Raw genomic sequence first — 72089 nt, forward strand, 5'->3', positions numbered from 1 at the left:
TCTTCGTTCAAGTCGTTATGTTGCGAAGAAGTCACGTCGTCGTAGAAATGGCGTGCACCCACGATAGTCCCGAAGAGATGAAATTCCTAATGCCACCAAAGTTACACGATCGCAGGAGACATGCCCCAGATGTTCGCACCGAAGGAAAGGAGGATGCAACAGAGTGAACTCTTATCACGCCGAAGAAACTCAATTAGCAAGGCCTCCATTGAAGATAACACCACCGGCAGGAAAACATAATTATAGTCATCTAGGGATTCAACTTCGCCGCATGACTACTACTCCACCTTGGGGGATTCCCCAAAACATTCGACCAACACTGTTCGACGGTGTGAACCCGGAGCAGCATAATAAAAAAAAATTAAGCTGAGAATTATGCACCGCAAAAGCGTTATTAATACGCTCATGTGTTGGACATGCACTTCCGTGCGCTACATGAACGAAGAATCCGTAGGAATGATACGCCTTGGCACTGCGCGGTAGCAAGGAGGGGCTACGCGCCGGGTGTAGGTTGAGATGCCCGAAAAAAGTTCGCGCTGTTAGGAGTTTAAAGCGTGAATTTAAGCCGCAGACATACGTGTCTCTAAATGCAGGACAGCGGGAGCGACTGATTTTGGCAGTAGGCAACGACTCAGCCAACGACGGATGAGATTAAGAAGTTTGCAGGCAAAGGGTGGATGCAGCTGGCAAAGGATAGGGTTAATTGGAGAGACATGGGCGAGGCCTTTGCCCTGCAGTGGGTGTAGTAAGGCTGATGATGATGATGATGATGATGATGATGATGATGATGATGATGATGATGATGATGATGATGAACGACTCAGATTGCCCTTCTCTGGAAGAAACCAAGGTTGAAGCTTATACTTCGGATATCAGGAGAACAAAACACAACCTAATCGAGTATGGGTTTCAAATAGGCTTTATAGGTAAACAGTAACGTGTTACGGCACCCGCTGAATTATTTGTTGCTTATCTTCGTTAGCTTCCCAAGAGCACGCTCCCCTTTCAACGCACCGCTTCTGCTCTGGGGCCGGCAGTACCATTTAGGGCGTTATGGTAGGCACGTTATTGACTCCACCTGGTAAAATGGTTGACAGCATTACATCGCCGTTGGAAGAATGAGGGGGCACTTTTGCTCCCGTTAAGGACTCAATTTTTGCTGTAGAGCCAGACTTCAAACACTGATGTACACTTGCAACAACTATAGTACACTGCATGGATGTGTCTAGCTAGAGGTGAAAAAAACTATGCCGTCGGCATACACACAGTCTCGACCCAACGATTCCGGGAATCCCCCAGGGTGGAGTAGATTTGTATTAAGGGTGTCAGTAAAGTTGTAGGTCTCTTGCAGGCCTACTAGGTTCTTTGTCTTCTTCGCACCAGAGGTGCCCACCACCAGATACGGTTGCTTGATTTGACTGGCCGAAGGCTTTCTTCGCGCCAGGGGCGCCCCGTCAGAGACGGTCTTGCGACAAATCAGGATGCAGGTATTAAGGGAGTACGACTTGACTCCTTAATATACAAACATTTACATTACAAATAAGTTGATACACAAGAGACAGTTAAAGCGGCAAAAAGGTTAAACAACAAAAAGGTGGAACTGGCTAACACTAGGAGAGGCCCCTACTCGGCATAGCCGAAGATGCATTACATCTGATCATAGCCCAGAACAATTTTCCAGGGATCCGGGCTCTGGTTTTAAAGACCTAAAGGCCCGGCCCATATTCGGCAGCGTCCAATCACGTCAAACTATTAACATCATTGGTTAAACAAGTGTATGGCCGGCCCTCCAATTTCCGCAAAGTATATAACCCTCACCCTAAAGTAAACAACACAAAAATGAACATCAAATTCACTTCCAAAAAAGGAAAACCTATTTTCTCAGAAGGCGCCACAACCCTTGGTCCACTGGTTTGCCTGCCCCGCCCGGCAGCCTTTTCAGTATTACCAAAACACTCTGTAACGCAGAAAAAGAAAAGCAAAAACAAACACACAACCGTGCCCGCACGTGCAATCGGTTTCGTCGAAGCTCGTCAACCCAGGCGCCGTCACGCAATTTGAGCTGTCATCAGGCTCCGCCGGGGTGCTTCCGCTGTGCGCGACTGCCCGCTCGGTCCCGAGTTTCCCAGGGGGATTAGTGTTCTTGCGAGCATATGCAGGAATACCAAGACGGCTTAGCTTGCCCCAGGCCTGCCGGCTAGCTGCCGCCTCATCGATACCCGTTCGCTGAGGTTTTCTCAAATCTGGCCGTCGCTGCCCATCCGTCATTTTTAGTGCTCCCCTCCTTGACAAGACTGCTATTTTTCAAGATCTTCCCACAAGATGTTCGTCGCAAGGTCGCGTCGCGTCTGATGTCTGTCAAGACTAGGGGGCGACGACAAAGCACGCGGCCGTCGCCGCGCGGGTTGCTTCTTTTCAAAGGGAGGCTGCAACGGTGAGATGCCTAGACCGGGCGGTGGTTCCTAATGCCCCGCGCATCACCGATCCCCTACAGTGTTATTACTATCTAGCATCCACTCGAGTGCAGCCGTAGCGCTACAAAGGCAAACTACACAGCTTCCACAGAAACTTCGCAGTTGAAGAAAAATTCATTCTGGTCCGGAGTCCAACACGGGACCAACGCCTCACCGGAGCAGTTACCCAACTCAAGTAACCGGGACCGCTAGCATATGGTGGGGCGAGAGCAAAATGATCAACAATTCAAAGTTGGAACGGCGTTAGTCCAATGTTTAGGGAAATCCATCAAGGTGGAGTAAATTTGTAATAAGGGATTAATCACTCGTTAGCATTTTTTATTCAACAAAGAGTTCTCACAACTAAGGAACTCACATGCAAGAACGAGGAACATTCCAGCTATTGTTGACCGCATCGTTTCCAGGGTCTTCCATGTTACACTCACCTGTAATGATTTTATAAGAATGAAAAGTCTGTTCACAAGATTCAACTATGCTTTGCTTTTTTTAGTTTGGAATTCGGCTTCGTATCGGCAGTTTTCAACATACCCATTTATAAACTATTGTTCCCTCAATCTCCGAAATCCAGAAAGTGTCAAAGCTTCAAACGTCAGTACAACTTAACTTCCAAGACCATAGTAGCTTTTAGCAATAATATCCGATTCCATCCAACTGATTTATATTCAAACGTATAGGCTGTTGACACAATCAATGGGGCGAACAAAAGTAAATTTAGACATAATTTCTTGAGCGCAGAAAGCTTCCTCATAAAAGCTATATTCGCATGCCAGGTGCCAGCCACAAATGTGTGTTCGTTGCACTTGAACACAAATTAGGTGGCGTGATTGTTTAGGTGACACATTTCTGCGAAATACCCATCACGGAAGATAGTTGCACCTTTGTACGCGCACAATAATGCGTTTATTTGTGTGCTACTTTCTTCACTTTCATGTCCACGCAAAGCGCCATTGCAAAGCTACCCCACACCTCCCGTCTTCGACTCCTGGAGTATTACAATTCTTCCTGGATGGCTGGTGAGGTCCCCACGGAATGGAAGCTGGCGAAAATCGTGCCCGTTTTGAAACCCTGTAAGCAGCCAACAAGCTACGCATCATTCCGGCCCATTGCCCTACTGAGCTGCGTAGGTAAGCTCATGGGGCGCATGATCTGCAAGCGCATAACTTGGTTCCTAGAAAGCCGAAATGAGTTCCCCCAAGAAATGAACGGGTTCCGTCAAAACAGCTCTGCGACTGACAATATCATCGCCCTCGTCTCATCAATTGAGGAGTACCTTCATGCTGGGTACATCCCAACAGCCGTTTTCCTAGACATCAAGCCGCTTTTGACTCCGTCTTTCACCATGCCATTCTCGCAGCCTTTGGCAGTCTTGACCTTGGAGGAAGGCTATACAAGTGGATTGGGCATTATTTAAAAGAACGACAAATTTTTATTACCACTCCAAACGGTCCAACACGCTTTCACGCAGTGGAGAGGGGCGTACCACAGGGAGCGGTGCTCAGCCCTCTCCTGTTCAATATTGTCCTTATTCACATAAGAAGACACCTTCCGCGAGGGGTCCGCTAACAATTTATGCTGATGATATCTGCATCTGGACCGCGTCACGTTCGCGCTATATTACCCAGCAACGTCTTCAGAGAGCACTATTGCACATTTCGATGTACCTGGCTTCCAGAGGTATTCGTCTCTCGCCAGAAAAGAGTGTTGCAATGGCGTTTACAAGAAAAACGATGACCCGATATCCGCTGCTCCTAGGCGGACGATCGCTGCCATATGTACGATCTCAGCGATTCCTGGGTGTTGTAATCGACTATAATCTGTCATGGTCACCTCAGATCAAAAAACTCCGTGCGAGGATTACTGCAGCATCGCAAGTGTTCAGGTTCATGGCGGGAACAAGGTGGGGTAGCAACTGCCGATTAATGCTTCTGCTCTAAAAAGCCTACGTTGAAGGAACCTTGCGCTACTGTCTACCAGTGCTTCAAATATTATCTACATCAAGCAATAAGACTCTCAATGCCGCACGGAACAACTGCCTGCGAATATGTCTTGGCCTCCCAAAGGGTTCCTCTGCATCAGGAACAGTAGCGGAGGCAGGATGTCTCCCACTAGAGGTAATTGCAGCCCAGGAAACTATGCGTACCCATCTCCGCCATGTCCTGCAAGGGAAGAAGCACTTCCTACACCGTGTCCACCTAACTCACAGCAACTCTAGCTTTGGCCAGGCAGTGCAGCTCCTGCCCCTTCCTACTATTAATCAGCCTCAGAAACTACTACCTCTGGCCTTTCCTCCATGGACACTCTCTCCTCTAAAGGTGAAGAAGTCTGTTCCAGGTGTGAATGCAAAGAGCCGCATGCCACAGGCAGCACTTCTGCAAGCTACTCTCGCCTACTTAATCGAAGAATATACGCAGCACACCCATATCTTCACCGATGGTTCAACTACTAAAGAAACTTCTTGTGGCATTTATGTGCCCTCAACAGGCCATGCCCTTTCTTACCGGCTGCAGCGGAGGACCTCCTCTACAACAGCTGAGCTTCACGGCATTAAGGAAGCTGTTTCTTACATCCTGCGCCGAACCGCCGGCCGTTGGGTTATCTTCACCGATTCAAAAGCATCTCTGCAGATCCTGGCCAACCTGCTGAAGAAAACGAATCACCAGCCAGTTTCCCTGGACATTGGGTATATCCATCATTTAGCTATTGCCGCAGGCCACTGCATAACATTTCAGTGGGTACCCGCTCACTGTGGCATTATGGCTAATGAAAAAGCAGATGAAGCGGCCCCTAAGGGCCATCAACATCAGAGATACATTCAAAGTTTTCTCACGAAATCTGATGCGTCCCAAATGGCTAAATGTTTTGCGTACGAAGAAACGTATCGGCTTTGGAGTTTGCCGACACATCAGTACCAATTTCTTCACTCAATCGACCCACATCTTAGATCAAGACTTTCACCCAGAATTCCTCGACAACTCGAAACACTTTATCACCGACTTCGTCTGAATGCTGCATATACAAATGGCCTGCGATACCGTTTTGGACAAATGAACAGTCCGCATTGTGACAACTGTGCTTCGATAGAAACTGTGGAACATATCCTGCTTGAGTGCCCTGCGTATGCTAACGAGCGTGCGTACTATTAACATTGCATGCAGAAGCTCTGCCCAGTGCCCCTAACAATGGACAAAGTTTTAGGCCCCTTAGCCTGCTTCAGGCAACAGAGACTTGCAATGAACTTTCTTTTTACATATTTAAAAGACATTGGACATCTCGATAAGCTCTAAATTCACTTGCAGGTTACCTTCATGCATTCTTCTTGCAGTGAACTTCGTCAGCCCATTCGTCGGACTATGCACTCCATCATTCCATAGGTTACATCAATACTCGCCACTGCATCCTTAGTACCCATTTCATGGCTGCATTTTATCTTCGTTTTTTTTCACCTCTTCCACGCTGCTCTCCTTCAGTCTTTATCTCCCAAATTGGTGTTTCTTATGCTATCGCAGATGTACAGTTTGCGTCACCCTTGTGTAGAACGCCAGAGCAGGGCGCCCTAAGAAACTAAAATTGAAATAATTTCTGCAGTAGCCCTTTGCTCCTTCCCACCTGGCTCGTAGGTCTATGTACCTCAACATCTGCGCTAGCGTTGCCTTAAGAACCTAGCAGAGGCTACGAGGTGTCACTTCATTAGCACACACGGCGCCGCGCCACTAGTGCGCTCTACACAAGGGATAACGCACCTTCATGCGAGATTTCGCGAGCATCGATTTTTTTCAAAGCGTTATTCTCGTGCAGCATCGCCTGCTTTGCTGACGAAGCAGCAGAGTCCTTGCTGCTTGCCTGCTCGCAGCGCAAGCACGCCGGTGGCTCTACACATCTCTACACACAGCACTGCATACACATCAACAGATGAGTACCCTCCCCAAACATCAGGACGGAAAACTGGGCTAGTTGGAACATATTCATGTCGAAGAAAAAAAAACATCGTGAAAACAAGGACCAGAAGACTAGAGGACAAACAGTGTTTTTCCTCTATTCCCTGTTTTTATGGGGCTGGTGTTTTTCAACGCCAAACACCACATCAAATAATCTTCACATTGTATTTGTGTCAAGTGTCTCAACTGCATGAAGCTATATATATCGGCATCACATATGCACCAAGCAAGGGTACTCTTGAAATCAAGCAATATTAAGAGGAGGGAGGGGGAAGAATGGAAGTGAGGACAACATTTTTAATGTCATTGAACTAACTTTCTCTTGGCACGCGCCACTCTATATAGACAAGTGTTTTGTGTTACACGTGCGCAGCGCCGCCGCGGTGTCTGAGTGGTTATAGCGCCCCGCTGCTGAGCCGAAAGACGCGCGTTCGATGCCGGCCGCAGCAGTCGAATTTCGATTCTAGAGGCCCGTGTGCTGTGCGACGTCAGTGCACGTTAAAGAACCCCAGGTGGTCGAAATTTCCGAAGCCCTTCCTAAGGCGTCCCTGATAGTTTGAGGCGCTTTGGGACGTTAACCCGCATAAATCATCGCATGTGTGCAGAATTTTTTTGCATGGTATTTCTGTCGTGTCTAATGTCTCTCTGTGGTCTGGATTCTGTAGTGGTATGTAAATGTCACTCTGCATGTAAATGTCATGCAGAGTGTTGCATCTTTAGTTTACGGATCCCCTATGAGCAGTTCTCTACCTATGGGGGGTGGGGGGTAATGTATGTAGTATCGGATTAAATTGTTAGTTTTTGATTTGGGCTATACTTGGCCTGAATTATGGCTCCATTTGTGTGCGTGTGCTTGGAAATCGGTCAATTAAAGAGCCATGTGACCTGAGGCTATACACAGTGTTAGACCGAATATAGGGTTGTTATACGTTTCACCTTGTTGTGTATCGGTCAGAGGCCAGGCTGGAAAAGAACAACGTTTATTTATGCAGTGCCTTTTTATAGACCGATGAACATGTGATCTGCTGACGGCTGCTTGCGTGGCTGATAAGCGATACATGAAAAATGCAGTGTGTAAAACATGCGCATGCGCTATCAGTACACCACACTCTTTTCTCCTAAGATTATTTGCACAATCCAAAACTGACTGGCTAGGCATCAATGCCATAACTCACGACAGGTCGTCGAACACGTGTCGATCTTCGCGGCTCGACCGATACTTGGGTGGCTTGGCCCGGACTCGCCTCTGGGTTTGCTTCTAGGCTAGCAGACCGCGGCTGTGGCTGTCTGGCTGTAGGAGGAAGCCTGACGTGGTATTATTCCTCACTTGTGACTGGGTCAACTTCGAGCCGCGTCCGGGCGCTCCTCAACTTGTTGAGGTGCCCGTGATGACGCTCGCCGTTGTTTAGCTGTACCACGTACGACACTGGACCTCGACTGCCACAACCCTGGCAGCCTTCCACCTTAAACCTGGACAAAAGCTTTTAGCGCAGACCGCGTCACCGACAGGAAACCTCTTAGTCTCCGGTCTTTGTAGCTCAGGCGCGTGTTGCCGGTCCGGATGAAGTATGTCTAATGCTGACCTCAGCCTTATACCCCTGTCACACGGGACGTTGAATGTCATTCGCAGCGAATGACATTCACAACGAATGTCATTGCCTGCTGGCGTTCCCGTTCTACACAGGTACACAAAACGGCATTTGCAAATGATGGCGATGTCCATCGGCTAACTGCTATGACAGCAGAACGTTACAAATCATGTTTTTCATACACATATTTTATGTTTATTGCTAGTATCACACTGTTACACATCAATAGACTCTTTAAAATTTTTTTGCAACGCCTTGCGGCAGCAATACTCAACAAGCAATCCACTGAAATATCCGAAGCAAGACAGGCTCAAAGCCGCTCACGATCCCTCCCGTACATGCCGCCCGCACTTCCTCCCGCTGTCGGCACTATGGAGGGCTGCGAAATTGGTGCCGAATTCTTGACAGTCGCTGATGAGCAACAGTGCAAGCGAACATTGCTTGTTCACACGCCTTCTGCTGGGCTGGCGAAGCTCCAGAGTTGTTTTCCATTGCGAGCACTGAAGGCAAATGGAGTGACGACCAAGCTACTCAGGCAAGATGGAGGACGGTTTGTAAACAAACGCGGCCGTCTCTACAGAACTGGCGGCGACTGGGAACAAGAGTGTAGTTGCGCAAATCGCTTCAAATACCTTATTTTACATCAAAAAATGATTCAAAAGTTCATTGCAGCAATTAAAATAAAGTTTTCCTTGAATACGTTTTGTTCTACTAATCAGTTTTGTAATTTTTCGCCAAGCCGCTGTCGTCGAGATTACACAGGTCGCGCTTGCATGAGTTCGGGAAACTCATTCAATGGGCGAATGTCGTTAGCTGTGAATGTCATTGACTGTGCCCGTGTAGCAGCGAAAAAAACGCCATTCAAACGAAATGTCATTCGCTGCGAATGACATTCAACGTCCCGTGTGACAGGGGTATTAGTCCGAACATTAACTCTGCCGGCGATTTTCCCATGATCGAATGTGACGTCGTGTGTTGCTTAAACAGAAACCGGGAAATCTTGCACTGCGTCGAACCTTCCTGCTGCTTCTTCAACATCTCTTACCATCCTCTTCGCCCTACCATTGCTGGCTGGATGATAAGGTGCAGTGAAAATAGCACGCACGCCACTACACTTGAAAAACATTTGCAACTCCGTGCTAGTGAAAGCTGTGCCGTTACCTGAAACGATAACTTCTGGTACACCATGTGCCGCAAATATCTTCCTTAAGCTGTTGACGACAGCCGTAGCTTTCATGGATGACCTGACTTAGACTTCAGCCCAGTTGCTGTGCGCGTCTACCACGACTAAGAATACTCCTTTTACTGGGCCAGCGAAATCAATGTGCAGTCGACTCCAAGGCTGATCTGGCTTGGTCCAAAAATACACTGGAGCCTTGGGATAGCTTTGCCGGTTACTCTGGCATGGATGACAGTGCCGAACAAACTCGGCAATTTCGTGGCCCATCTTCGGCCATCACATGAGCCCTCCAGCCGATGCTTTCATGGCACTCATCCCTGGATGATTTGCACGCAGGAGTCACAGCGCATTTTCTCCTGCTGCGGTTGGAATTATGACGCGAGTCCCCCACTGTATGCAATCACGATGCAATGACAACTCCGACTTTCTCGCCTCATAAGGCGCAAACTTGCTGTCCACTTGTGTTGACGGCCAGCCGCTGAGCAGCCATTCATTTACCACGGACAGAACATTGGCCCTTTCTGATCAGCGCAGCAATGTCCGCTGCATGCAGCGGTGCGCAGTCGACCGCTTCCAACAACAGAACGTCCCCAGGTGGTCTTGGCTCGTCCTCGTCTCCCGGAGCTGGCAGACGACCGAGGGCATCGGCGTTGGAGTTGTCTCGACCTCGTCTGTACTCAAGTTGGTAGTTATACGCAGACAGCAGTAAAATCCAACGAAGCATTCTGGGCGACACAACTTCGGCTATTCGCTTGTCCGTATTAAACAGGCCCAGTAGCGGCTTGTGGTCTGTTATCACTGTAAACTGTCGTCCAGCCAGGTACTGGTGGAAACTTTTTACGCCAAAGACCATAGCGAAAACCTCTTTATCAATCTGAGCATAGTTACGTTCAATGACGCCAAGAGCGCGAGAAGCATGAGCTATGGGCTGCTCCTTCCCGTCATCCGCACGATGGGCTAGCACCGCCCCCACCGGAGATGCGTCGCAGCACAAAATTAAAGGACGCTTGCTATCGTAGGGCATAAGTACGGAGTCTGAGCTAAGTAAATGCTTTAGTCTCTCAAAAGCCCGCTGATGCTCACCTGTCCACTTCCATTCGTGGTCATGGTCGAGCAGTCGATAAAGCGGTTCTGCCGCTCAAGACTTCCCTTTGAGGAAACTGCTGTAAAAATTCAACCCCAAAAAGGCTTGCAGCCGCTTTTTGCGCGCGGGCACAGCCGCTTGCTGGATGGCGTACGTCTTGCTTCGGCTTGGATGTATCCTGCGTCATAAGTTCTGTGACCCAAGAATTCGATGCTCGTCTGGTCAAATTCGCACTTGTCCTTGTTTACTCGTAACTGTGCCTTCTGCAGATGCGATAGTACGGTCTCTAATCTCTCGGCGTGCTCTTCTGCGTTACATCCAGAGATTAATATGGCATCCAGATAAGCTTTCACTCCGGGAATGCCTGCTAACAGTCTGTCGATGACTCGTTGAAACACCCAAGGTGCAACCGAAATTCCAAACGGCAGCCGTTTAACCTTGCGAAATCCCTTTATCTTGTTAACTGTGAGCACCTCAGCAGCTGTAGTTCAGCTGTAGTTGGCACAGGGTATCCACTGCTTTTTATATCTTTGTTTACGGTGCTGCGACAGTCACCGCAAAGACGTAAAGTTCCGTCTTTCTTTTTCTTACCACTACCAGTGGTGTTTACCAGTTGGAGTAGTTGACGGGCTGCCATACCCCTTGTTGCACCAAGCGGTCCACTTCCTTGGCCACGTCGTCCTTGAGGACCATCGGAACTGGTTGACTCTTGAGGAATACCTGTTGGGCGACATCTTTCAGTTCGATATGAACTGGCGGTCCGATGAAGCCAGGAAGGTCCCTGCGAAACACCTCGAAGAATCGTGAAGGCACGTCCTCCACGTTTACTTGCTGTATTCCCCGCAAGCCAATGTCTAACGGTCTAACCCAATTTCACCCAGTCAGGCTGTTGTCTTGCTTCTGTACTACGAGCAAAGGCAGCTTTGCCTTCCGGCCTTTGAAGACAGTTGCTCGACCCAGCACGGGTAACGCCTCATTTGAACAGGTTACTGTAGTTGTACCAGAATATTGCAGTGGTGTTTACCGTGATTCCCCTCAATAACCAGGAACGTATCTTCACTCACTATTGAACACGACGCGACAGAATCAACCTCCATCGGAACTTCTTGCCCTTCAATCACTCCTTGAACCATGAACTTCTGTTCTTGCTCATTTACTTCGCACAGGGAAAACAGTGCACTCATTTCGTACACGCCCTTGCTCTTAACTCCTTTCTTCTTTTGCGCATACGCTGTCTTCAGAGCCGTTCTATCCTCTTTCAACCGACAAGCCTTAGCTATATGTCCAACCCTTTCCCAGTTGAAGCACGTCGCCTTTCTAAAATGGCATAAATGCGGAGCGTGCTTACCGTTGCACCGGTAACAGCTGGAACCCTCCGCTGGGGTATCTCGCTTCGTACGGGTTGCTTGTATCATGTCCTGGCAGTCCGTCTCGTATCGGCCGTGCTTGCGTATGTCTCGCTGTTGCTTGGCGGTTGCTTCTGCACTTGTGGCCAAGTCATACGCAACCTTAAACGTAAGGTTGTGTTCTGCGAGAAGTCGCTGTTGAACCCCTTCGTTCCGGAGTCCGCATATGAAGCGATCCCGCATCATGATATTCAACGGGAGCTGGGCCTTGGCAGGGAATATCCTTGTGCAAATGCGATCAGGGGCTCATCTCTAATAGCTCTCTCACAACAACTGTGATAAATGTGATAAAGGCGTGTGATAAATGAAAGAGCGGTTTCGTAGCATGGAGTGGTGGTGGGCGCTCCCCAGTATCAATTTCCCACCACTGAATGGCGTCGCCAGTCTACTGCGCTGGTAGTAAAAAACAGCAGCGTGAAGTCACCTTTGCCATATTATTTTGCTCGTCTCATCGTCGTCTTTGTGCGCCACTAATTAGTTTCACTCACGGGGCTGCGGCGCATATACTGCATTTTCTTCCCGCGAGAGAAGTGTTCTGAAGGCTCCATTTCGTGTATAGTGAGTGACGCTGGGGAGCACCTGCCAACGCTCCTTGCTTTCGAATAACCCACATATATTGCTGCATAGAATTCCTGATGAATATCAATGATTCTTTCTGTAAACGATTATTATATAGCCAGGAAAATAAAAAAAATCGAATCTGCGTACTTCTTCTTTGTTGCCATCGGTGTCTTCTTCTTCCGCTTTTTCAATATCATCATCGTTTGCTGTAGTACAGCTCTCGAACGTACCTGCTGCACGCATGTCCACTGCGGCAACGGCTCCTTCTGTTTCTTCACTGTCGGCTAGGGCACAGATCACGGAGGCAGACCAGCTGAAGGCAGCATCTACGCTGTGCATGACTCTTGCAGTTCCAGCCAAGGGTATGTCTGTGCCACGTCAACCCGATGCAGCGGCAGCGTGGAACAGCTCGTCCGGTCACGAGAAGGAAACGCGTCGTCAACAGCAGCCACCCTGGACTCCAGCAGGGATGGGACTCCTGTGCAAGCCAGGGCTACAGCAGGTGGCCAGCCCTGTGACAACGGCCGAGGCAAGTCTCAGCAGCACATCGCTGAAGGCGGTGCCATCAACCAATACGGCGGCCCCGACTCTTGCAAAGATGCCAAGTGCTCCCCCCAGCAGTGGTTTCCCAGCCACCATCGATTCGTCTCACGGGAAGAAGATGGTGCAGCGGGGAAGTAAGCAGCTGATTTCTAAGAACCACGGACGGAACGCAAACAAGCACTGCGGTATACTTCGTGGAGACGGCGGACCCACACTGACGGCCAGTCGCTTGAAGGCTTACACGGATCTCTCTGGCATGTCAGTGAGGGTGAGGCCATCAACCGCAGTTTCGGCCCCGACTCTCGCGACTCCTGTCCTCGCACCGGCCGTGGTTCTACAGCAGCCAACAGCCCAACGTCATAGTAGAATTCACGGGTGGAAGCTGCTGGCTGGTGGAGTCTAGGACACGAAGAAGCTGAGGGCGAGGCAGAGACATCCAAAAGAGAGAGCGATGCCATGAAATTGCGAAGAGGAGCGAAACTTTTCGGACTTTTGTTTTCGTTTGTATGAAATTGTATTTGATTTTCTGCGACTGTTTACAAAGCCGGTGGTACATTCGGACCTTCAGGCGTCTTCCTGGGCGTCTTCTAAAAACATGATTATCCTCTATTATGCTAAGCGAAGTTACTCTGTGCAGTGCACGTTATTGCTAGGCTTGGCTTGGGTTGTGAATTGCTACGTTATGGCGTTTCATTAAATGTTATTCGACCAATTACATGTCTCCTTAAAGTATCTGAAAGGGTGATCGCCTCTTAGTGACTAGCCTGTGGTTTGCGCTGCGTTCTTTAGGTTTTGCGTTCTAAGACTTTGTGCTCAGCCTTTCGTTGCAGATACTAACGGATAACTCTGAGCCCGTAAAACTTTAGCAAAAGTTCGCTTATGAACCCTGATACACAAAAAGAATGCGCGAATTGTACAAGTGGTTCGCGTTGAGAAATTCACGGTCCCGACGGGCGCCAGAACATGTCGTAGCCTTACTCAGTAAGGCCGTTCGCGCGCATGTCTGCTACGAGGTAGTCGATTCTGCCTTGGCATGTCCCCAAAATAGAACTTACTTCGAGGAAGAGATAACTTCACCCCCTTTCCCAACCCCTACCTCATGAAGTGCTTGATTGAAGTCGGCCCAAGGACTAACTCCCTTGTGGAACAGGCCTGTTCTCTTCTCAGCAACTAAACTATAGGGTTGCTTAATAAAGTTATTTCTCTGTCTTCCAGTTGCATGCCTACACGCATTAATGCTTCTACAGAGTGAAACCAGGTGAAGCTGCAGCTGCCGCTAGGCGACACAGGTGACACCAGACGACGCAGGCGCGGCGGCCAACAGTCCACAGCCATAGTGGAATTCACGGGTGGAAGCTGCTGGCTGGTGGAGCCTAGGACACGAAGAAGCTGGGGAAGAGGCAGAGAGATCCAAAAGAGAGAGCGATGCCAAGAAATTGCGAAAAGAGGATGTGAAACTTTTAGGACGTTTTTGATTTGTATGAATTAATTTGATTTTCTGCGACTGTTTACAAAATCGGTGGTACATTCAGACCTTCCCTCTTCCTGGACGTCTTTTAAAATGATGTTTATGCTCTATTATGCTAACCGAAGTTAGTCTGTGCACTGCATGTTACAGCCGAGCTCTGTTTGGTTTGCGGGCTGGTATGTTAGCGCGTTTGATTAAATGTTATTCATGCAATTTGCGACTCCTTAAAGTATCCTAAAAAGGGCGCTGATCGCCTCTAATCTTTGTCACTCACCTCAGGTTTGCGCTACATTCGTTTGCGCTCTAAATAGGCGGTCGCGACGTTTTTCTCCCGCGTACGCGTATTGAAGGTACTGCACCAGACTTGAGTCCAGCGCACTTCAGCAACATACTCTGATGACATGCACTGTCGCAGCAACCGTCCGATTTTCAGCAGAACGAGAGCCTCCATGTTGTCGCCTTAAAACGCGAACTAATCGCCGCACTCTCGGTGGATGTTTGGCCGGTTAGTGCGGGAAACGATGCGTGAGCACACCGCGGTTTCATATTTCTGTTCTCGCAGGGCACGGCACACCCCCCAATTCGTAGTGCCCATTCGCCGCCTTTCCCATTAGTCTGGTAGCTCCCTCTCAGCGCCGACACGAGAACCTTCGGATGATGGAAGAAGAAGAAAGCTGTGTAAGGTAGTAGCAGTGGTGTGAGAGACCCTATGTTCAGGGCCTTTGTCTTGTTTTAGTGTTGATGTAACTGCAATGCTACGGTTATATGAGCCAATTACCCAACATATTAGTATTGCATATATTCCAAGCATGTTTCTTCATCATCGCCGGTGTATTCCTTTCCGTCGTCTTCCTCAGTGTCATCATCTTTAGCACGTGCTCTCGAGCGGATCTGTTCGACGCCTGCTCTACGCAGCAAATTCTCGGATTATTCCCTTGCTACTGAGCACTGCGCCGAACCAGGTGAATGGACAGCGGCCCCTTTGCGGCTTCAGCGCATTTATTCGAGCTAATGTATCTGCCGCCTCAACTCGAAGCAGCGGCTGCGTGGAACAACTCGCCCGGGCAAGGATGGAACTGCCCTTACAGCAGCAGTCAACACGCCTCGCTTCAGCACGGTTGGGACTCTCGCCCAGGCCAGTACAACTCCAAGCGTTCAACCACATGACGGTGACCGAGGCAAATTTCAGAATGTCATCAATAACGACGGTGCCATCAGCCCCTGCGGAGGCTCCGGCTCCCACCTACAGCGATTCCACAGCCACCGTCGATTCGTCTCTCGGGAAGAAGACGCAGCAGAAGAGACAACCGCTGGTCTGTAAGGATCGTGTACGGCACCCTGACATGCCCTACGGTGTACTTCTTGGATACGACGGGCCAGTGCAGATAGTCAATTGCCTTGCAACTGACTGGGGTGCCAGCGGCAAGCCAGTGGCGGCGGCGACACCTACCCATGTTGCGGCTCCTACTAAGCTTCTGCAAAAGGCAGGTCCTCCCGCCGGCACTGGTTCCTCAGCCGTCACCCTACCCACACTCTTCTGGTATTCTGAGGCCGTCGTATTGGCTTCGTCGGACCAGAAAACGTAGCAGCCGCCGCAGACGCTCAGACAACGGAAATTTTGCCATGAAATTGCGAAAAGAGGATATTCAGTGTTCCGATATTTTGTGCGGCCTGGGATGATTTCTATTTAGTCGTGTGTGAAATATGGCGTTTATTAAATGTTACCTAACGCAGCATCATGTGACGGTTGAAAGTATTTAAGAGCGCCGTGCGACGCACGACTAAATGCTCTGGCACACGTACTCCACCCACCTCCACTAATCCCACACCTTACCTCAACAAGCGCGCAAACAATTTCTGATGTGGTCGAACGGTGCGCACTGGACTTCGACTGTGAGCTTGCCATAAGTCGTAAGCAGGCGCTTTCGTGTGGACCGCTATATACGTCATAACCGTGTAGCTTGAATTCAGTCGTTATTGTTCATAAAGATTATCGTAAACCTATCATGTTAGTGAGTGAGTGAGTGAGTGAGTGAGTGAGTGAGTGAGTGAGTGAGTGAGTGAGTGAGTGAGTGAGTGAGTGAGAGTGAGTGAGTGAGTGAGTGAGTGAGTGAGTGAGTGAGTGAGTGAGTGAGTGAGTGAGTGAGTGAGTGAGTGATACGGAACTTTCCCTTTGCCGCATGACCAACGTCTTCGTTCGAGTCGTTACGCTGCGAAGAAGTACCGTTATGTCGCCGTTGTCTTCTGTAGAAATGGCCTGCACCCACGATGGGAGATTGTACAAGATTTGGTGTAGCCCCGAACAAGAACATGAAGTTACTAATGCCACAAAAGTAACACGCTCGCAGGAGACATGCCCCCTGGTGTTCGCACTGAAGGAAAGGAGGATGGAACAGAGTGAGCTGTAATCGTGCCGACGTAACTCTATTAGTAAGGGCTTCACTGAAGAGAAAACAGCGGAAGGAAGGGATATTTATAGATTCAACTTCACCGCATGACTTGCATTGTTCGACGGTGTGTTCCCGGTGCGGATGATAAAATATTAAAGCGAATGACATGTATATGATTGTCTCAAGTGGTGATGCTAGGCTAGCTGTGTGAGTCACAGGGCTGCTTGATGACGTCACTTAATTTTTCTAGCCATCGCTGGGAATTTCTGTACCATTTGGGAGTACACACACTAGCACATACATGCCTCCGACTTTTCTCGCACTGGGAGTGGGAATGCTTTCGGATTAAAAGATTTGCAAGAATTGGACGACGTACAAATGAATTGTTTGTGATAACCGAAACTTTGTCATTGGTGTGAGTGAATTAGTTCAACTCATATCAGAACCCAAATGCTAACGCATACCCCATGACATCAACGGCAATGATCACCCGTGATTTTTTTCTGACCTGCTGAACGTTACGGCAGCGGATGAGCCGTGGCACGCGTGCCATCTGCGTGTCTGCGCCGCGAACAGAAAAGCCGATCGGGCGATCGGCATGCGCTCTGCGCGCACGCGCGTACTCTCGCCCGTTCCCGGCGCTCCGCTCCGTCACAGGGCGTTGTCTACGCTCGTGTGAATGGCTGCAGCTTTTCCTTAGCCCTTGGCTCACGTACGTACGTTGCGTGCGACACTCTGTACGTATAGAGTCTGCACGCATGCAACTGCCTCGGAGCTCGATTTTTGGTACGCGTAGAAGTTTACACGGCTCTTCAAGTAGTCAGTTCCTTGGACTGCCCGGACAGCGCGCGGAAGCTTCGTACCTCAAACTCTCTCCGTTTCTATGAGCACGTGCCTCCTAAAATCCATTGACGAATACGGCGGCGGCCTTCGACATCTTTGTAAGGAGACGCTAAAGGCGCTAAAGGGAGTACAGAAGCGCTGTGCATGAACGCCATCGCACTCAAAATAGTTTAGAATCTGAACGGACATTCAGACTGCGGGGTAAGGCTTTGACGGAAAGTCGCAAAAAAGTAATGCAGAGATCATCGAAAATGACTACCTAAATAAGCGAATAGCTTCCTTATCCCGCTGCATTATCCGCGAATGTCCGTGGACTACTGAAATTTAACGCATGTACCAAGACTCCGAAGATAGACTGCTTAAGACCTTAATGATGTTTGATGATATATGCATCAAGTTCTGTAATGTTTTTGGAGAGATGCAATCAACGATGCACACTAACCTGCTGTTAACACGTTTGTTCAGCACTCTATGTTGTGTAGCGTTGCTTTCTCGACGCGTAAACAACGGCGTTCTACCCATTCTTCTTCGGCGAGGACACGCTTCGGTGGCATATTAGAGAACGTTTCACGTACTACAGCGGACACTAACGTAACATTTCCTTCCTAGCACGAAGCGACCACTGCCACTGATGCACACCGGACGCGAGAAGTCACACAATCGTTCCGGACGCGAAAAAAAAAAAGATAGTGGTTTTTGAGGAAAGAAAATGGCGCAGTAACTGTCTCACTTCTCGATGGACACCTATACCGCGCCGTGAGGGAAGGGAGGAAGGTGGGAGTAAAAGAGGAAAGAGAGAAATAGGTGGCGCCGTGGAAGGCTTCGGAATAATTTCTACCGCCTTGGGATCTTTAACGTGCACTGACATCGCACAGCACACGGGCGCCTTTTGCGTTTCGCCTCCATCGAAACGCGGCCTCCACGGCCGAGTTCGAGCCTAGATACTCCGGCTCAGTAGTAGAGCCCTTTAACCACTCAGCCACCGCGGCGGGTCCGGACGCAAACATCGCCTTTGCTGCATAAAGGCCGCGAGAAGTCACACAAACCACTCCCTCTCACTCGACGCTAAACCACGTGCCTTGCTCGCTCCTCCGACTCCCCCCCCCCCCCCCCCCCCAGGCCCTATCCCTCGGCGCTCTCACTTGGCTCTTCGTGATGTGATTCGGTCAGATGTAAAACAACTGCCACGGTAGCCAAAGGAAGCTATTCGCTTCGAAAGAAGGGAGAGGAGGGAGGCTCAGATTCATGCGTCCCCCGCCCCCGACGGAACTCCCCTCCTGGCTAGGATGCAGCTTCATCCCTCACGAAGAGTCGGACATCTCTGTGCCATATACCACCATTAATGGGTTAATGCCCATATAGTATGTGAAATTGGTCATTCTCTACATTACATTCATAGATCAGTGGGAGTCCTCACAACACTCCTGGCGCAGTTGTTATTCGCGAACTTGATCGTACTTTTGCTTTCATTTTTACAAAATTTCTTAATAAGACAAAGTGCTAAAAAGACAGCGTGCACACAAGGAATACAGACGAATGGGGGAGAGGGGGAAAGGGGAGAGAGTGAATCCACGTCCAGGGACGAAGATGAAGAAGGGGACGCCCAGCGGAACGGAGCGGCGAAAGACTGACTTTGCAGTTCGACTGAGGGAGTTCCACACGGCCAGCTGTAGCTATCGCGTCACTCCAGGTTTAACCAGAGCTAAACCACAACCATTTTTTTTCGTCGCAGCAACTATCATTTAGAAAATAAAAGCTTATAATATAAAATTTATGTCGACTATACTTCGACTTTAGCTTTCAACGTTCGATTATCCACAATTGTTACCATTAACTAATACATCTTTCTTAATAAAACTGAATAGTTGCCCTTGCTGTTAACCGGGCTTCGGCTATGTATTTAGCTTCGAAAATTGAAGCTCGTCCTGACCAAGAATGGGACACATTTTAAAACGCTCTGTTTGCGCACAGCGGTATAAAGCACATAAAGTAAGGCGCCTGTCAGTGACTCTTGCGCTTTCCATGCCACCAACCGAGGGGCCCCCGCACCCGATGAAAGCGGCGCGAAAAATAGCGCGCTCGCGGGTCTCTTCAGCCACGCCGTCCTCCTGGCGCTGCCATCCTCGTCCCATTCTGCAAGCCGTCGCACCACTTGCGACGCCTCGTTGGGCCGCATCGCTAGATGAAGTGGATTGAGGCGTCACTCAAGAAGGGTCATTCACGGTAGCTCGAAAGGAAAAAGGGGGGGGGGGGGGGGGGGGGACAACTCGAACGGCCTTGCGTGTTCAGCCGCTCACGGCACGGCCGAATGAACGAGAGGAGGCCGCCGCGTGGCGCCGAGCGAGCCCGTGTCGCGCGTGTCCAACAATGCGCATCTGCGTTAATAGTGAGACGTTGCTGCAGTCCCACAAGCTTTAGCGGCAGCAACAGCAACTGAGCTTTGCAAACTGTAAGGAAATCCCAAAATAAAGTCCTCGACGATCTTCTAAATTTTAAAAGGCGAAAAAATGCGAGCAATCATAGGAGTAGACTCATTGCTTTCATCTTGCTAATGGCTTCATTTTTTTTTCGTAATATTTGAAGTACAAGTTTAATGGGAGTTGATCTGTACTATGCATATCCGGGCCTATCTAGCACAATGTTACTTATTTAATCACTTTAGTCAAGGATTCGACGAAAATTCGTCTGATCAGGCATAAAAGTGCTTCCGAAGTATGACGTACGCCTTGGAAACACATGCTATGCTGCAAGCTACGGAGCATGTTTGCCAATGTCAGGGACCGCCTGCCAGATATCAACTTCCTGGTGTTGTCTACCGGATTCTTTGAGCCAACTGCAGCCAGCTGTATATCGGCGAGACGAGGAAGTTAACACGACGACCCAAGGAGACCCAGCGTAACGTCAAAAATTAAGATACTGCATCAAGTGCTCTTGCCCAGCACACCCACAAGTCTGGACATCAGACTGACTATAGGACAACGCGGCAATTTTAGCCAAAGAAAGGAATGTGAAAACGGTACCACTATTTAAATCCTCCTTCATCCAATCGACGACCGGGCACATGAACCGCACGAAAGGAAGAATGCCACTAATCTACACATGTTCAATCCGTCACAAACTTTGCCCTTAAATTTTCACCTGCCCGTCTTGTCCGCTTTGTGTGGTCAAGGAACCTGTATATGTTCCGCAACGTCTTTCTTTTTTTTTTTACTTAATCACTGTTTGTAGTTCGTTTTACTGCGAAAGCAGTTTTACTGTAACCCCCTTCCCCCCCCCCACCCCCCCCCCCCTGGAAATTTGACGCCTGTTGAAGTGAAACATTCACCCTTCACCTCCATTCTTCATCTTCTAGAAGCACCACCCATCAGTCACCTCCCCTGGGAAGGGGGCTGCCCACCCCACTCTCCGCCACCCTCGATCAACCTTTGCCCGCCTTCACCCTCCAGAATAATTCTGTGGCGAGTGTGAAGCCTCAGTTTAGAGTAGAAGCACTCGGTAGAGTAAACGCGTCAAAGTAATCATCGAGGGTAAATCCAATTACTCTCGCAGAATTGTCGCATCAGATGTCAGATTGCAGCATTTGTTTGTTTGTTTTTTCACTTAAACACGTTACCCGCCCGACACCTTGCCGCTAAGCTAGGCGTCAATACTGCATGCATATCGCATCACTGTTCGCGACTGGCATATTTCTGCTCTTATTTATACCTTTGGTGTTCGCTGCGCCAAGACGCCCAGCGCTACAAAGCAACTCTCCGGGCTGATCCAACACATCCATGCACGCGTTGGACATTCCACGGATTTGACAGGTAACAAATTGTTCGCCCTCTCATAATATTATCATCATTGTCATCATAATAATTATCTATTTCCTTCATTTCCTGAATGTTCCTGTTCGTGCAGGAACAGGTGGAGGGAGGGCGGTGGTTCCTGCCGAAAACGTTGCGCATAGCAGGTAATATTTACGCCGTTCTTGTGGCACCGATGGCTGTTTCACAATGTAGGGTGACAGCCAAATGCATATTACGAGTTTTGTGGTATCGGTTGGAACAGAAAAAACGCAGATAGTCGTCGTATAGGGTGAAAACTTGTTTTGCCTGTTGGTAGCATAGAATGAATTATAGCGATGCTATTAGCATCGGTCGTACCGCGTATATTCCGTTTTTTAATATTTCAATTAGCTCGCAAGAACAAATTCATGGCCCTGACGGTGCCACCATACAGCTGCGGTTTTTAGCAGTGGATATGACATCACTGGGCGCGAGCTTGATGATTGGACAAATAGTAAATATACTGCAAATTGTGTTAATAAATATAGATACGTTCTGTCAGGTTTTTGCGTTTTATATTACATAAACAAAACCAATTTGTTTGCCCTAGAAAAAGTCACTGTAAAGCAAGTAAAACAAAAATACACCACCAGAGACTCTGGCTATTTTTCTGCTTCGAAGAACTTTGCGCCTCTCTGTACACATCCTACGACCTAGCCCACAGCACTTAGGGCTACTCTCTATGTATCTGAGAACGGATTTGCAGAATCGATCCCGTCGAGCCATAGCACTCTACAAACGTTCGTTTCAGTGGCAAGGAAGGATGCAAAGAAAAAGCCATTCGTTTCACATTTAGCAGTGCACATTGTCAGCCTGTGGAGGATTACCGGGCGGCGGCGCCAGATGGCGCCACGTTCCTGTCAACAGCGCGCGCAGGCCGTCACTACGTCACAGTATACTGCGATATAATTCGGATTCATAAGTCAGGGAACGTCACTAATCAGTGTCCTCTTCTGCGCCGTCGACGTGACGATGAAGCCTCGCTGGGTCACCTCGGCGTTCACGTTGTTGTAACCATGAAAACGACGCTACCAGCCTTGGCAAGAACGAGCTACCGCGATTAGGCAACCATGGTGTGCAAACTTCCGCGACGTGTTCAGATAGGCTGTTTTGATTAGTCGCACTAAGTGCCGTCATTGGGAGAGTGAAATGGGGAGAACCCCACGAAAATCGAGTTGATAACAGCATTTCGTTTGGTTGTATTTTTGAAATTTCTTCATTGAATAACTCCCGTTCCTATGCATCGATTCCTGTAATTATTTTTGAGTTGCATCTCTGTGACATAATCAATTTGAAGTATAGCCAGCATCCGATCAAAAAGTGTTTCGCAGCCATGGGCGTCCAGATGGGGGGCAAGAGGGGGCGGCTGCACCCCCCTGGAAATTTGGACAATTATTTTCGCTCCAGCTAAAAAAGTTGATTAGCACACTCAGGCTCCTCATATCCGTAGAAGCGTCATTCAGGATTGCGAGAAAAATTTGCACTCTGCACACTATGACGTAATCTTGCTGGTGATGGCACGGCAGTGAAAGAATGACAGGCTGAAGATAGCGAACAATTCTGAGAGGAACGCTTGAGGTTTTCTATCTTTAACTTCGAAATCTACGCAGTATTATCGCGATAACTTCCGCTTTCTCATGAATTGCCGGCTGCATTTAGGAAAAAGTCTAGACCGCCACACTTAGTAAGAAAAGTGTGACACCTCCCCGTGGCGTCACATTTACTTGTAGACACTCCTTGCCGAAATGACGAAATTTCGACCACCCCCGCCACCCAAACTAAGCCTATATAAATCCGCCCCTCAAAAAGCTTGTACGCTTGTAGTGAACTGAAAGCCGAGGCCAGTAGTGTCATATGCGATCCATTTCAATGAATTAAGATAGGACCACATAATTATTTTGGTCCCATGGAGATAAATGCAACCGCAACTAAACTTTGTGTATGGCTACCTATCAAAATAGGATAGTCAATTAAATAACCTTTTTTTATTGATGGAAGGGTGTAATTCGTAGGAGTCTATGCTTTGCTTCATTTTCTGGTTCTGAAAACGATTTTCAAGCGCTTCGGACGGATTTATACAGTGTAAGCACACAGAGAGCCACGCTGCCATGAAAACGGCTGCAGTGCATCTGCGGTATTATTTGCCGGAGAAAAGGGAAGGAGGCAACCTTTTTTCTCATATATAAAAAGTGTTCGAGAGAAACACCAAAAATGGAGGCCCGCGTGCTTTTTCCGTACTGTAATGAAAACAGGTATAAAGGAACGCCGCTGCTAGGCTTCGGAGAGAACGAGTAAAAGCATATGAAACGGCAAATGAGGGGAAATGACAGCCATAAAACATAGCCGGCACTCTTCGAGAACGGGCGCTGGCAAACGCCAGGACGCTCTTAATGACCAGAGCGTCAGCGACTTTAACAGGGAGCCGAGGGAACCGACAACGAGCAGATCCTGCTTTCGAAGCGGCCGCCACACTACAGCCTCAAACCGAGCGCCCGGCCAATAACACAAAGCAAAGTAAAACCAAATACACGGCGCAGTATGTTCGTACACTGTGACCAAATACAAGATCCATCTTTCCTGAAAAGGCATCCGAGCTATCTCCGGTCGGGAGCCTTCTCTTTCTGGTGTGACATGTGATAACGGTGTAGCATTTGACCAGAGCGATGCAAGCTTTCATCACCGGACAGTAGTTGAGCCTGATGTCGTCGACTCCATGGAAGGGACACCGCCAACAGTGAGCTCCAGTGGCGCAGCAGGCTGAGATGACTGTCTTTCTCCTTTCATAGGATTGAAGTCCGGATTTGACCAGAGCGATGCAAGCTTTCATCACCGGACAGTAGCCGATGTCGTCGACTCCATGGAAGGAACTCCACCAACAGTGAGCTCCAGTCACGCAGTAAGTCGAGACGATTTCCTTTCTCCTTGCTTGGGATTGAAGTCCGGAGACAACAGCAAGAAAACAGTAACTAACCTGCCTCAAGATTATGACTCAGGAGAGTTTCTAGGCAAAGCTAAACTCACTGGCATCCCGGACTTGTTGGAGTTACGTCTTCTTACTAAGCCACGGTCGCCAGATATTACATACGACTTTAGGAAGGATGTAACACCTGGAAAGAGGCCTTGTCGCCACCAATGGCTGGGAGATTACGCCCCTTGGCTTGCGTACTCAGCGACAGAGAAAGGCGCCCTTTGTTGTTATTGAACCACTTTTCCTCCGCGTGTAATTCACCGGGGTACTCGAAGATAGTTTTGTCGTGCGCGCTTTCAGTAACTACAGAAAAATGCACGAGGCGTGCAGGGATCAAGTAAAATCACAATGGCACCACGCGGCAATGACGGCCTCACAGAACTTTATGGATGTGACGAAAGGCAAGCAGCTACCCGTTGTACAGCAGCTGAACAGAGCGCTGCACAAACAAGTTGAAAGGAATCGTGCGAAACTATTTCCAATACTTTCCACCACTGTTTTGCGCGACGCATAACTTGCCAATTCACGGCAAGCAGTCCGATAGTGGAGTCTTCAATGATTTCCTTGACTTTCTGGTAGAGGCTAGAGATACTCGACTTCAGGAGCACTTCGCTTCTTCTGCTGGCAATGCAAATTACACTTCTGTCCGCGTCCAGAACGAGATCATCATAATCTGTGGCGACATCCTGAGAGAGCAGATAGTTGCCGAAGCTAACACAGCGTTTGCTTTTTCCGTTCTTGCTGACGCAACTGCAGATATTTCAGGAAAAGAGCAGATGTCTATAGGCGTTCGCTTTATTGACAAAGCGCGAGCCGAAGTGTTCGTTCGAGAGCAGCTTTTGGGATTTGTAGAGCTGAAGCAACTAAACTCCGCTTGCATCGCCGCTGCAATCTTGAAGCTATTGACGAATGCGGGGCTGATTCTTTCGAACCTCGTTGGACAGGGGTACGATGGGTGCTCTACAATGGCTGGAGTGAACAAAATAATACAGAAGCAGTTCCCGAAGGCACTATTTTTCCACTGCGCAAGTCACAAACTAAATCTCGTCATCAACGATTTGAACGACGTCTCTGAAATTCGAAACACAATTGGGATAATCAAACAAACCATAACTTCTTTCGCGAGAGCGTGCTCCGGAGAAAATTGGTGCCCAACATTCCGATGCTGTGTGAGACAAGATGGTCTGCAAAATACAAGCCTATTAGGATCTTCTCTCAGCATTACGTAGCCATAGTCGAAGCACTCGAGGAGCTCGCGTCAACGGAATCATGCTCGAACGCTGCAAGTAACAACGAGCTCACATCCTCTACTGCGCAACAACAAGCTAATATTTCATCGTCTGCTTGCACATTGCAGCTAAGTACAGCGCTCAGCTCGAACCAGTTACGAACGTTCTGCACTTCCATTCTGTGCATGAGCACATCACTGAGCTGCAACGTATTTTTCGCGGCCACCAGACAAACGCTGCAGAGGAGTTCTCTGACATCATGAATGTAGCAAGGGAGGCAGCCAATCACTTAAATGTGGTGATATCTGTGCCAAGACAAGTCTCTCGTCAGGCCAACCTAGACAACTACGTGATTCAGCCGCCGAAGGAATACTACCGTGTGGCAATATATGTGCCGTACTTGGACTCTCTCAATGCTTCTTTAGCTCGCCGCTTTTCTGAAAGCAATGCGGGAGCTTCAAACTTCTCCAGCTGCATCCATCAAAAATGAAGCACTTGAGCCGTGTTGAGTTCGCTGCCCTCACTGAAGAACTCCAATGCTTTTACGGCATCGACAAGTTCAAGGAAGAGGCCATCTCTTGGTACAAGATGTGGTGCAACAAAACTGGGAATCCATCAGAAATAACTTACTGCGAGCTTCTACATCAGGGCAAGTCATTCTTCCCCGGTGTTGCAAAAGCCATTGGGGTGGCTCTGGCTTTGCCATGGTTACTACCTGTACGGTCGGACGTACAATGAGAAGTACGTACAATGAGGAGAGTGAAAACCTGGCTACGCTCAACGATGACAAACGACAGGCTGGGCGGCCTTTGTATGATTGTGCACAGAGAGCGTGTAATGAAGCACAGAAATGGCTTTATCACCCGTGTCATCACGAAACTCGCCCAGAAAAATCCGAGGCGTCTGCAGTTGCTGTTCAAGGAAGACTGAGTGACTGTAGTTGCGTGTTTGTGAACATATTGTGCCTGTGTGCTGGTCATCAGTTCGGGTGAGTCGAGAAACGGCGTGCAGCAATACTGAGCATTCTTCTCCACGAAGGGATAGCATCTTTTTGCATTTTTATTAATTTTAATTGTTTGTTCGTTAATAAACTCGTATGTATCTCTCCAAGCCACGCATTAATTTGCTTTGTAATTTTTCTTCCAAGTGTGTATTTTACTTATTAATTTATAAATAAACAAAAAAATTACTCCGCAAATAGTGCCTTTTTGCTGCGAACATACCGCTTCCCCCCCCCGCAACAGCAACCAACGCACCCCCCCCCCCCCCCTGCAAAAAATTCAGCGGACGCCCTTATTCGCAGCCCCTTTAAGCGCCGCGGTGGCTCAGTGGTTAGAGCGCTCGATCTACTGAGCCGACGTACCCGAGTTCGAACCCGAATGCGGCGGCCGCGTTTCGGTGGAGGCGAAAAGCAAAAAAGGCGCCTGTGTGCTTAGTCATGTCATTGCACGTCAAAGATCCCCAGGCGGTCGAAATTATTCCGGAGGCCCCCACTACGGCACCTCTTTCCTTTCTTCTGTCACTTCTTCCTTTGTCCCTTCCCTTACGGCGCGGTTCAAGTGTCCACCGAAATACATTAGATAGTTACTGCGCCATTTCCTTTCCTCAAAACTAATTTTCAATTTTTTCGTCGTCGGCGCCACAAATCGGGGCAGGTACGCGTAAGATTTCTATGATGAATTGGGGGTACTGACCAGAAGGAGGATATACTCATCTATCACTATGACAGTACTGCGCGAAAAAAAAAAAGCATAAAAATCACTGGCGCCTAATGCATCACGGAAGCAAATCTCCCTAGTTTCACTCAGAGAAGCCGGACAAGCAACAGAATATAGAAGCCGAAAGCGAGCATTAAGCGGACTTCTGTGCGGGAGTCAAATGCGCACGATGTGAATTTACTGCGTACAAGGCGAGTTTTCTCGTCACCCCTCCCCCCCCCCCCCCTCCCCGTCACCGGGAAAACAACCAAATCTGATTGAGGCGTGTGATGAAAGCCTTTGTTTACCAGCAGGTCGACAACCGGTTCGAAGATACGAGGAAAAGTGACGTCATCGCTTTGCCACGCGACGCTGATAAAGCCGTTTTCTGCCGTTTTAGAGAAGAAGAGATATCAGCATGAATCATTTGTTTTTGTGAAGAAAGGAAACGAGACCATACCCTCACCCTCAAAAAAATATATAAAGAACAATATGCTCCAGAACCAGCTTATTCCCAGCCTTCGGAGCCAGTTTAGTAATAGATTCACAACTTTTTTTTCCTGAGAATATATGTTCCGAAAAAAAGAATACCGGGAATAAAAGCGAAATTTGCATCATTCGTAAATAAATTATATCTACGAAAAGACACCCAGTGGAACGGAAAAAAGCTTATAGGATTCCCCCCAATGTGGCATAGGTTTCAAACGTAGGAGCAATTGACGCACTTTTTTTTTTCCTTCTACGACTAAAAGCACTCGAGAAAGTTGTATAGATTTTCACTGTAATCACACTGCTGCGCCAATATGGACATTATTTGCACAGGTAGCGTTTTTTATGGGGTTAAACGTCCCAAAAAGACTCAGGCTATGAGGGACGCCGTAGCGGAGGGCTCCGGATAATTTCAGCTACCTGGGGTTCTTTAACGTGCAATGGCATCGCACAGTACATGGACGTCTAGAATTTCGCCTCCATCGAAATACGACCGCCGCGGCCGGGATCGAACGCGCGTCTTCCGGGTCAACAGCCGAACACCATAACCATAAGCCACCGTGGCGGCGGACAAAGGTAGCGGCAGCATGAAAGGTAACAAATTATGAGCTTTCAAAGAATGATTACTCCATTATAAGGAACAGGCACGGTTTTCTTTTTCTGATTAGTTTTTCTTTGAACGAATTATTCACACATCTTCAACTTCAGTGCAGAAGTAACAACAAAAATCGTTTCTGCGTGCAATTGACTGCAGCATTTCATATTGCAGCTAGCTATATGTGCTTGCTTCTTCGTTCTCCAATATACAGGGTGTATCCCGGCCACTACAGCCGCATTTCGATGCAAGTGAAATGCAAGAATGTCCGTGCGCTGTGCGATGTCAGCGCATTCTAAAAAAACCCCAGGTGGTCTAAATTAATCCGGAGTCTCCCATTATGGCCTCCCTCATTGTCCATGTGTCGCTTCGAGACGCTAGATGCCAATATACGGGGTGTCCCAGAAAACGTGAGCCAGGGTCCAAGAAACTTTTTTTATTGTGACAGTGCGCGTGCGGCATATAGCATTATTTAAATATATAGATATAAACTGGACTTTCGAAGTAAGTCCTGCAGTAACGTCCGGTAGTGAAAAAATTGAAAATTGTTTTTGGGGAAAGGAAATGGAGCAGTATCTGTCTCACATGTCACGCAGCGAAAGTTTCCGATCAATGCTCAAGGGTGGGAAAGCCCTACCCCCCTCCACAACCACCGAAACACCAGGGTTTGAAACGGCAGCAGACGAAATTGGAAATCAAACAAAATACCCGCCGCAGTGGCTCAGTGGTTAGAGCGCTGGGCTACTGAGCCGGAGTAACCGGGTTCGACACCCGACCGCGGCAGCCGCGTTTCGATGGAGGCGAAACACAAAAGGCGCCCATGTACTGTGCGATGTCAGTGCACGTTAAAGATCCCCAGGTGGTCGAAACTATTCCGGAGCCCTCCACTACGGCACCCCTTTCTTCTCTGTCCCTCCTTTATCCCTTCCTTACGGCGCGGTTCGGGTGTCCGTCGAGATATGCGAGGCAGTTACAAAAGCTGGGGATAAGATGACCACCGTCCAGTGGTTTTTGTCTATCACAGCCATCGGCACAGTTTGTACCGATGTTGTTCTTCTGGAGCAACCTGTCGCGACCAATAATTAACCCAAAACCAAATTTCAATTTTCAAGTGAAAATCAGTAAAAAAAGACTGAAATGCTGGTGCAAAATAAGCAGAAAGAAAAGATAGCCAGGGACCTGATACAACTCTATTAGGATTAATTTGTTGGCCTTAAAGTAAAACAAAGCATCAACTATCTACGGCAAGGTGGTGCTCGCCACCACCCGAATATAAAAGGGAAGCCTATATCCATCCATCCGTCTGGTAGCACCCAAGAGAAAATGGTAAGCTTCTTTAGCTTGTCTTTAATGTCAACCAACTCATGCTGTCACTTCAGGGCAGGAACGTAAGTAACGTGTACTATTGGGGACGAAAGTTTGTGCGACGCAAGCTCTTGGAAAAACGTTTATTGCAGCTCCACCTCGCTACCCAGTCGCCTGATATTGTGTGAGGGTATTAAAGGCCAAAATGCTCCTTCCTCTGGTAACAATATCAGGCAACTGGGTAGTCAGATGGAGCTACAATAAACATTTCTCCAAGAACCCGCGTGCCGCAAACTTTTGTCCCCGATAGTACATTGTAGGTCCGCACACCATGTACCAAAGATTCGTTCATGGGTGAACAACCAATTCCAGTGCGTGCAATGGCCACCACTGTACAGAATCTACAAAGGCGGCTCAGTGGTTACATCATTTGGCTGCTCAGCCCGAAGATGTCTGTTCGATCCTGGCCGCGGCAGCTACGTTTCAATGCAGGTGAAACGCAAATGCCTGTGTACTATGCAATGTCAGCGTATGTTGACAAACCTCAGGTGGCCAAAATTGCCAGTGCCCTGCACTACAGCTATCGCACCTTTCTTTTCCTCCATTCACTCACTTCATCCCTTCCCCCTCAGTTCGGTTCAGGTGCCCAAGACATACTACACCGTTCCTTTCCTCACAAGCAATTATTGGGGTAGTTGCACTAACCGCATCTACCTTCTGGCACCGACAGGCATACTAATGCACTTGTGTACCTTTCTCCTCTAACCCCATGTTTTTTAGTGCTGTCTGCTTCAGGCTGAGCCAGTACCAACCTGCCAACTCTTCTATCTTGCGATCACTTTCATATTCTGGCTGTATGTCATGTTTGATCACTATAAAAATCTGGCATTACAAACAGCAGGACACCCAAATTTTCACTGGAAAAGTTTGGGACCCTTTCTTTTGCATGCAAGAGTGTGTAATAACAAGAAAACCACAAATTGTTTCATTTTGACAGGTTCAAGCCTGCTTGACATGCAGACAAAGAAAACAGTTGCCAACAGAATGTGCTTTTAATTCATCTCCTTCACCAATCGATTTGATACCTTGGTATGGCTGCAAAAAAAAACCCTGGATCCGCTAAATTTGTATATAACAGGTTCACAAATAAACGACGAGCAAAAGACTTATGGCAAACGCCACATCCCACCAGAACAATACTCGTGTCAATGTGTAAACGAGGAACAGGTACTAAAACAAAGCTTTGCTCATTAGATGAGCAATGCTTTTGGGAGACACAATATGCTCATGGTGCCATTATACCACCACAGCTGTGTGCCTGTGTGCATTCTGAAAAATGGTACAGGTGGAAAATAGATGAATAAAATAAATATATGTTGCTACTCAAAAAGTAATCCTATATATTTCCATCATGATAAAAATTAACCACAAAACGTCACCCCCTCCATCTCTTTTCTACCTTACTACAACATATGGAGCCAGTTCCCAAGTAAAAGGAAATTGAGAAAAAGCCTTTTAGTCTGCACCTCTTTGCCAATCCCCACATTCTCAACTGATCTTGACAGTACTGAGGATGTGCTAAAACTGGCATATTTTGCTGAATGAAGCCGCCTAGAGTTGCCTGCCAGTCCAGCTGAAGAAACAAGCAGGGATTGATGTGCTGGCTCAAACAAGCTTATAGTTTGTATTCTTAATATGCAACTAGTTCCAATCAAACTACACCTGTCACTAGTAAGAGCTTAGCTGGCTTGCGCAAAAATTACAATGCAGAACACCTCAGGGTTCACATATGGTCAGAACAGCAATATGTAAAATGAATTCACAGACTACACTGCAAACCAATTGAAAACATCAAATTTGCAGGCACAAAAGGCTCACAGCTGCTGGCTACAGCTACCAAGCATGGATCCTGGCACAGAGCTTGACACCCTCCCCTTGCTGCCAAGCTAATTGAAGTTGAAAAGGATCAACACCGAATGAAAAGGGATGCATAACCAATGTTGAAGAACAAAAAAAAAAAAGACAGTGGTCGGCATGGGTGATATCACAGTTTCATATATACAAACATCTACTTGAAAGGGCCTCAGCATCTGAAGCTGGGGCTAGTTGGTCAAACATAAGACACACCTGACATTTTTGCTTGCCACTACAATAAGTACAACTATCTAGTGACCTCAGCCAAGTGTCTTCAATGCATGCATGAGAAATACTGCAAGTACACAGCATTACAAAACCCTGGTGTAAACAGCATGGCAGAGACTTGCGTGCTTTAACATTGTATCTTTCCTGAACACATCTTGCTGCTCCATTTGTGGTCGTCATAACTGAACACTAAAGCGTGAATTCACCCCTGTGGCATTTCATTGTGAAACAAGCCCTATGAAAAGTGAGCAACGGTCATGAAAAATAACTAAACGTGTAAATGAAAGCTTTCAAAGGAACTTGCTCTCAAAATACACCCAGATGCTCATGTTGTTTGGAGCAATATAAAAATCACAAAAAGCTACTAAAGCTTCAACTAGTATTCCTAATATAGCAACTATACAGAAAACGAATATCTGGTCTGGTAAAACAAATAATGTAAGCTCAGCCACATGGTCCAGAAGTTTAAAGCCAAAAACAAGGAATCCAAAGAGTAGCAACACTAATGCTAAATGAATATCAACAGAGGCAAACAAACAGTTACAAGGTAACATATGCAACAAGTAAAAACACTGAAACTTGCAAAGCGAATCGTATATTTGGTGAACATTCTAATAAGGAGCGGTAATGCTTGGAACCATGTTACTTTTTTTAGCACTACCTCATATTTAACAGGAAGCTGTTAAGTCATTGTGCACAAGGGCTTAACAAGCAGCTTCCAAAAAGCCATCATAAGTAAGAAACTAGAATTCACAGCAATAAGTGAGCATTAAATGAGAAGCCATCTTAAACAGTGGAAAAATGGATCACCTTTGAAATGCCACTGTATGTACGCATTACAAAATTTAACACAAAATTTGAGGACACTCCTATGGTTGCAAAAAGGAGTCGAGATGAAAATGCTTCACCTAGAATGATATAAATCTCAAGCGGCATTGATGAAGGTGCAACAGTTCGGTCAAATTTCTAAAAGACTATCAAGAGCTTTAAAAAAGACCAAGCTGCATCGCATAGCCGCACCAAATGGGTAGAACATCTGTGAAACAACATTCAGGCAGGTCAAAACATTCCCCTAGCACAGTGATTAGAGGTTACTCGGCGTCACAATCGAGGATGACAGGCAATAGCATGCAAAAAAGTTCGACATTAAATTTTAGCACACATCGTTTCACTGCATTTATTCCATCATGATGCCGATGACTTTTCTTGTGTACATTACACAGTAGTCAAACTAACAAAAAACTGACTGTGAGAGAAACTACAATGAGACTATAGCCTGCAGCTACTCAAAATAAACATGAGAAGCATTAACGAAGTATTTCCTGTGATCAAGGCCTGCTGTAATGACATTCAACACCAAAAAAAAAAAAGGAGCACAGTATTCCAAGTCACACAACCCAGCAAGTTATTGAGAAAGGATACCTTTGTTCTCATGGGTTTTTGCCACAAAACTGAGCATCATTTGCAAAATTGCAAAGTTATTAATTGCCCCAATATCAGAGTTGACTCTTGTCAGTCATGGCTTGCCAAACTCGTAGACAAAAATAAAGGAAAATATTGGCCTGTAGCATTTCCCCCGTGAGTGGCTACAGAAAGGGTGCATGAAATGCAAGGCCACATCATGTGTGTTACATGAGGCTTCCCAACAGCTAGGAGCAGGATACAATGGTCAGTGACAGTGATCTGTCACGTCCACTACAGTAGCTTTCTTCCAGCCAAAGACAAAGTAGCCAAAGCCAGCACCGAGTATAACACCCAGGCACAACCAGACATTGTATGTCATGAAAATCAGCATAAGAAAGTAGCTAACCACCATCTGAACCATATGCAGGAAAGTCTGTAGTAAATGTGGCCAGCTTACTATCCTGTTCCTGCAGAAAAAGGAGATATAAAAGAGTGAGAAAACAACACCATTAGCATATGAGCACAGGCTACATAATTAATGACCAAAGTGTAACAGCTCTGCATTCTTTAAAACCCCCTTTCATATCAGAGACCACCAAACCCAAGATATCAGATTACAGTTCAATAAGGCAATTGGCAATGTGCTTTCCCTCGCTTTAAGCTTAATTTTGGTATTTATTGCACAGTATTCTTCAGCGTTTTCTTCCCAAGTTTTTGTCACTGCACCCTTCATGATATAACACACGAGTAGATTTTTCTCTTGGCAAGCAGTGGCACGACCTACGCAATATGTTAGGTCATGGCAGCTCCTGCGGCAAAAAAGCAGATACCACATTCATAAAATACTGAGGCACAATGCAAAGCATTTCAGACACAGTGGAGACACCAGATTATGGCCAGCACTTTTCCAGCTGCTCCTGCAGCGTTGCCTGCCACCCTACAGAGCTCTCTGCAGGCACTGATGTGGTAACACTGGGCCTCTTCGATTAACCGGGCTCGGGCAGCCCGCTGGCTGCCAGCAAGTTCGCCCCTGACAGGAAACGGCATCATGGTCACATGATCTGGTGGCCACCAGAACCAGCAGCTGGCAATCACGGCGTCAAGCTCTACACGTATCACGGAGGGAGGATCACGGAGGGAGGGCATATGCTCTCCGTAGCTTCTCGCCCTGCTGCGTCTCGATGCTACGCACGCGTACGGCAGAAATAGGCCGCTTGAGATCGAAAACAACGACCTGAAGTTATTGAGGGCTGTCGCAGACTGCAGAACAAACAGCTGATTGTGCTCGCACCTGTACACATTGGCGACGACAACGCTAGCGTGTGCCTTCGGTGCACAGTGTGCTGTGTAAGATTCGAGAAATCCTCTAAATCATGCAATCAACAATCACTATCTAATGTCTTTCAGTCGACACCACATCGGAGGGAAAAACTACCCTTGCGTTGCTCATCAGACAACACGCCGTACTCTCGGATTATCGCGTGTTTGTTTACTGCGCAGTAAGTACGACCAGTATGACCGCGGACGATCGACCCTGCATGGTAATTGACTCTGCGCTGTGGTCATTGCGATTTCCACGTTCGTGAACTCCTGAGGGCTGTAATAAGAAAAGAAATGGGATACGTTCCGTTCAACTGCATTCTGTCGGCCGCCGGCTTTTGCTGCCGGCAAGTAATGCACGCATAATCTCGACAAAATTTAAGCGATCAGCTGATTAAACGTTCATCTAGAACAAGCAGGTGTCCTGTACAAATTTAACAGCGTATCGTATCTTTAATGCTACAGTTTTACAGCTTTACCGCAGAGGACTGGCACTCTAATGAAAGGCACTACAATCCGGCCTTGCGTGTCGGCCCCTCAAGTACCGCGTGTGCATGCATGATAATCCGCGCTGGGAAATTCTTTTTATCTCTATAATGAGCCAAACGTGAGGAGATTTATGCATACGGTTCTCAGATATTTTAAGCATTTGTGGCAGAAGGCCCGAGCATTAAGCCATACAACAGTTGACGACGACAGAATCAGCACTAGCTAAATCGGCTGCAGTAAGTGACAACTATGTGGCCTCATACATGCGCGCGCAGAGATGCATCGAGCAGTTTGCTCGTGAAGGCTTTTAATAAAGGACATGTTTCAATCAGTCAAGTGTTTCTCAAACCATATCCGCCTTTGCATTGCGCAGAACGCATTGAAGACCATAAGCTCTGGTATCGCGGTAAACTAACACCTCGCCAAACACGTTCAGCACATGCGTATATACGCGCGTCTGAGCGTGTACTCGGAGCTGGAACCTGTGGTCACTCTCGTGAAAGACCTCGAACTCCATCGCAATATCAGCCGGGCGCATGAAATTAACAGCCGAAATATTATGTGAATCAGAACTATATGCGATCGTAAAATGAAACGAGCATTTGTGCTTGCGAGGCGGCGAGACGATCAAACTGCGATCACCCACACGTACGCAAAAGAAACAGATAAACAGTGAGAACTATCGCAAAAGGTGCCATTGCAGGCGACACAGACGATATGCACCGTGGTCCAGTCGAAACAAGCACCTGCATCACACAAAACATCGCATGAAGAACCGCTGTCCTTCTAGTCCACATAAAAATGACCGCGCGCGCTTCCCGCTACCATACCACCTCTCCGTCATCTGCTAGTAGCCAGAGCCCTGCCAGCACAAAATCGTCCTGGCGAGTGTGGCTGCCCGCTGGCAGCCCGAAACCGCCCAGCCAGGGAAAAATGAACGCGTTCTGGGCAGCCACCGGAAGTGCACGGAGCAGCCCGAGAAAATCGAGCGCCTGGCTTCGCGCTCTGGCAGCCTGGCAGAGGCGGATAATTGAAGAGGCCCACTGCTGCCATCTGAGTGCTATATGCCCAAGCCAACTAATTACTAAGATTTTTGTGGCACACCAAGCGTTGCATTACTCCCAGTTAAACCATTGCCTTGCCTGTGCCTAAACTTGACAAAGAGGGACCATTTGGCAGCCTGTTTTGCTTTAAAATTGCATTCTAGAGTGGCGCCTACCTGTTGCCCACAAAATAATTTCAAGTGTGATGCCATCTGTGGCAGTGAGGTTCCAAAACAAGTAGAATGTCCTGGACGAAAAAAAAGTATGCGACTAGCACCAAAAAGGTTTCTGCAGTTTACTCCCTTAGCAAATGACATTGCCGCCATTGTTCCAACTGCGACCTCTGGACAGGCATTTCCAAAGACAATGCCAGACTTTTATTTGTCTTATAGAAAAAAAAAAATACTGCTCTCAAAGAAGGTATAAAGTCCACCATCATATGCCACCTTCCTCCTCATGTTGCGCATGTTACTTTACCAAGTGGGCTACAGTGGCATTGATGAGCACATGAAGCGCAAAAAAAGCAGCAATTTAGCTGGTAGCAGGAGTAACACCAGCTGCATGAGTAATGCAACAATTGGTCAAGTCTGAGCCATGCTGCAATTTTCCTCATTAATTGCAAGAATTGGAAACATGTTACAGCTGTGCCACACACACAAATGGCAGTAAATGCTTAAGGCCGTAAGTTTGTTAATTTCATTATTTTCAAAGTTGGTGCTGTATGCCCACATTTATTGTCATTATACAAAAGTCACGATGACAATAATGCCTGCAAGCCAGTCTAAAATTTCACCTGAATACAAAGTGCTCATGAGCACACTTTCTCAGCGAAGTCATTAAAATTTAATATAAAAACTATTTTGCAGGAAATGCCACTGTTCTTGCTTGACAAGTTGAAAAAGTAGCCATATACTCGCATGTTAGGACACAAGCGAAGAGTATCTGTCAAGAGTGCTGGTAAAAATGGCGCCCTTCACATCGGGAGAATGAGTTGCGGCGAACTCAGTAGGTCGCGAATGCCATTAAAACTCAAAGCAGTAAGCACTTAATGGCATTAAATGTGTCCATGTGGCTTGAGTATTAGAATTGGAAGTGGGTGAGAACACCGCAAAGTGCAAGATGTCATCATGACAACACACATATTCACCAACACAAATTCTTTACACTGACAATGCAAGATGCACCCCATACCAGTAGCAACCTATGCACCTAAAATTCAACTGCATATAGCAAAAACTCGTCAAGGCGTACTCGCTCAAGCGCTAGTTCTGCTTAAGACACAGTCGCATGAAATCTTGACTCAGTTTCCATTGAACCTCATGCATTTGGTATCCGCTTAGCGTGTATAGTTGCTTATCACGAACATCTAGGTTAGCGCATACCTATCATAACGTAAAAGACTGAACAGGTCTTTCGTGAAGCAGTCATGAACTATGCCATGAATCGCAAGGAAACTTTACAGGTGCTCCTACACGTAGACGTGGCGGTATGTGGATGCTGATATGGTGCAGCACGCAATGAGCACATTTGCAGCTGCTACCACGCCCAGAGAGAGAGAACTCTTGCGACCTTGCAGAATGCACTCTCCCTTCCCGTTAACGGGGGCACCACACAGCATAGCTCTACCACTCCCGCTGCATTGCCACCAGTCCGTTTGCTGGTGCCAGTGTCTAAGCAGACACCAGCAGTGCTCCGGTCTGAATCCGCACATATAGCCATTGCCACAGCTGCCACTTATTCACCAGGGTTGCAAGGTTTGGCTACTTTGTACTAAACTGGCTACTTTGGGACCTCTTGGTGACAAAAATTTGAACTTGGCTACTTGGCTACTTTTTGGCTATTTTTGAAATCAGTGTCAGGACCGAATAATGGACCTCTTTTTTCAGCAATGGTTCTAGTATAGTTTTGCTTGAGTATGCCAGAATGCCATATATGAACATTATTCTGTTGTGCCTGCCCTGTGGTCAAAAATTTACCTATATTCATGTCCTAAATCTAACAAAATACTTCTCACTTGTGTGTTCACTTAATATTCCCCGGACTTGTTCTCCCAGGCGAGACTCCGAAATTCCTCCCTCCGCTATGCAATGATGCTATGTAGGTTTCCCAAAAAGCAGCAATAAGACATGTCCTATCCCTTTCCACTATACCTTAGTGAAGTGACTTGCTACTTAGCAGATATACCCTGTGTCCTCAGTGGACTACTGGATCAAAGTGCACTGACTAGTGATTGGCGGCACATGCTAGCCCGATTGCCCAGCTGTGTGAAGTTGGAAACTACAACTTTTCAGGCCACATGGTTTCTTTTCCAAGGCATTTAGTAGGGTGCTGGCACCCCTGAAAACCAAAAAAGTTTTGAAAGGTAAGACGATGTATCTCTTTATCTTACAGAGATGAAGAAATTCAAAGAAATCATTAGTGGCCCAATATACAGTTCAAAAGCAAACCATGTGCTCTGAAAGCCTTTGATCAAGAATGCGCTTTCTAGACCTTGAATACATATGAACTGCACTTGGGAAACAGGCTGTTTTTGCAATAAAAAGCAACAAAAAAGATCACAAGATAAAAAATTACAAAAGAAATATGAACATCAACGCAAGGCTTTGTTTACAAAGCACTGAAGAAATTTCATGCAAAAAACAATGCCACACACGCCCCATGCAGTCATCCCCTATTAATATGACTCCCGTTAATATGGGCAACTCGAATTATGGACAATCTTTGTGGGGACCACACTTTTTAATATATTTTCTCCTCACTAATAAGAAAATTTGCTGTCTGGACAATGGACAGAGCGAAAATGCAGAGTTTATGGGGGTCCTTGTGATATTGTCACGCCAATATGGTCAGCAATGAGAACAAAATCCCAACTTTCCCAGCCAGATATAACCTTTCTTGTCTTTTGACTGCTGGACGCCAGCAAAAAGCAGTGCAAAAGTGCAAATGCCAGGTTTGTGGTTTCATGCTTTCCAGTGCCATGGTGCCCGGTCAACTCGCCTTACCATTCATCATATTTGTCATATTGCATGAATGTTTGTTAAGGATGCTCTCTCTGCAGCTTGTGTTACATTGAAAGCTGTCCGCCGACTTAGTACAGATATTTTCTAGCAGTTCGTGGTATGTGAGCAGTCGTAATAGGAGATACATAACCACACCATGATACGCCATCACAAGTCCCATTGAACACTAGGCATTTCAAACTGCACCACATTATTCCTAAAGTAATGGTGACCAGGATAACGCACTCCGAGCTCCCAAGATTTTGTTTAATTACCAGTTCACTGCCCACCATATGCACAGAGGCAGATATTAACCACAGACTTTTTAATGCGAAGAGCATTAGAGGGGCCATGGCGAGAAAACATGGTGCAGGCATGATGCATGGATGTAATAGGAGGAAAGCGCAAGAACGACAGGAGCCAAAACGAAAAGCGTAAAGAAATGGGTGAGCAAGGAGGGTCGGGAAGCAGCCAATGCGAGGGCGCGCATTGGAGAGGGAGAAAAAAAATGGAAGGAGAATGTAAGCACCAGGCTTGGGAGTGTGTGTCGTGCAGGGAGGAAAAGAGAGAGAGCTGAAGAGCAGAGAAATAAAAGACAAGGAGGAGGAAAACAGGAGAAGAACACGCCCGCCGGCCTTTAATTGTGTGTTGGGTGAGGAAGGAAACAGAGAGAAACAAAGCTGTGACATAATCTTGCGAAAGACTGAAGCAACACATGGAGGCTGAGAGGTGAAACGAGAGCGGCGCGCACGCGGAGCCTGCATTTGTGCTGCACCCTAAACATGTGGTGCAATATTCTGTACGGTTGTGAAGTGAGCTGTAAGATCTTCGGAAGTGCGACAGAAGTGATGTCATCACGGAGTGGGGTGAGGGGTCGATTAACACGTGGTGCCGACAACGTGATGGATGCAATTCCTTCAAGGAGCAGAGCAAGAGCCAGTGAAGAAACGTCAAAGAAAATAGTCAGCTGCGTCCAGAAAAGAAAGGAAGCAGAAGAAGCAAGCAGCAACAGCAATGATACGAAAAGCAATAAAATGTAAGAAGGTGAAAGCAGAGTCTGTGAGTGAATTGCAAAGCGAAATCGAAAAAGCGTAACCTATGCAGCAAAGTGTCAGCGATCATTAATCATTTCTTAATATCTTTTCTTCAAAATTCATTACAGACAATTTGCTTTATAGACAGTTTTGCTCAGAAACCAAAGTGTACATATTAACGAGGCACGACTGTGCATATGGGAATTAAAATTGTTATCGCTGCGGCTCAGGAACACTAAGTCTTCCTCCTCTGGCAAGGACAAAACAAACTCTTCTGGTAACTTTTCATTCTTTTCATCTTCTTTCAGAAATGCCTCGTGTACTTCCATGCTTCTGTGCCGTGGTCTTTATATTTTTTCATTTGATTAGCAATGTTCTTATACTTCCAAGTTACAGCTGCTGTTACCCTGCGTTCTACAAGAATTATAGATCTCTTGCATTGTTTCTGCTTCAGGCGAGAATTTTGTGGCATCTTGGCGCTATTTTTGGCTGCTTTTGATACCTTGGCTGCAGGTTGGCTGGTTTTTTGGCTACTACACTTTCAGCTTAGGACCTGGCAACCCTCGACCACAGTAAGATGCCAGCATGCTGCAGGATTGATCTGCTGCTCTCTTTTTCATGGTGCAGCCTGACAAGGGACACGGTCAACGTAATGCCTGACAGCATACTAAAGGCTGAACAAAGGATTCTAGGAAAAGTTCGCTGGTTGCACCGCTCAAGAGACACGCAAGACAAGGTCACATTGCTAGATGCAACGCTGATGTTTATTGTACTACACGCTACACCTGTTTTTCTTGAAAGAAGCAGGGCTCTTGGCACAGACTACTTCTTAAATTGTCATAATGTACAAGCACGTAACAGAGTAAGTTTGGCACCATTGGCACAGCAATCACATCACTGCATCCACCCACCAAGAACTAGTGCTGCCAGCTCACATACCTGACAATCTGATGGACCTCAGTGAGTGTTCGGCCATCCTGGCCCATCACAGACACGGATGAGTAGCTCATGCTGGAGAAATGCAGTCGGAAGAGGTGTTCCCGGAAATACTTGAGAGCCTCATAAAGGGCAGCCATGAAGAACACACCCACCACAGAGCCAACCATACCTGAAAACATTAAAGACAGCTAATCTGCCTTCAGGCCACACAAAAGGCAGTTGGATCAACTGAAGAGAAACATGGCATGTAGCTGGAGCCTTTCAGATGTGTCTTTAAATAGAATTGCAAAAAAAAAAGTAAAATTTAGGGGCAGTCAATTGGATTAATGTAGAGGAAATGGGATAGAATTTTTCTTTCACTCGTCAATCTATTCCAATTCAGTAAAATTCTATTCCAATCCTGATTCTACTCCAATTTTGATTCTATTCCATTTCTATTTGTAATCCCTTATTTTATTCATTTTGCAGCAACATTATTAGTCTGGCAGTCTCCCACCTCTCCCTTACAAGTGGAGAGGGGGATTTCCTTCTTTGCACCTGCCAGTAGCCGAATGTCTGTCTGCCAAGCTAGTCACATGCACATTAGTAACACATGTCAGTAGGGGTCGATTTACGAGCCTCATTTTTTTCACCATGGTGATGCTGCTCAAAATAGGTTCCAAAAGTCGATCCAGTTCACTCATACAAGCTTAAAAATTGATAAGAAATGTGTTTTCAACATTCACTGCCTTTGATACATGGCTATGTGCCTCCTTGTACAGATAAGTAACTTTACCGAAACTTGCATTGCCTTAAAATTTTGAAGACCATTTGTAAAGTAAGCTTTGCAAGACTTCCAAACTTCTGCAAAAGTTACTACATTGTTTCTTTTTTCTTAAGAAATATAATAATAAACTAATTTCCGACTACTTTATAAAGGTCTGTTACATCGTGTAGCACATTAGGCAATGCAACACTGGCCTGATATTATGCCAGCATGTTTATGCTTTGCAGGACTTGATAAAGTAGACTGGAATCATACAATGCCCTGACTGCAGGAACCACATGTATCAAAGCTTTTCCTTGTGACCATCCAACTAGCGGCTTCACTCACACTTGCAACAGAAGCTAACATTTCTAAAGAGACTTGTCAATGGTGCCTAATTAAGAGAACAAATAACCAAGCAAGAGTACTAAACATTTCATACTGCACTTATTTAATGCTGTCAGTACCTGCAACAGAAGAGACAGCCCAGTCTTTGAAGAGTATGGTCTCACTGAATCCTGTGTGGAAGTACTGGATAAACAGAAAGAAAAGATTCAAATAAATGTATACAGTTATCTGCAAGGGATTAACTAAAATATGCATCAGAACAGGTATGAAGTGAACGTGTGGCTAGTGAAGAGCTTCACGATTGTGCTCTACATTTTCAAAACTTCTTTCACAATGCATGCAAGCACTTTGAAAATAACCATCACAAAACCAATACAACAGAACCACGATGTGACCCCAATAAACAAACATGACCATAACGATGCAACAAATTTCTTTCGCCTTTCGATCACACTTTTTCTAAAAACTATGTTTTCTTTTCTCCATTCTGTAAAAACATTTGGTGCCATGCTTCAAGCCTATGCAAGGTACATTCATGTGCACAGTTTTGACCGACACAAAAGCCTAGACTGATAAACTGCCCCCCACCCTACCCAAAAAAGGTAAGAGTAACAAAACCAAAATCTCGTTTGGTAATTATTTCATTGAGAACAAGCCCACTTTGATGAAAACATTCTTGACAGCAGACAGTGAAATGCACTGCTGCAGCATTCCAGGCTAGCACCTAGTCAATGTACATTGTTCCTTTCAAGCTGGTAAGAATCCTCCCAAACATGTCAGCACAAATAGGTGTGAGCTTTTGCACTCCCATAACCACAGATTTTATATAATGAACAGTGACTAAAGTAAAAGTGGCAACCACACTCCCACCCTTTCTAAATTTTTGCTAACTGTGGTTGCAGCCATTATGATGTCTCTTAATAGCATGTCGCCACTCTGCGGATAAAATGCATACTAGTTGTGCACACTAATCTGACAACAACAATCTTTTCCAATCACGTGGTTCTAACCAGTACCATGATGACTTTTAGAGAGCATTTCTACAGTATTTTGAGATCAAGGTGCTCAGAAGTATGAAAAATAGCCTCTTTAAAGATATTCCAATCGTTGTTGAAGCAGCGAATCTTTTGATTTTGTTTCTTTTTGAGCAAGCCTCTTGGCAGTACCATGATGGCACTGCAGGGGGTAGCATGATCTCTCCACACTTTAACCCATAACAGCTGAGTCCAAATGTGATCGGTCTTAATCAGTCTTTGCAGTCAACAAAATGGTGATTGTAGCAGTAAGCAAGTGAGACAACAACTGCCAATCTAAGCATGATACACAACCAGAATGGGCTTCTTGTTCATTCTCACTGGACAGGCAGATGCCTTTCATGAAGTTGAGTGCAGTTGTTGTACAGGCCTCCAAGGTTCAAGAAAATTTTGCGGTATGTGCACATGTGCTGCCGTCGGGTCAGTTTCATTTCTTGGCTCAAATATAAAAGCATGTGTGTTGCTGTATATCTCTTATGACTATGCAATATGATAGCAAAGCACATCTGCCCAACTGCTGTAGTTATCCTCACAGCTTCAAATTTATAAAGGCTCATCTAAAGATGTCAGCTAACATAACAGTTATTGGAACCTAGTTACTTGCACAGTAACAAAAATAAAACGCGATGTCGAAATGTTCTTGATGCAAAATGTTTTCAGGCAATAGTACTGCTTTGTCGAACCGCAGATACAATTTCTGTCACAAGCTTCCTTAGTCATAGCCTACCTGATGATGATTTTTACGGTGCAAGGATACCTCCGGCCAAACACATGATGAATGCTAGATTCAAGTCTACCCCTTATGCTGAGCATTTGGATTCTCTACAGGTGCAATAAGACCAACAAAGGAGTATAGGGCCTGGAAGTTATGAGTAGTATGTACATGATTCACGGTGTATTTTATATGACCTAAAGAATGATTAAATAGTGGGTCAGGCAACTTCACTGACAGTCCTAGTCTAAGCAAGAACCATGAAGCCCCTGACTGCTTGAATAGCCACTTCATCCATCTTGTCCACAATTACGAAGAGACTGAGTTCAGTGACAATATGAAATCCCATGTAGGAGGCCTGCATATGTTAAAAATTGAGACACCTGTATTGGGAGGAAACACTCGATCATCTCCTGTGAAAAAAGGGTGGTGCTATTTTATTTACGCATCCTTCCAAAATGCGCCATCTTTTTACCTCTACTCTCAGGCACATGATCAAGATGCGGATAACAGAGAGCTGGCCACCACACCTCGTACAATGTAGTGCCAGCATATCCTTTAGAAGACGTGTTGTGCATGGATGTCCTATATACTAAGCCTGCACATAGCTACTTTGAATCTATATTGTTTTTTGGTGGCATACCTCCCTATATTTGGCTTTAGGTGGTGAGCGTTCTATGCTTGTGTGTTCCATCAATCTAGCCATTGTCTGCAGATTGTGCTCCTATTGTTTAAACTAAGGTCCTGATATGGTATCTTATCAATACCAATAGAGCTCAGAAGAGCAGCTGACACAGCGAGTCCATCAGCTGCTTCCCTGCCAGCTACGCTGTGGTTGCCTGGTGCCCAGCATACCATAATTTTCAGTTTAGATGAATGTGGAGACATACAGAAGTACAGGAGAGAACTGATTACTGGGTTCTTATGATGTTTTCCAGAGGAGAGAGCAATTACCACACCTAAGAGGGCTTGTGTAAATGACAGAGGTTGGTATTTTCTTTTCCACAATGTGGTTCACCGACTTCCTAGAAGCAATTAAATGTAGCCATGTGTTTATAGATCTGCAAAGAAGCAAACTTACACTACTTCATCATTTGCAATTTCTGCAGCTTCTTCTGAAAGCAGTATATTGTAATAATTAAGACACTCAGTCAAAATGTCCTGCTCCATATTTCAGTCTCTTACAAAAGCATAACCAACCACTGCCTCAATACAAACCACAACACCATCCACGCAGCAAGATTTACTGCAATATCCATGCACTCTCAAACTGTGATTTGCTTAGTAACACTGGCTCAGAATGGTAAAGAAGCACCTAAAAGAAATGTCTTGATGTGATCTATTTACCAGTAGTCAGGTGTGACAATATAACCAAATTTTGGTTCTGAAGGTTGCTGTGGGAGCCCACCTCGAGTCCTTGGGTCTTACCATTGCCATATGCATGTCCATGCTGCCATGCGAGGAGCCGTCCATGTGATGATCATGCTGAGAGGAAGAACCGTGTGATGAATGATGCACAGGAGTGCTCATTGTGACTGCAGCTAGGGCTGCCGTAATGACTGTCTGCAACGGTGTCGATGAGTGTGGGCTTGGAGTAGTCATGTTTAGCGGCAAGGCACCATGTTCACCATGTCCGCCGTGGACGTGATGTCCACTATGGTCACTGCCGTGGCTCATTATTCTGCCTGCATGGAATCCGGGAAGGCTTTTTACGGTCCTGTGCCATCTCCATAGCACCACAAAACCATTTTTCAGACCTTAAGTAAAAACCCTTCCAGTGTGCAGATCAATGTCAGTGAAAAAGGCTAAAAATTCAATAGACACTAATAATAATATAGTTCACCAAAGACACAACACAAGCTGCCCTCTTATTTTTTATGTTTTGCTTCGCAAAAGCAACCAAACATAGAAAGCAGGCATACAAGGAAGTGCTAAAATGATATTATCAAGCTTTAGTTGTGTGTCAAAAGATTGGTAACAAAAATATCGCATTTTCAGCAACAGCGGCACTCCAAAACTGTTTTTTTCTGAAGCGGTCAACCTGCGATCAGTGCTCACAGAGCAAGCAGGTACCCTTCGCAAAATGGATGTGCCGACGCATAAAGTGAAAAGCAATCATATGTGTAGTGTCCCCAAAGCATAAATCGTGCAGTGTGTGGTGAATGAAATGGGCCTGCACAGTTCTCCAAAGTACAAAAAACTGAAAGCCCTTCGGAGCCTGGAGCTGTGGATCGGGACTAAAGTGACTGACTCGTATGCAATGATCGCGTCTACAAAGATTTCCTCCAGTGTTACCTCGGTGAGCTAGTAGTCACAGTGTGACTGGTTACAACATTTCTCGGTCCAGAGTTTTATGACAAGATTTAGCATTCATTCAATTAAGGATCTGAATCCTATGCTACGACGGCTGAAGGCCGGCACAGTATCATCGATACAGATTACCGTGCACTCACACGACATGCCATCAGAATGCAATAAAAAAAAGCACAAACCAGCTAGGGAGCTTGAATATGTGCGTTTTAAATGTGTGGTTTGAATGTGAAGAATTGAAGATGCTTTGACTGTGGTGCTCATGAAACATTTAAAAGTAGCACACCCCTGTGTAATGTTTTACGAAACATTATGCATTTTACGTTTGTTATCATGTTTTAGTGTCGGACGTGGCTAATTAGTGTAATTTACAATGTAGTCTGCACCTGATGTATAGTCAGCAGTGCTCACTTTTTCTGGAAAAAATTTTGTCCACTAGATTGCCCGCGCCCGATACATAAAGCCTGCAGGACCAGCACATAAAAATGTATATGCACGCAGTGGAAGTATCAACCTTGTGATAGAATAAGCATAGGGAATTTCATGCCATATTCAGCGATACTGAAAGATACTGTACTGTTTACGCCTATTGTTAATGTGCAAAGCGCAAAATTTCAGCTTCTAAATATGTACGGCCAACAGACTGTATACCGGAAATTATAATACATTGAAGCCAATTAGTTAGCCACACATGTTAAAAACTTGCAGCGCAAAGTAATGCAATAGAGGACCGAAAAGAGGTGCATGGAAAGTGTTTACTTCGTCCCTGCCCCCCTTTGGGTTGTGCGGTTTCATGCGGTTAGTGGATCACATGGTGAGCATTAAAAAGGAGTCTCATTCTCTACAATGCACCTCTGCGTTTCTTCAGCGAGCGAAAGAATCGCTCCGACAGATGCAAGAGGGCCAGGAACTGCATGTTTCTTCATAAACGCGCACTTCCATGGCACCTCCATCACTGTCCTGTTCTCCATGATGGCGATGCTGTCGCGCCGCGCTCTACAGGCACTGAAAAGCGCGAATAGTGGTTCCATATTGATGAAGTAAATAGAGAAATTTCTGAAGCTTTAATAAAAGCTGTGCTGATGTGACTCCAACAGTACATAACATATATGTCCCAAAAGCATGAATGCATATACCATTGTAGTGAACCGTAACATATACAGCATAGAGTTGGATACAATTTAAGTCTGCAGTGACCATCACACTGAATTGCTCTGTGACAAAAAGTAGACCACTGTTAAAGCTTTTCTGTTACTATAACAAGCTAACCATCAGAAAAAATTATAAGCTCAAAAATTGTGATGCCTCCGGCTTTTCTTTCATATAGCCAAATATCAAAAAGCTGGCTTGGCTTACTATTGTGACTGGTCAGCACAGTAATACAGAATGCCTCGCTACCAACTGCCTTTTTTAGTTTTATCCTATTATTCCAGGTATATATCAGACACATTTGCAGCAATAACTGACCAACATTTCACAAAACAATGGGCCATAGATCAGGTTTGTAGGATTGTTTGTACGTAATTCCAAGGTTTAGGTTTTATGCGGTTTAAAGTCCCAAACTGACTCTGGCTATGAGGGATGCCATAGTGGAGGGCTCCAGATAATTTTGATCACCTGGTGTTCTTTAACGTGCACAGGCATTGCACAGAAAACAGGCCTCTAACATTTCACCTTCATCGAAATGTGGCCACCGCGGCCAGGATCAAACCCGCATCTTTCGTGTCAGCCGCTGATCAGCATAACTACTGCAATTCCAAATCAGAGTATTCTCTCTAACTTAAATAATAGCCGTACAATCAGTTGTCTTTCACCAATAATTTGGCGCACTTTACTTTGAGAACAAGACACAATTTACTCTAGATTCCTTCAAGCAAAATAAACATATCCTAGCAATAAAATGTGCTCAAAAATAAATCTGCCCCGTGCTGCCAATTTCTTTTCCTCACATTTTCCAGTTAAGTGACAGTTCATTCTAATGGCCATTCCAGATATGTTAATTGGTCTTTCAAGCTAGCGGTTAACTTCCACTCCTACTGTTAATCCTCTACAAGCCATCAAAAAGAAATGACAGTGCCATGAAATAAATTATTACACAATATCTGTATAGTCTGTGGAAGAAGCTAAACCTTCTTTACCATTCGCATCGAGCTGCCCACAGCACCCAATCCTTGCATAAGTACACTGGTTACTATGATTGCTCACATAGAGCAACATTTCCTCAACGCTGTGAAATGTGCCGGATTTTCCCCGCTCAGCGGGAACAGGATCTCCAAAGCATGACTGCATACCAGTACGGCTATGGCTTGTTTAGTCTGTCTTTCATGTGGGCAAGGAAGAAAAAATAAAGGTAAGTGTGTAATTCTAATGGTTAATTTTACAATAGCAAGAACGGAAGGGAGGAACAATTACGGCATATTAAATGATCCAATGCAAAAAGAGTGGATCACAGAGTACATCGCAGCACGGCTGCAACCGATTTCCAGATCTGATACCGTTGCTACATCGAAATGAAATCTGGACTTAAACCACAGCTTCCTACAGCTACCGTACAGCGGCAGACCGAACTCAGATAGTTCTTTTTGGCTCATATCAATGTGCCGCTTGTGTGTTACCGCAGGCAGGTGTCGCGAGCTTATTTTTGCCCACAATTTCATATCCTACGCCGTAAAGCGGTACATATCACGGCGACGCAAAAACAACAAAAAAAATGCACATGTGCGAAATGCCGCCCGATCTACGCCTGAGAAATACACAAAACAGATCCAAACCTCTCTCAATGTTTCAACTTATAAGGCAGATGAGATAGCTTGTCTGACACGCCTGTTGTAACAGATAATGCACAACTAATAATTCAGCGCTTGGATATTCGCGGCATTCTTTTTCCAACAACCTGTTAAGTTAATACAGTCTTCACAAGCGCAGCCACACATGCGACCCCACACACACACACACGCACAAACGCCTCCAAGCGTCACGAAGGTCACAGATAACAAAGTTGCTTATAAATGGCACACATAATAATCGCTTTTTTAACGACTGCTACTGACTGCAGCTTTATTTCCAAGTCTGATTACCTTGGGAACATTCAGGTTCAGAACAACAACGGAACATATGTTGATGGAACCTGCATGGACCAGCAAAGCCGGTCGGTCCTCCCACGCTAAAAGGTCGGCGATCAAACCTGTTATATTTTCTTCACTTACAATCTCTCCTAAAAACCATTTTCAGCTCTATAATGATAGTAAGGCACCGCAGTGTCAACAATTTCTGTATGAATAAATTCGTAAATGATAATGCGGAAGTATTTAAGACACGTTAACCTCGATTCGACGGTAGGTGCTGCGCGGTAAGCATTCTATGAACGCTGAAAAACAAAGCAGGAGAAATAACAAGTAGCCAGAGGACTCACCTTAAAGGAGTTCACTCTAAATTCCTCCCGGCGGGGTTAGCAAGCGTACGCAGCAAGTAAGTACAATGCACAGCAATATACGAAAGCAAAGCACGCCACGCGCTGCGCGTCGACCGGTGTCGCACACTACGTCCACAGATAACCGTATGTACTGGTATGTACTACGTACCTACGTGTCCTACAACAGCGACATCCTTAGGCTGCCAAGGTCATTAAAGATAGTCGTGGACCCCGTTGTTCTCTAAACCGGTTGTAGGTGGCGCCACAAAAGCCATTTCACTACAAAAAGCACATGAAGGTTCCCTACGTTTCCCTCTTGGCACTCCTCTGTCCCCCTTCGTTGCGGAAAAAACGCAGTGAACTGCAGCCTCCGGCTATGTGTGCTAAACTAGAGGATAACCTGTTAGCTAAACATACAATTAAACTTTGTTGTTTTTGCACCCCAGCAACTTGGGCAATATGGTGGCCGTTTCAAAGTGCCGTCGTTAGACAGAGAAGCACAGAGCTATTTTTGCTAGCAGACGATCGACGCGAGCCTAGAACTGAAACTTCTGAAACTGAAACTGGTTGGAGCTGTTGATGTCTCGCAGTTCACTATAACCCTTTTTAAGTGAGCACGGACATTTGTGCGCTTCATTTTAAAGAAAAATTATACATAAACGCGGTTTATCTGTAAGGTAAAGCTGCCACGGTCCAAGAACACGCGCTAAACGACTGTCGGCAGTGCCACTGCAAATCTAAAAATAAAGTCCGTGAATTGATGCGGAACATTACATAAATCGTATTAATTCCATTTGTTGTCGACTGTCTTGCCAACTTTTTCCACGCAAAAGGTATTTATTTTCACTTTTACGCAATTTTAATTGTTTATGATGAGAAGAATTAAGTGACAGAGCTCAGAGGCTTGTGAAAAAAAACTGATCATTATATATTTTTGTGACTTATGCCGTTTTAACTGACTATATAGCTTATGCATGGGCTAGTCAAGGTGTAACTGAATAAAATGTATTCAGCAGATTCGTCCCCTTATTGTTAACGAATATAATAATGGCACGTGCGGCTGGACCGATAGAAAAGCACGAATTTAACTGGAAAAAAAATTGATTTTGAACGCTGCATGAATGCTGTACAAATACTCTCCCACGGTTTAATCTACACTATCGATTCTGAATATATACACTCTAAACGGATATATGTACAAGACTAAAAACAGCGCCAATATTAAAATTTTAAACCAGAAAAATAACTGTTGATGTGCAGTTCTTGCACAGGTTCCGATGCAAAAGTATTGCTCACAGACGTGCATGCGTCATTAGCACGCAAAGCCGCTCGTTCTAAATCTATGCAGCCACATCTTCCTTTTGCGAAGTTGTTGTTGTTGTTACCCTCACTCAATTATGGCACATGCCCACACAGGGGGGTCGGCCAAGATTTGGGGAGCACAGAGAGTTTTTCAGATAAATCTTTTCATGGTCGAAAATAAAATGAATGCTGAGGAAGAAAACAGTAAACAAAAAGAAACAGCGGAATTAAATGGGTAATGCATAACGCACGCAGGAGATCGACACTGGGATTTGTAGCCGAGTTGTTAAAAGGTTATGATAATTGTAAAAAAAATAATATTGTAAAAAAATGTTACCAAAGTTTTCGTCCTCACGAGGAACACAGAAACAGCTTCTTCTCTTTCGCTTCCATCTGCTACAGTTAACAGCTATAATAATCCACGACGCAATTAACAGCAGCGGCATATGCACCCCCAGGATCATTTTCATGTTGGTGAACACTCATGTAATGGAACCTAAAGACCAAAATAGCTGTACGAACCCCGCGATGAAGAGCATCAAGCGGTGACGCGGACTTCTTCACGATCAGCACGTAGCACGGCAGTAAGCAGTGTGATCGAGCCGGCGGGAGAGGCTCGGGATCGCTCGTGACGAGAAAGAAGAACAGTGAAGAGAAAAAGGTCACGTGACTATTGCCGCCCTATCGCTGACTTCGGCGTTAGGTCGAAGCTTGCCGTAGCAATCAACGGAAGAGCGTATTTTTTGCTTTTTGGTTTTCGCACCAGCGCCTAATTTAAACTGCCACGTTTCACGTTTCGAACGCGAGGCGGATGCCAGGCTAGTTCTGTCGTCAGTTGACACAGTAAACGCATGTAATATCACATGGGTTCAAGACGAATGCCATTTCCCAGCCCACGCGCACGAAACACCCATTTCTCGCAGAAGGTTTTGGTGTTCCACTTAGCTGGGGCAATGCGAATTTCAGGCAAACCAATCATTCTTAACTTCACTATTGACCAACACGTGCGCATCACTGAAGCACGCAAGGACAAGGGATCCTTGAAAATACAAGAAGGCAGTTTTTGTTGGGTGTTGTGCAGCTATTCACTTCAATCCAGTGCATGGGAGAGAAGCGATCGATCTATCTGCAAGTTTTTTCGCTGTATGCACTCACGATACTCAGCTACGTCCGACTGTGCTCACGCATAAAGCATATACGAAAGCGGCGATTATTTGATGGCTGAAACTTAATTTTCTTAATTAGGGGCACACTTGAAAACTTCTGCATGATTTTGGAGCGCGTGCTGGCACAGCGTGCAGGCAAAAAATGAATTTAGTGCGCTCGGCTACTGATCCGGAGTTCCCGGGTTCGAACCCGACCGCGGCGGCTGCGTTTTTATGGAGACAAAACGCTAAGGCGCCCGTGTGCTGTGCGATGACAGTGCACGTTAAAGATCCCCAGGTGGTCGAAATTATTCCGGAGACCTCCACTACGGCATCTCTTTCCTCCTTTATTCTTTCACTCCGTCCTTTGCCCCTTCCCTTACGGCGCGGTTCAGGTGTCCAACGATATATGAGACAGATACTGCGCCATTTCCTTTCCCCAAAAACCAATTATTTATTTATTTAATCAGACGCCCACAGATGAGAAACGGTGCCAGTCGATCGCTCACTTATAAAGCACTGCCGACGTTAGCTGTGCGAGGGACTTTCCTCGAGGTAAATTATGGCGTCGTCGTAGTGTGTCCTGGCCGAAATTTCACGCTTTCACTTAGCCAATGAGTATGTTTCCCAGATAGGCCTAGTGGAAAACAGCGCGAACTGCACGACACACATAAGACACGCGTCTTCCTTGCTTTGTATCTCGTCCAGTATGCGCTGTTTTCTAGCAGTATAAATCTGCACCAACTAACTCAAATTTCTGCTTTGCCTGAGCCGTAAGGGTTTCGTGCCCGGAAAGTGAGCGCTCTCTAGAATGTTACCATGCGGTCATATACACCGGGTGTGTCAGCGAACACTTTCAAAATTTCCTATTTTGCAGGGACTTCGAAAGAGGAAGAAAAACTTTGCAGCAACAAACAGCCAGCCACGGCGGACGTCAATTATAACAAAAATAACCAGAATTAAATATATGTAATTAATAAATATCATCAACTAACTTTCAAATTAACGCAGTCAGGTGGTTGGTGCCAGTGGACAGTTCGAAGACATTGAGAAGACGATGCCATATCAGTTTCTGAAATGAAGAAAAAGTCCTGCCCTAAAGTTCTGCAACGCGAGAAAATCCTGTGCTTTTTTTCCGCACAAAGCCGAAACTATAGAACATGAGGTGAATCTAAATCTCGGTGCAAACGTAATGTCCGCTGATGACGTGTTGCAGTGCCTATATATACAAAGTGTCTCACGTAACTTGAGCCAAGGATTAAAAAAAAAAGCATTGGACGGCAGCTGAGTGATACCGACGACATATTGTTTCCCGTCGTGCGGCGCTCCTGAAAGTATCTCTTAAATTCCGCTTAATTACTCATATTTAGCTAAGATTATTTATGCAAAATTTTGAATAGTTACTCTAGGGCCGAATGCATTTCGTTAAGTTGCAGAGGGGATTAAGAAACAGCTGATCTCCTTTTTTGTAGCAACATATCTCCTACGTGGTCCTTAATTCCAGCGCGTGAATCGGCCCCGAAATACGAAAAAAATACCACGTGCATGCGCTCTTGTGCCACCGTATTGTAGCACTGCCAAACGTGTTTTGAATGAACGAAGCGTGCGCTGTCACAGTCTCGAATTAAGTGAGCGGCCGACGCCGCTGTCAGCACAGTCTTCCTGAACATGGAAAGTGCGATCTGCTATAAGTTATATTGCATAGTCCTTCAATGCTATGTAGGTAGGAGTTTGACTTTTCGGTTTAAACCGAAAAAAAAAACGTCAAAAGTATGCCAAATTTAGTTTTTGAAACTCGGTTTTAGCCGAAAAAGGTCAGTATTCTTGGCATGCAAGGAATAGCTATAGCTGGCTGCTGAGTGCGAGTTACACTCAGTAAAAATTTATTAGCTAAGTAGGGAAGCCAGGACCGTGATGAGACGGTGATATTGTTTGGGTAAGCCGCGCAGTTGTGCATTTTGAGGAATTTTTCCGCCATAAACTGGAGACCAACATTCAGACCCAGATTCAGGCCCTGGATACCAAAATACAAGCGCAATTTCAGGCATTGGAAACTAACATGCAAAACCAAATTCAGTCGATTCTCTCCGCAATACAGGGACTCACAGACCTAACACAAGGACACAGGAATGAGCTCTTAGTCATCAATATATGGCAGCAAACTGTGGAACATACCATTCAGCAAATTCAACATGGCCATATACACAAAGAATAACAACTACTTGCTGTGGCAATGGAACTGCCGGGGGTATCGGCGGAAAAGGCCGATCCTCCAGCAGCTCCTTGCGTCTCTGAAGGTCCACCCAGAGGTTATCGCCCTCCAGGAGACTGGAGGCGCGTAAAAATTAATTGGTTATCAAGCTTTTAACGCCATAGACGACAAACCTAATGTTACCACATTCGTTAGAAGGAACATTACGGCCATTGAACATGACACGGGCATCCGCCACATAGAGCACGTCCTTGTCGAACTTATTCCGGCCACAAAGACTCAACGCAGTCTTTTCATTCTGAATATTTATAGCACTCCAAGTCAAAAGAAAGTTAAATTCGACTCCCTCTTCAGGAAAGTGATGCGTATCGGCAACAAGCACGCTCTGGTTATTCTAGGTGACTTCAATGCCCACCACCCTGCGTGGGGCTACCCGCGGCCCTGTACGAAGGGGAGAGAGCTATGGCTAGACATACAGCAAATGGGCTTCACCCTGCTCACGGATCCTCTTACCCCCACAAGAATGGGTAACAGCGTGTGCGCTGACACGTCCCCAGACCTCACCCTGGTGAAGAATGCGGGTACAGCTAATTGGTCCAACTCCTTGCTAAACCTAGGCAGTGACCATTACATACTTGTCACGGAAACTGACGTTGGCCCTGCCAAGCGCCAAACGCGCTCCCCGCATATTATCGAATGGGACGCTTTCCGCGACGCTCGTAACCAGGACGGGAGAAAGGCAGAAATCACAAACATAGAACAATGGGCGGAGGAACTCCGCAGGGATGCCAAGAATGCGACTAAAACGCTCGACGACAACGCGGAACTTGAAGTACTAGACAGCCGCCTTCTTCATATGTGGGAGGCCAAAGCTAGTATGGAAAAGCGATTAAAGAGACAAAAGTGGAATCGCAATCTCAGAAGACGCCTAGCGCGCCACAACAAAGCGATTGAGGCATATGCACTTAGACTCTGCGATCAGAACTGGGAAACAATGTGCAACCAGCTTGAGGGCAATATCGGCCTCGCCAAAACATGGAACCTCCTTCGGCACCTCCTCGATCCAGAAGGTAGCAAATTAACACAGCGACAAAATTTACAGAAATTAGGTTATAAATTTGAAGGTTCGGAGCAGGAACTCCTCGATGCAATTCGTTGTCGATATATAGGCTCCGCCACCAAAACTACCTTACCGCGCTATGAGGGTAAATCCAACAGCGAACTAGACGCCCCTATTCACGAATTCGAGGTTCGAGCAGAAATACTAAAACTGAAAACCAAATCAGCCCCCGGACCCGATGGTGTAACCAACAAAATGCTTAGAAACCTAGATGACAAATCTATAACGGCGCTGACCAATTTCATGCAAGAATGCTGGGAGAAGGGTGAGATTCCCCAACAATGGAAAACCGCTATGGTAATTTTCATACCTAAGCAAGGGAAACCGCTCAATCTAGAAAATCTAAGGCCTATATCCCTCACCTCTTGCGTTGGAAAACTGATGGAACATGTCATACAAACGCGACTAAACAATTTCAGGGAAGACAACGACTTATACCCCCATTCGATGATAGGTTTTAGATCGCATTTGTCCACGCAAGATGTCATGATACAGCTCACACATGACATATTAGACACTAAGTCGCTGGATGCGAAAGTAATAGTGGGACTTGATCTCACTAAAGCTTTCGATAATGTAAAACACGAGGCGATACTAGAAAACCTGGCTCTTTTAAACGTCGGGGAGCGCACATACAACTACATTGCCAATTTCCTTTCGGACAGGATAGCGCGCATCCACTTTGGTGAAAGTCAGTCTCAAGACATACACTCGGGCAGCATAGGCACCCCTCAGGGTTCGGTACTTTCCCCTATTCTCTTCAACGTGGCCATGATACGGCTTCCGACGAGACTGGAGGGGATAGATGGCTTGAATTTCTGCATGTATGCGGACGATATCACCATGTGGATGACCCGTGGCCACGACGCGCACATCGAAAGTACGCTACAGAAGGCCATAAATGAGGTCGAAAACTATGTCAGCCGTAGGGTCTTGCAATGCTCGCTGCAGAAGTCTGAACTTCTTTTTTATAGACCTCTGCATCAAAGACAAACTAGAACCATCCCTAACATCAAATTACAAACTCAAGGGGCGGAGATTCCTCATGTTGAAAAAATCAGAATTTTAGGAATGATTATACAAAGCAACGGGTATAACGGTGATGCAATAACTAAGATGGAAAACTGCGCGCAACAAACTATGCGGCTCATACAGCGGATTGCCAACAGAAGACACGGCAGGAAAGAGCAGAATCTCCTACGGCTGGTACAGGCGTTCGTAGTAAGCCGTATCTCGTATGCTGCCCCCTTCCTTGATCTTAAAGTTTCAGAAAAGGAAAAGATAAATGGAATTATCAGGCGATGCACGAAACAAGCTCTAGGATTGCCCATCCGTACATCCACTCACCGCCTCCTAGAGCTGGGAATGCATAATACCCTGGAAGAAATTACGGAAGCAGTGAGAACGTCCCAAATCGAACGCTTAGCCGGGACCACAACCGGCAGGGCCATTCTAGAAAAACTCAATCTTAGCCGAGATAACAGAACAACCGCCAAAGTTGACATGCTCGGAAAAATTCGAGACAATATAGTTGTATACCCCCATTACCCAGGAATATGCATCCTATTCATCACTCAGTGCGCCGGGCCAAGCGGGCAGAGGCGCTAGAGAAACGCTTCCGCCCCTAAAAAGACGAGGACGTGGTCTACGTGGATGCCGCTGAGTATGGTAAGAACACGATGACTGTCGCGGTCGTCAATAATAAACAACTCCTCAAAATCAGTGCCTCCATACTCTCGGGTAACCCAGAGACTGCAGAGGAAGCTGCCATAGCACTGGCTTGTGTAGGCACAAAAGCGAGATACATCATCAGTGACTCCAAAGTTGCCATACTAAACTTCAGCAGGGGCCGGGTCTCCCCTCTAACGAATACAATTCTAAGCCGTCATGTAATAGACCGGAAAATTACGCTAGTCTGGACACCAGCACATGCATCCCTGCCTGGTAATGAGACGGCCCACGAGTTCGCCCGAGGCTTTTCTTTCCGGGCGGACCCGAGCGAGGTGGTCTTTACAGACAGGGATCGCATGGTGACCTACAGAGAAATTACACAACACTATCGTTTGCAACGAGCTAGACTTCCTCCAGCGGATAGATCCTTGTCCAGATACCAAGCCATCAACTGGCGCCAGTTACAAACTTACACATTTCCAAACCCGGCCCTCTGGAGTCTTATGTACCCAGGGCAATTTTCAGAAAAATGCGCGAACTGCGAACTTAGGGCCACCTTGGACCACATACTATGGGAATGTCCTCATGCTCCCCGGGAGGGACGAGGTATTAACACAAAAGATCAATGGGAGACCTTACTACTGAGCTCCGACCCGGCTACTCAGTTACAACTCGTCCGACTGGCCGAAGCCGCCGCCGAGAGTCAAGACCTTTCGGCCGTTGTCTAGGCGGGTAGCCCTCTGGCTACCCTCTTTCTGTTGGATATTAAATGTTTTCCTATCCTATCCTATCCCGCGGTTACAATATGCGTTCAACTATACGGATCACGAATTAGTCCGCTTTTCCCTGTTATATATTTGCTATCTAAGCCCTGTTTGTTCACTATCATCTCCGGCTTTGAGCAATTAGACGGTTAAGTACGTTTATCAATAGGACACTGACATGAAACCACACATGGTCGTCATGAAAAATATCATGCCCGGGCTACAGCTACGACTGAGCCGCAGTTCTATCTCTGCCATCAACGCCCAGACCAAGTGATACCCCGCCCTTTCGCTCAACCCAGCGCGACAACCGAAAGAAAACTTGCCAGCCTAGTTCTTTGAAGCACTTCCGTTCCTGTCTGCTGGCCGTCTCATTAAACTGTGTTAGTTTATTAATGAAACCAATTACAGCCGCCGTTATGGCTCAGTGGTTATGCATGGTGCTCAGCTGCTGACCCGAACTATGCGGGTTCGGTCTTGGCCGCGGCAGTTGCATTTCGATGGAGTCGACATGCTAGAGGCCCGTGTTCTGTGCGATGTCAGTGCACGCTAAAGAACCACAGGTGGTCGAAATTATCCGGAGCCCTTCACTACGAAGTCCCTCATAAACTCAGTCGCTTTGGGACGTTAAAAACCATAAAACCGCAAAAAGCAAGCAATTCTTTCTACAACCACACCTCCAAGTGCAATATTAGCGGTAAGTTATGTTCATTACTGGCACACGAACTGTTGATGCGGAAAAAAATGCCGAGATAGACTCCAAGTGACTTCTTACCACACAGAATTGCCACATTAAATTACTGAAAAAAGTCAGTAATTAATTTGCCGGAAAAAATATTCGACCAAGAAACGGAAAGTGCATGTGAAACAAACACCGAAAAAAGTCGAATTTTCGAGAAATAAAAAGCCGAAAAGGCCCACCCATAGTTATAGGCAGGCCACCGACAGTCAATTCAGACGGATCTTTTACTGAGCCATCACACAGACAAAACAAAAAAAAAAGGAAGGGAAAGCGGTGAGGTCGCCCTAGTTCAGGCTAGCCCGTTTCTTTTTATGTGCCCGTCGAACTGAGCGGCGGCACATGGTGGCAGCTCACTTGGACACGGTCAGAGCGCCTTTCGTTCGAAGCCGCCGCGGTGGTTACGGTGCCCGGCCGCTGACCCGGGAGACGCGGGTTCGATCCCGCCCGGCCGCGGCGATCGCATTTCGATGGAGGTGGAATATATGCCAGCTGAGGTACGCGTGTACGGTCTGCGTCATCCGTTTGCAGAACGCTCGAGCGGCGCACGAATATTCCCCGAATAAAAATCAACACCTCGTCGCAACTTCTAGTTTTTAGACGCAACTCTTGCACGGAAGTAGAGCAGGGTGGCCGCAAGCACTTTGCCTGGAAACCATGGGATACATTCCAATTCTGTTTTTTATTGAGTGGGGCGCACTGCTCGGGCGCTAAGGGTGACGCAGACTGTGTACTGTGCGAAGTCAGTGCTCGTTAAAGGACCCCAGGTGGTCGAAATTAACCAGAGCCCTGCACTACGACAGCGTCCCTCATAGCCCGTGTCGCTTTGGGACGTTAAACCCCCCAAAAAACATGATCGAGGTTGTCATTGATTTATTGATTGATTTACTGAACTGATTGATTTTTATGAGTCAAAACTGTGGGATATGACACGTAAAAATCAATCAATCATTCAAAACTTACCGATCAAAACACAGTTGTGAGAGCAGCAATTTGGTAGTGAATTAGCGCAGTCACGTCTTTTTTTTTTTCATATTTCGCGGCGTTCTTTAAACGCCGAAAAAAAAAAAAGAACACGCAGGAGGTACGTCGCCACAAAAAAACTCGATTGGTTGTTTCTGAGCTCTCTCTACAACTTAACGAAACGCACTTTGCCCTGAAATGAATATTGAAATATTGTATATTTCAACTACTAATTCAGTGGAATATAAAGAAAAATATTCTGAGGAGCGCCAAACGGGCTTTTAGCATACCGGAGACACTTCCTGCGCACGCGCAAGTGGTGTCCGGTAAACCGGTGTACGTCTCCGGTATGCTAAAAACCGTATTGAGCATCGATGTTTCGTGGTAGTGAGGGAACGGCACGAGCGCTGTCTCGTTCTCTCACTATGTCCGTGTTTGTACTTTTCGCGCTCCTATGCCTTTCCTGCAAGTACTTCTCAATATATATGCTTGCTTTTTTTAGAGCGCAGCTCTTTGGCCCCCGTTCGTGCGTTTCGCGGCGTCGCCGTTGTCCCTCGATCGCAACCGGGTCAACGCGCTCCTGGCGCCACTTCTCCCGCACGCCCAAGCCGAAACGCATAGCCGCCGCCGTTCGCCAAGACTCGCTTAAAATCTTCGTAACTGCTAGAACTTCACATATTTTTAAGAGGGAGTATTTGTCTTCGTTGCCAATATCACGCTATTTTTAGTGACGGAAATCTGGCTTGGTCAGAAAACCCTGAGTGCGCGAACAGACACGGGCTTGACGTCCCGTCTGTTTTGCGCCAGGTAGGGATGCGCTGTGACCGAACGCTCCGCGTGCACTACCTTGAACGTTTAACAGCTGGGCACCCCACCTCAGCTGTTGTGTGCAAAGTGTTGTGCGCGTGTGTTTTTATTTTATTTTCCCTTCTTGACTGCACACGCGCACAACCTGGACAACTTTATTCTTACCATTTGTAAATAGTGTATATATGACCACTCCCTATGTCCTTTCTTGCTATCCCCTCACCTCTTTCATTTCTCTTCGTCATACTGCCTTCTATCCTTTCTTTCCGCTGCCCCAGCTCAGGTGCCGTCGACACAGTGATGGCAGATGCCGGGGTTAGCAAAAATCTTTTAACTTCCTTTTTATTATTTTTATCAATAAACACCTTACTACTACTACTACTACTACTACTACTACTACTACTACTACTACTACTACTACTACTACTACTACTACTACTACTACTAGAAGACAGCTTACTTCCTTTATACTCCGATTTTTCCGAGTTTAGATTTTGAGCGGAAAAAATAAAAGCGCCAGACTTCGTTACGACGGCAGTTTCTGTTAGCTCACAAGCGTTCCCGCGCACTCATACAAACGATCAGAACAAAAAAGGCACTCGGGGGGCAAGGCGGCGCATGCGTTTTTTTTTCTTTCAGATATATATGGTGTGCGTGTGTGTGTGTGTTCACACCCCCACGATGTATACCAATGAAATATACCGAATAGTTCTATGTATACCGTCAGTTCGCTGCTGCGCCCTTCTTGCATAAATTTCGTATCTGACAAAACAAGAATTATAGGCACCAGAGTCGAGAAAAAAAATGTCAGGTTCCGAGAACCGATCTGGGTGAAAGGTTACGCGCGTCTGCGATCAACACAAACAGGCAACCCATTTCCACGAGCTCGATTAGCTGGCAGACAGGAAAGGATTTCTGCTGGTTGCTTTTTTTTTCCCTACTCCTAGCGAAGTGCCCCAGAGGCAGAATAAGAGAAAAACTGCTTGACCAGAGGTCAGACGCCGGACGCGCAAGCGAGTAGGGCTTTCAACGGCGCGCTGAAGCGCTGAGTCGGCCGCGCGCATTATCGTTGCCACGTGTATGCTGTGTCGGCACCTTTACTCCCAATAAACAAGCGGCGTCAGGCAGCGGTTGAGCTCGATTCTCGCAACCGGCAACGAATCGGTTCCGCGTTGATAACGGCGCAGGCGCCAATCCAGGGTTTTCCCGAAGGTGGGCGAGCGCGTGAGATGCGGCACGCGAGTACACAAGACATCTAGCACCGCGCGCCGCTTCCGAGGAAAGCCGACCGCGCTATCACCACTACAGTCACAGGGCGCGACACGCGACGTTGCTGAATTTTCTTTTTTTTTTTTCGTCGCTGCAATGACGCCTACTTCAGTCAACAAAACAACGCATAATACGGGTGCACCGAGAAAAACAGACCGGAGAGCACAGTCTCTCTCCGAAAACTGAACTTTTCCGCAGTTCTGCACGCAACTTTAAACGAATGCCTACCGCTGAATCGTGCCCCAGAACTCGCGCCCGTCACCGCTGGGGGATCGGGCGACAAACAGAATGAGTACCGGTAACTGATGCGCTCCCCATGAACCAGAACGTCATCAGTCAGGTCTCTGGTAGACGCTTTGCAACCAATTGGTCATTAACCGTGTCGCTATTAAGACAGCAGCTAGAGAGACCTCGCAAGCAGCAAGATCATTCGCCTCAACGAGGCCGAAAACGTTCAGAGACGCTCCCTTGCTAGCATGTCTCTAGCCGTCGCTTGGTTTTCAAGTGCTTTGCTGTTCAAAAGAGCTTCTACGTCAACAAAACTCACTCTCAAATTGTACTTAATTATAAATGTGGTTCACCTTCGCTGGTTCAATTCTTACAGAACACTGAAGGAATTACTCCCAGTGAGCACGACCAACAGCCATAAGTAGAATATTTTCATTCAACTATTTACACATTCATATAACATAGATCCCATATGCCATTGCTGAACATGAGCTGCAGATGGTTCGCTCTCGCGTGAACCAGAGAGCGCATGCAGTACGAGGCTGCCTCGCATTCATACGCCACTGTAAATGTAGCTGCTTTATGCCCACTTTTACAATTCAGACACCAGCTGGTGCTCACAACTCTCATGAGCTCGAATTTTATTGGCGAAATTAGTTTATAAAAAAATGCATACGGTTAAGATGCTGAACAAAAGGGACTGTCTCCCAACATTTTTTTTAAAATCGCGCTACTGTTTAAGTAATTATTACCTTGTAGCATGGTACACAATGCCCTCGTGATGTATATCCTCAGAGATCGTAGCAGAAGCATTTCCACCTCTGGGGCCCCTGTCTATTGTCTGTGCCCAGAGCTATGGAGCCAACAGATATGTGGCACTATAGCTCTATATGTAGCCTTTTCTCAGTCTGGCAGAGTTTGGTGGTGAAAAAAAGACACGGGAAGAGCAACACCAGTGCAGGATGAAGGTGCGCAGTGACCAGAATAAATTTATTTTCTTTTGCCCTAAACAATGACAAATATTATGCAGAATAACATTCTTGAACTTGAAACCAAGGAGATAAAAGGAAGTAAACCGGCACTCAAATGAATAAAGCAGCTGAGAAGGAACCCAAAATTTGTCAAAAAGCATCAGAACAGAATTTGGGAATCCAACCACACAAACAGGGAAAAATAGGGCAAAAAGACCTGGCCCCAAATGCATTTTTTTTTTCAATGATACATCTGATGATTCGGACAACAGTGCCACAACTAAATGATACAGTGATGTGCAGCCAGCAATACTTATTTTACATCCCCTACTTACAAGAGCCAGCCACTCACGGCAACAAAATAACATCCGCCATAATGTACATACTAATGAGTATGCTGATGAATGTACCTCCCAATTTATCACAAGACAAAAAGCATATGGCTGAAATTCTCCGTGCAAAGCACAAAGCCGTCAAAAGGTTCTACAAGAATGTGTCACTCTTCTATCAGATGAATGAAGGAAACAATGTGAAGACAAACTTTTTTTTTAATGCATGCTAGAGATACAAGCAAATTAGCACGATTTGAAAGTCCATTTGCTCCTACTTTGTTCACTTTTTGTGAGATGAGAAATGCAATTGTAATGATGGTTTAAATGTTTACAACAAAGTAACAACAGCTAAAGTATAGCTGATGAAATAAAATAGAAAACAGAAAATGAAGTACGCCATGTTAAACACCAGCCCTCCTTTGTTTGTACCACAAGAAAAAAAAAAGTAAGGGAGGGGGGCAGAACAAATGCATGGAAGTTCATTTGTGATGGTTCCTAGCTGCGGGTGAGTAGGAACGTTCTTTCCGTGATGATGTTCGGTGGTCATGTGAGGAGCTATGCTCTCGAGGCCGGTCCCCATGCTTGCTGTGCTCTGGGCTGGACCGGTAACGGTAGCTCCCACTCTCTTTACGACGCTCAGACTCCCGAGATTTTTCATCTCGCAGTCGATCATCTCGAGCACGGTCATCACGTGACCTGTCGCTGCGTGACCTATCATCTCGGGACCTGTCGTCCCGGGACCTGTCGTCCCGTGACCTGTCGTCCCGGGACCTGTCGTCCCGGGACCTGTCGTCCCGTGACCTGTCATCCCGTGACTTATCATCGCGTGACCTGTCATCGCGTGACCTGTCATCGCGCAGCCTTTCATCGCGCGGTCTCTCATCCCTGGGCCTGTCATCACGAGACCTTTCTTCCCGTTCCCTCTCATCACGTGGTCTATCATGGCTGCGGTACAGTCGCACATCCCGTGGACTTCGGCTCCTGGAAAGAAATAGTTAAAAAAATAAAGATGAAACAAAGCGTATCCACTAGCCTTCAAGTACTTCTCTAGATGACATATAAAGCTACCAATTACATAGAGTAGCGCACCCTTTTCTCTTACTTTGCTAGTGAAATTTACACTCTGAGAAGGATGACTTCCATGCAGTCTATACTGAGTATATTCATGAACTGTGAGATATGGATATGTGGCTATAAAGTGGAGGCCGAAAAAGTCTCTGAAAGAGGTGCAAAACAAAGTATGAGAATGGAAAGCATATCTGCTCACAGTTTTCTCAAGAATTAGCAAATTCTCCATCGAACCTGTCTAAAAAAAAACTAGGCCATATGTGCATAATTTTATCTCACTATCTCAGGCTTTTGGCACAGCTTGCTCAACATCTTTAAATCAACCACCCTCCTTTCCCTTCTTTAATGTCCTCTTGCTTTGGCCAAAGCACCAGCATGCAGTACCACGATTTATAACCTAGACATCGAATCAGACCGTGTGCAACTTATTCCCAAGATGACCTGCAAGATAAAGGTGGGTAAACATCAAGTTGGAGCCAGTAGCTAATGTTGAGACCCCGCATGAATGCGAATGATGCACAGCATGCTTCTCAAACAGAACTTACAAGGAGTCTTCCAAAAGTGTAAAAAATGTTGAAGCATTGCATGGTCATATAAGGTTACTGCACTGAAGCATAGAGTGACTGAATGTCAGCATGTACTCAAAAAGATTTCAGAGCAATCCCTAAATGCCAAAAGGTCTGCTGCTAAAGTACTATGTTTCTAGCCAGAGGATACAGCACAAAAAGCAAATGGTGTCAGTAATGGTTGAAGAATGATATCATGCACTTTCTTATAATACTGACAAATTATCAACTATTCAAAGCGGCTTGCTATCAAACTAAAATTCATGTATCAAAGCCTCACACATTTCAAATACTGACCACACCAGGTATTTAGCCTATGTTTTGATGTCTTCCCAGGGCATCAGCAGATATGCATTACGGTAGAACCCCGCTGTTACGTTACCGGGTGCTGCATTTTCCCGGCTGCTATGTTTTTGTGAGCTAGTCCCATCTAAGCTCCCGTAGAAACCCATGCTATCGAGACTCTGCTATTACGCTGCAATCCTGGCAGAGTTTGAGCATGCAACATCACAAAGGTCATTTCTTGATAGTGCTTTACCCCATGCCAGCATTTTGGTAGCTTGTGTTCATCGCACATGGAAGGGCGACGGCACGCCAGCCATTGTGGGACTAGACAACATTGCCGGCTTCAGGTGTGTTGCACCCACACTGATGCCGAGTGCACTTTACACGTGGCGTGAATATTGTTGCAGATGTTGGACAAGCTCTGTCAGTGCTGTGGCACAAGCACGAACGACTGAAGGCGCGAAAACAAGACTACGCCACGTTAACATTGCGCTGGTTGGCTCTGCCATCCTCGTTTGCCTTGTTGCCTGCAGCTCAAAAATGCAATTTCTAGGTCCCAACAGACCAGGATTGTGCAGGATTAAAGTGGCTGCCACGAAAACAGTTCAGCAGAGCACACGCATGCCCAAATTGGCCCGATTCGCATGTCTTTTATCTTCGCTGCTGCCTTCCTTCCACCAACAGTTGTTCAGGCAGGAGAGCCACTGCAGAGCGCTTAGGACAATCCGTGCATGTGAACGACTGTGACAGCCACAAAGTCTTGCAAATTCCAGACAGGCATGCTGCCTTTACCAGAATTAAAAAAAAAAAACAGCAGATAATGACAAACTTTTCGCAGCTGCTTCCCGGCTACATTTCCTAGCTTGTACGTTTTTTTTTTTCGCGGTCCCAAGCAAAATGTAACAGCAGAGTTCTACTGCAACTGACTTTCGTTGCTTATACATTCACATACAAAATGATGGACAATTGGCATTGTTGGTATGAATTTATGGTGAAAAACAAGTGCAAAAAAAAATGCTGGCAAAAAGAGACAAAATAGAAAATACAGCATTGCACTCACAACTAAACTTGCCAAGGAACATGACTCGATAATATGAGTAAGCAATTCCGTGCATACACAGAAACCATTAAGATTTTTTTTTTTTTACCTCACGACGATTGCAATTTGCAGTGTCTGACGAAGAACAGTGATGTCGGTAGTGGGAACGAACGTCAGAGTTGTTAACTTGAATCCTGGCGATATGCCTGCTAACTAATTGGTTTCAGTCTCTTATCCTACGTCGACTTGACAATACTTTTTAGTAAAGACACACAAGGCAAAAGCAATGTTTTGTGCTATTATTTCATGAGGAAGCACGCAGAGTCAACTGTTTTCAAAAGTATGCATACGCCTCGACACAGCTGATCCCAAGACCCTGTTAGATAATCCGACATCGCGGGTACTTTGTTAAAGGGACACTGAGGACAAATTGAAGCTGACCTACACCAATACCTCACCATGTTTTAATCACAAAGAGACCACTCTAACTGAAAATAGAACTTTTATAGGCTAGAAAAGACCAAGAAACCATATACAGTTAAACCAGGATGTAACAAACCTCCATGTAGCAAATTCCTCTATATTAAGAAGTTTCTCAACTCCCCAACACCGCCTCCACTGAAGCATGTGTACATGTGAACTCCATGTAACGAAGGTGTTGTGGCGTTCGACCTTGATATAATGAACTCACCATGCTGACAATCCATTAACCAGTGCTACATTACTTGAAATTTGGCCCAATTATGCGAAAGTTCATGACGAAAAAACATGAACTGCCATGAAAGGAACGCCTACGATTGCAACAAGCGAAAGCAGTTGACACAACACACAGAGCTCCAGCACGAATGGCGTCTCTCCGTGACAAACGCAGCAGTTTCTGCAGCTTTCGCTTTTGCAACGTCACACCAAGTACCACTGCAACAGTTTGTGTCCAAAAGCCCCACAAAACAGGATGTAGCACAGAAGGCATGGTAGCTAGCGCGTGCCCAATGCCGTAGCTTGGTTGTTTACGCGATTCAGGCGCTGAGAGCAGGCATGCAGTGGGTGCAGGGATAGCAGAGAGCGCCGCCAACGCAAGGCGAACAGTCTGTTTTCCAGGGTAACCACAAGCAGGCATTTGAAAATTGGTTTTTAGGAAATGTAAGATGCAGTATAACTGTCTTGCTACTCGGTGGACATCTCAACCACACTGCGAGGGAACGGAGGAAGGTAGAAGAAAGAAAGAGGTGCCGTAGTGGAGAGCTCTGGAATAATTTCGGCAAGCTTTACCATCTTTATCGTACAGTGACATCGCATAGCACATGGGCACCTTTTGCGTTTCGGCTACACAGTGATGAGCCCATGGAAAGAGGCGGTTGCTTGTGACTCCCCTTCCTACCACACCCCGCATGTAGCAGTGTCATGCTTTCGATGTGCGATCCGCAGCAGAGATGATGGCAGCCGCTGCCACACTTGCATTAACGTGATCACGAAATGTTTCTCCACTTTTACGAAGCAGGTTTACTGTGATCGTTTGCTAGGCCATTTCATCTAGATTTATTTTCCATTCGGGCTTCCGTTCTGCATGGTCGTTTCAAATCTTCACATTAAAATTGGATGTAACGAAAACCCGCATGTAACGAAAAATTGCAAACTTCTCTCAATTTCATTACACAGTTAAACCTGGATGTAACAAACATCCATAGAGTGAATTCCTCAATATAACAAAGCTTTTTAATTCTCCCTCACCGCCCCCATTGAAGCGTGTATACTTGAGACCTCCATGTAAATAATGTGTAGCGGCAGTTGACCTTGATATAACGAACTCGCTAGGCCAACTATCTGTTAGCTTGTGCTCAGTTACGAAATTTGGCAGAAAAGTTTCACGATGATAAAGCATGAACTGACATGACAGGAACGTCAATGATCGCAACGAGCGACCGCAGTTGAGACAACGCGTTGTGCTGCAGCACCGTCGGCACATGTCTATTGCTTTCGCTTTTGGAACGCCATACCACGTGGCACTACTACAGTTCATGTTCAAAAGTAGCTAAAAATGATAGGACATAGCAAAAACGAAACGGCACGAGCAGTGCGTGCCCATCACCGGCATGCGGTTGCTCGCATAATTCCGGCGCCGATAGCTCCTGTGCGTCGGGACTCCAGAGCGGGGACGATGGAGAGCGCGAAGCACTGCAAGACGAAGAGTCAGTTTCCTGGAGCAACAGCCGTGGCCAAAACAAAAGAGGGAACATACGGAAAGAAGAATGTGCCTCCGTGGACGGTCTATGGCACCGGTGCGACTGCGTGCACTCTCCTCTAGCTCGGCCACGGTGCCCCTGCCTCTCTCACTCTCCCCACCCCACTCATGGCGGCATTGCGCGAGCCGCAGCAGTCGCACTATCAGCACGATTGCGAAACATTTCTCAGTGTATCTAATTTCGAGTGATGGGGGTTTTCTGTAAACATTTTCACAGTGATTTCAGCTACATTTATTTCTTTTTTTGGTTTCCATTCTGCATTGCCTTTTGAGTCTTCTCGCAAAGTCTAGATGTAATGAAAAATCCCGGACTTTTTCCACCTCCGTTATATATCCAGGTTTAACTGTATATACAGGTGTCGCCACCATAGGCCGTGTTCATAAATACAGTAAAACATTGTTGATACGTTTTTGAAAAAACTGCGGGAAAACGCATTATACAAACTGCCTAGTTTTGAAAAATGCAACAGTTGAATGAGGTACAAAGACATTTATTGGCAATCTCACTTTATAAAAATATTGATTAGCAATTCTTGACAAAAAATCAGAACGGATCATTTTCTAGTGCTCGCAGTATTCAGTCCGTGTTTGAGCTGTCTTAAGCGCGGAGGGAACTTCATAACTCATCTGTTCCGTCAACGGCAATGGCGAAAGTAACTAAAATCTCTGTCATTTTCGGATCTTCGCCCCTTTGTACCTAAATACTTCGGAGAAGCCACCGCGGCAGCTGACTGTTGCAGCATTTCTGCTTTTTAAACCGAGTTCCCAGACCTGGCCTGCCTGCATATAAGTGCATCGCTCCCTTGCCTTTATGCACCGGGAACTCCGGCTCAGTAGTCGAGCGCCCTAACCACTGAGCCACCGCGGCGGGGGAATGCTAAAGCCCAGTTTTTATGGCGAAAGCCTTTAATGGCTCATCGTCTGTCCGTCCCTCCGTCCGCGAAATCTGTCACACTATAGCTGTCAATCATCTCAGTGACGTCATCAATGGCATAATTGCTATAACCGATATAGTACTCTTAGCAATTACTAAGAAATGGGTGAATAGTAATTGGTCATTAATTAGTAAGAATAAAAGTTTAAAAATAAGAATAAAATAAATAAATCATAAACTAATTAAACATTAAAAAGAAAAAATAAAAAAGGGAAAAATTGCAATGGCTACAGGCGCCGTGGAAAAAAGCCTGCATTCTAGACAGTTCGATGCTTTTGCATTCCTGCACGTAAGCAGACTTGAGTGCCCTCAGACAATTTTTATTTTTTGTTGAATGGTGCTTCACCTCCTTGCACTTAGGCACTGCCTAGAAGCCACTGTGGCGGGTGACTGCTACTGCGTTTCTGCTCTTCATGTCGTGTGCCCTCACGTTTGGCCAACTCCTAAGTTTGCACATCTTGCACAGTTTGTCGAAATTTCGAAAGCCGTATACGTACTTCAGTAAAACTTGGTGCTGAGCTAGTTGGTTAGACATAAAAAAGACGAACACAAGGCAAGAATGTCTGCGTTGTGTCGTCGTTCTCTCGCCTTGTGTTCGTCTTTTTTGGCGCTAACCTATTTCAAAGTTCGAAACCAGTAGCCGGGAAATCGTGTTATCCGGGAACATATAGTGCAACTCTATGGGGCATTTTTAATGTTCGTGATTTTCAACGAGGTTTTATTGCAAAAGGTGTGAGTCAACACCGATTTTTTGGTGCAAATCCCAAAAGCTATGCCACATGGTGATACACTTCAAAACAGTGCTAATCTGCCCTCTTCGGTGAATACGGCAAGAGGGAATATAGTCGAGTCCGCTTATAACGAGCATGAGCATCATGCGGTGTCTGTTCTTTATATCCCGAAGTTCGTAGTAAGTGGACCACAGCGTTAAAGACGGTTGCTTGTCAAAAAACAAAATTTTTTCTTTGCGGAAAAAGTCCGTGATGGACATATGTTTTTGCAGCGCAGATCCGATGAGGGAGGTTTCCAGTTTATTTAAAGCTGAAGCATGCTCTTCATCGAGGCCCTTGGCATAGACAAGTTGTCTGAGGCTCTCTGTAGCCCATTGGTAGAGGCGCGCTTATGGGTGCTGGCTCCGAAGTTTCATCCTCATCCGATCCCTCCGCGTCACTCTCGTCCCGCACTTCAGAAACGATGCCCTCGTCCGTGCACGGTTCCGCGGTGTCGACGTTGTCATCGACAGACATAAAATCATTCCAACCAATGCCATGACCCCCCATGTCGGAGTCGACGATGCGCTGCCACAAATCGCCGCCGGGCTGGTCATCTTCCAAAGCATCAGGCTCGGCATCAGACACTCGACGAAGCCAGCCTTGCGGAAGCAGTTCTGCTCACCATTGGCAGTCTCCTCCGCCCAGGCCGCTTTCATCATCTCTACCACTGAATGCAATGAAAATGGGCACGGTGTTCCCGTCCACCATCCCGTTTTACAAGCAGGGCCCGAGATACGAAGCCAATGAAACGTGCGCATTGCAACAAGAGTGACAAAAAAGCGCGCGATGCGGTAGACGTGCAACATGCACAGGCGGCAATCAAGCTAAAGGTACAGGCACACAGCGCCAGCTGAGAGACCAACGAGGGGTGTCCGTGAGCGTCAGTGCAGCCACCTCTTGGCTCCCATGGAAAGCCTGCTTTACGGAGCTTGGCCTCCGTGATTGGCACCGGGCGGCGGCACGGTTGATCGCGGAGGGCCACGCGCAGATTTGCAAGAGAACGAGGAGAGGGAAGCGGAGTTGCGAGGAGGGGCGGGGAGGGTGGAGGAGGGGCGGGAGGGTGATCTTGTAAGGCGCGTAGGCGGGGAAAGGGGTAGCTCGCTCTAGAGCAGCACAAAAACGGGGCGGGGCAGTTCGCCTTTCGCCTACGATGAGGCCCAGGAAAACATACCGCGCGCTGGGCGCACAAAGGGGTCGGAGGCAGGTTATCTCGCATCGCGGTGCCAGGTTTACGCCATCCGTTCGCTGTAACCGATTAGCAAGGGTTAATGACGTTCGTTATACATGTGATTTTGCGCCATTAAAACAATGTGTATTTTGACAGTCGCACAGGCTTAGTTCGTTATAAGCGAAAGCTCGTCTTAAGTGGGGCGTTATATGTGGGCTCAATTTCTAAATTCAATCTTCTCGGTGGCAAATGCATCTTTTGCTGTGCTGCCAGACAAACGTCAGCATAAAGCCAGAGAATAAATTTTTATTGAAAACAATAACTGGATGGAGTTGTCCTCAGTGTCCCTTCAAGCAGATTTCCTGATGACCTGTATAAATTTGCAAGGTCCCATGACATTTATCTTGAAAGGTGTCTACTACACAAGTTAGTCGGGTATGGAAGCAGATAAAACGCAGTTACCTGTGATGATGCTCTCGGTGACGCTCCCTACTTCTACTTCGCCGAATCCGCTGGCGCTCCCTGTCCCAACTAGAGTCTCTTGGTGGTTCACGGCAGCTTGGGGAGGCCCCGTGTGTAGGGGCTTCTGCTCAACACAGGACAAAGAACAGCAAACTCACACAGCTGCATGCTGCGATGTTACAGCTGAATGCATAGAGAATGATCATCACAAATCAACAGTGTGACTGTCCTAACTAGTAAGCGAGCAATGGCACCACACCTGACTGAGCAAATGTGTGGACTCCCTAAGCTAGAGCTAATGCACAAGCCCCAGCTTGTCCATCAGAATAGCATCCTCATTTGCATACTGCTTTTCTCCAATTGAGTTATACAAACAATTCTCTCCAGACTTCACTATGTATGCATGCATAATAATTGTCCTAATAAATGAGAACTGAATATACAGTTAAACAACCATGCCACATGTCATTAAAAGGTTGATGATGATGACTTTTTGTGGTGTAAAGGCACCTGTGGCC

At 46.3% G+C, this 72089-nt stretch overlaps 2 protein-coding genes across 3 annotated transcripts in view; both read right to left on the bottom strand.

The window, feature by feature from the left end:
- Positions 1 to 30616: 30616 nt before the first annotated feature.
- Ctr1A (Copper transporter 1A) lies at positions 30617 to 51442 on the bottom strand. Of its 2 annotated transcripts, none has more exons than XM_077647569.1 (5): positions 51339 to 51442; positions 45221 to 45477; positions 42166 to 42229; positions 40954 to 41122; positions 30617 to 33596 (listed from the first exon to the last, which is right to left on the bottom strand). In XM_077647569.1, the coding sequence occupies exons 2-5, from the start codon at positions 45467 to 45469 to the stop codon at positions 33395 to 33397; spliced, it is 684 nt and encodes a 227-aa protein (XP_077503695.1). In that variant the 5' UTR covers positions 45470 to 45477; positions 51339 to 51442; the 3' UTR covers positions 30617 to 33394. The 2 variants fall into 2 exon arrangements, with proteins under 2 accessions (XP_077503695.1, XP_077503696.1); XM_077647570.1 differs by lacking the exon at positions 51339 to 51442 and adding an exon at positions 49515 to 49658.
- Positions 51443 to 62697: 11255 nt separating this feature from the next.
- Positions 62698 to 72089, bottom strand: part of LOC144114617 (uncharacterized) — a 28659-nt gene continuing 19267 nt past the window's right edge. The window contains exons 9-10 of the mRNA XM_077648476.1: positions 71572 to 71698; positions 62698 to 64018 (exon numbers count right to left, since the gene is read on the bottom strand). Of these exons, the coding sequence (XP_077504602.1) occupies positions 63517 to 64018; positions 71572 to 71698 (629 nt within the window). The 3' untranslated portion in view covers positions 62698 to 63516. The remainder of the gene's footprint in view (positions 64019 to 71571; positions 71699 to 72089) is intronic.

The sequence above is a fragment of the Amblyomma americanum genome, chromosome 1 (assembly GCF_052857255.1).
Source record: "Amblyomma americanum isolate KBUSLIRL-KWMA chromosome 1, ASM5285725v1, whole genome shotgun sequence".
NCBI classification, from domain to species: domain Eukaryota; kingdom Metazoa; phylum Arthropoda; class Arachnida; order Ixodida; family Ixodidae; genus Amblyomma; species Amblyomma americanum.

What these genes read in the sequence shown, in the direction of transcription:
- Ctr1A (XM_077647569.1), bottom strand. Translation starts at nt 45,469, where the DNA reads ATGAGCCACGGCAGTGACCATAGTGGACATCACGTCCACGGCGGACAT. An exon ending in TGGACATGCATATGGCAATG is followed by an intron (nt 42,230 to 45,220) that starts GTAAGACCCAAG and finishes CTGTTTATCCAG; the next exon opens with TACTTCCACACAGGATTCAG. An exon ending in GAGGTCCATCAGATTGTCAG is followed by an intron (nt 33,597 to 40,953) that starts GTATGTGAGCTG and finishes CTTTTTCTGCAG; the next exon opens with GAACAGGATAGTAAGCTGGC.